The sequence below is a fragment of the Bufo gargarizans genome, chromosome 6 (genome assembly GCF_014858855.1).
Source record: "Bufo gargarizans isolate SCDJY-AF-19 chromosome 6, ASM1485885v1, whole genome shotgun sequence".
In the NCBI taxonomy this organism is placed as follows: domain Eukaryota; kingdom Metazoa; phylum Chordata; class Amphibia; order Anura; family Bufonidae; genus Bufo; species Bufo gargarizans.
In genome coordinates, this window is record NC_058085.1 from 331888699 (window position 1) to 331960787 (window position 72089).

A 72089-nucleotide genomic window follows, 5' to 3' on the forward strand; every position below is an offset into this window, starting at 1 on the left:
TGCCAATAACTCTTGTGCAACACCTAAAGGGTTAACAAAGTTTGTAAAATCTGTTTTGAATACCTTGAGGGGTGTAGTTTATAGAATGGGGTCATTTTTGGGTGGTTTCTATTATGTAAGCCTCGCAAAGTGACTTCAGAGCTGTAGTGGTCCCTAAAAATTGGGTTTTTGTAAATTTCTGAAAAATTTCAAGATTTGCTTCTAAACTTCTAAGCCTTGTAACATCCCCAAAAAATAAAATATCATTCCCAAAATAATTCAAACATGAAGTAGACATATGGGGAATGTAAAGTCATCACAATTTTTAAGGGTATTACTATGTATTACAGAAGTAGAGAAACTGAAACTTTGAAATTTGCCAATTTTTCCCAATTTTTGGTAAATTTGACATTTTTTTTATGCAAAACAAAATATTTTTTTTAACTTTATTTTACCAGTGTCATGAAGTACAATATGTGACGAAAAAACAATCTCAGAATGGCCTGGATAAGTCAAAGCGTTTTAAAGTTATCATCACTTAAAGTGACACTGGTCAGATTTTCAAAAAATGGCCTGGTCCTAAGGTGTAAAAAGGCTGTGTCCCTAAGGGGTTAAGGGACCAAAAGTAATGGGACAGAATAATAATCATAAATCAAACTTTCACTTTTTAATACTTGGTTGCAAATCCTTTGCAGTCAATTACAGCCTGAAGTCTGGAACGCATAGACATCACCAGACGCTGGGTTTCATCCCTGGTGATGCTCTGCCAGGCCTCTACTGCAACTGTCTTCAGTTCTTGCTTGTTCTTGGGGCATTTTCCCTTCAGTTTTGTCTTCAGCAAGTGAAATGCATGCTCAATCGGATTCAGGTCAGGTGATTGACTTGGCCATTGCATAACATTCCACTTCTTTCCCTTAAAAAACTCTTTGGTTGCTTTTGCAGTATGCTTTAGGTCATTGTCCATCTGCACTGTGAAGCGCCGTCCAATGAGTTCTGAAGCATTTGGCTGAATATGAGCAGATAATATTGCCCTGAAACACTTCAGAATTCATCCTGCTGCTTTTGTCAGCAGTCATATCATCAATAAATACAAGAGAACCAGTTCCATTGGCAGCCATACATGCCCACGCTATGACACTACCACTGTCACGAACTATGGATCCGACCGCTCCGGATCCCACAGCTCTGACGTAGTGGTCTGTGACGGAGTCTGCGCACACACAGAGACCTCACGTGACCGGGGTATTACCACTCGGCTAACACCCCCCACTATACTTCGGTAACTGCCACCACGTGGGTTCCCGGTCCACGAGCCGACTATCCGGGTCATTCACTATCACACAGATCAGTGGATGAACCGGATATCACTTGCTGACCAACCGCAGTCAATCACCCCCAGCTACAATTCCTAAATGCATTTTAACTAACTACCTGGTAACGTCTCTTCAAAGGCAAGGTACGTTGTTCAGCAGCTTAGAATATGGAAGACTTGGCTATTTAGATTTTATAATCTTTAATAAGCGGTAAAAAGCAGTGCATACAAATCTAATGAAAATGACTATAAATCTACAGAATAATAATAACAATATAAATAATCACGACAGTTCAAATGAAAGGGAAAAAGATGAAAGAATACTTAGTTTCTCTGGGGTTTCAGATGGTCGTTCATATGTCCTTTTTGAATCCTTGCAAACCCCGTTCAGTATGTATCAGGGGAGACCCTCAAAGTTCTTCTGATACAGGGATATGCCGTCAATGTCCAATTAAGTGTCTGGTGATGTTCCATGGGTCACCCTCCTCTGTCCTTGTGCATGGATTTTTATGAACTCTGCCATGGGCAGGAGACTTACTCCTGTCAGCCAATGGCAGCAGAGTGACTGTCAATCCTAGGGATTGCCCCCAAGTGTTTTATGACCCCATCAAAGTTCAGTTCCTACAATGAGGATTATACTTAAGCCCGTATCTCCTTGATACATCGGCATATTGTTATACAGAATACATATTTGCGATCCTTATTTATTTACCTACAGAATGAGACCACACACGGTAATGCTGGGACCTGTAGTTCTTCTACCACCCATAGGTCAGCTAAGGAATCACATCCTCTAGTCATATTTGATACCCAATTAACCACAATAGTCTGTAGAGCCTGGATCTGGTGTCAGAAAGGGCATAAGTTGATTCATAAATGAAATATGAAAGTGGACTGGTTTTATGCCCAGAGCTAATTAAGGGCTATTAGCTCTCCTCAAACCAGACCTGGAAATTAATGACGTCACGCTCCAGCCAGGCTTGACAGCGAGCTTATCTTATCTCATAGGACAGGATGAGCTGGGCCTGGTGTAGCCTTTATGACCTTTTATTGCTGGCCTCAAAGAGTAGTGGTAATAAAAGTGTCCGTCTATATCATAGGCGACCCAGGCTTCATGAAGATGAGAGTTCACAGTTTTTTACATAGGCCAAAAGCATATAAGATGGCTACCCAGAGGAATTATGTATGTATGCCGGCACACCTCCCTCTTTTAAAAGGTTGCCTGGGGAAATGGCCACAAGCCTATTCCCCAGCAACCCAGCCGTCTCCGGACGATTCTCCCTGCCGCGACAACCCGTCGGCATTTCCATGTAAACTACCTTTTCTGTGCTGCACGGTGAAGTTGTACTGCTGCAAAATCAGGCTCCATCTCAGCAGTTTCGCATTGTCTCCTGCGAGACGTGCCAACCAGCTGAGGGGATTGTGATCGGTGATCACTGTGAAACTGCGTCCATACAGGTAGTGTTGTAGCTTTTGCAGGGACCACACAATAGCTAAACACTCCTTCTCTATTGTGGAGTAGCTGGTCTCCCTGGCCAGTAACTTACGGCTCAGGTATAGTACAGGATGCTCCTCCCCGGCCTAGTTCACCTGACTCAGGACTGCACCCAGACCAAAGGCGGAAGCATCCGTGTGGACCACAAACTTCCGAGTGAAATCTGGGGCCTGAAGCACAGGAGCACTGGCTAGTGCATCCTTCAGGGCCTGGAAGCCTTGCTCGCATTCCGGCGTCCATGACACCATCCTGGGCAGCTTCTTCTTGGTCAAGTCTGTCAGAGGCTTGGCCAGGGCGCTATAGTTCGGTATGAACTTCCTATAGTACCCGGCCGTTCCCAAGAAAGACATGACCTGCTTCTTGGTGAGAGGTGTTGGCCATCTCGTAATGGCTTTCACCTTCTCTATTTCCGGCCTCAGGGTGCCTCCTCCTACTCTGTGGCCTAAGTAAGTGACCTCATTCATGCCCAGCTGGCACTTGCTAGGCTTAACAGTTAGTCCAGCCGCAGCAAGTTTGTCCAGTACTTGCGACAGGTGCACCAGATGCTCCTTCCACGTGGGGCTATACACGGCAATGTCGTCTAAATAGGCGACAGCACATTCTTCTAGTCCTTCCAGCAAGTCATTCACAAGCCTTTGAAAGGTGGCTGGCGCATTCTTCATCCCAAACGGCATTACAGTAAATTCGTATAAGCCGAAAGGGGTGATGAAGGCCGACTTCTCCTGAGCCTCCGAGGTCAGGGGAATCTGCCAATACCCCCTGCTCAGGTCCATGATTGTCAGGTAGCTGGCTCCTGCCAACTTATCTAACAGTTCATCAATCTTGGGCATGGGGTAAGCATCCGAGGTTGTGATGGCATTCAGTTTCCGATAATCCACACAGAACCTGGTTGTCTGATCTTTCTTCGGGACCAGAACCACCGGTGAGGCCCAAGCGCTGTGGGATTTCTGAATGACCCCGAGCTGCTTCATCTCCTCGATCTCTCTCCTGAGGTCTGCCTGGACCTCCAGTGAGACACGGTAGGCGGACTGCTTTGTGGGAGCATGTGTACCTGTGTCCACATGATGGACTGCAAGGTGTGTTCTCCCGGGTTTCCCTGTAAAAGTGTCACGGTGAGCCGTCAACACTTCTAATAGCTGAGATCTCTGCTGGGACGAGAGTTGAGGGTTGAGGGTTAAGTCCACCTCCAACTCTCGAGTGTCAGCTAGCAGATCTAGTAGGGGGTCGGCCTCCTCCCTTTCGGGCAGGCTGCAAACCGGCATAACATGTGGCGTTCTCTCGTGATGCTCCTTGAGCATGTTGACGTGAAACGTCTTCTGTCTCCTACCTCCCTCTCCAAGGCCCACCACATAATTTACCTTACTCAGACATTTGACAACGGGGTACGGCCCTTCCCATGCAGCTTGCAGTTTGTTTTGCCGCATTGGCAGCAGGACATAGACCTTCTGCCCCTCCTGGTAGATTCTCTCTCGGGCAGTGCGGTTATACCACTGCTTCTGTTTGCTTTGGGCCTGCACCATATTCTCCTGTACCAGACCTACCAGCGACTCCATTTTGTCTCGGAACCTGAGGACATAGTCTACTACTGAGACTTCAGTTCCGGCAACCCTGCCTTCCCAAGACTCTCTGATTAGGTCTAGGGGACCTCTTACTCGTCGACCATACAGGAGTTCGAAGGGCGAAAACCCGGTTGACTCCTGGGGAACCTCTCTGTAGGCAAATAGCAGGTGAGGTAGATATCGTTCCCAGTCCTTCCCTTGCGCCTCCACAAACGTCTTCAGCATCTGCTTCAACGTCCCGTTGAAGCGCTCACAGAGGCCGTTTGTTTGTGGGTGGTAAGGGCTGGCTACGATATGGTTCACCTGTATTTTCCTACAGAGCCCCTGCATTAGTTCAGACATGAACTGAGGTCCTTGGTCGCTGAGAAGCTCAGCTGGGAACCCCACTCTCGTGAAGATCCCCAGCAGGGCGTCTGCAACCTTGTCCGCCCTAATGGAGGATAACGCCACTGCTTCCGGGTAGCGCGTCGCGTAATCCACCAGGGTTAATATGAACCGTTTACCCGAACTGCTGGGGATGGCCAGTGGACCAATGATGTCCACGGCCACCCTCCTGAAGGGTTCATCAATTATTGGTAAGGGATTCAATGGAGCTCGGTGACGGTCTCCTGCTTTGCCAACTCGCTGACAGGTGTCGCAGGACCTGCAGTACTTGGCGACATCTGCCCCGAGGCCAGGCCAGAAAAAATTCTGCATCACCCGGGACTTTGTTTTGGTTATTCCCAGGTGACCAGCTAAGGGGATCTCATGAGCCACTTGCAGTAATTGTTCCCTGAACTGCACAGGTACAATGAGCTGCCTCTTGAGTGGCCCCACCCTACTGTCACTGTGGGAGATGTCCTCCTTATACAGTTTCCCATTGTCCCAACACACTCGGTATTTGTCTCCCTCGGTGGGAGAGCTGGCAGCTAACCCTCTTAGCTGCTCCAAGGTAGGGTCATCTCGCAGGGCCTGCTCAAAGGCGGCACTACAAGTCCCAGCCAGCTGTCCTGTGGCGAACAGGGACAGTGGCTGAGGCTCTGACGCGGTTAAGTCCACGGGGTCCGAACCGGTGGAAGGGGACACTTCCACTTGCTCTTCCCCAATGGAGCGTTCCGCTGCGGCTTTTGCAGCCCTGCGAGTGACGGGCAACACAGGCACAATAATGTCATCACATTTAACATTTGCACAACTTGAATCAGTTAAACACATGTTTGCTACCTGTGTACATACACCCGCCATCCCCTCTACATCTCCTGTCATAGGAGAACTGCTCCCACACACCCCACCTCCCACCTCCCGCGGTCCATCCCCAAGGTTATCGGATGTTACGCAAACATCCTTGCACAGTACCTCGGGATGTCCAGGGACCTCCATAGGGACGGGTGAGTCCTGTGTGCTTCCAGGGGGCACGTAGCACGAGACCAATCGTCCTAGGTCAGTGCCTAATAAAACATTTGTGGGGATCTCCACAGAGACTCCCACCTCCCTTACTCCACTCCCAGCCCCCCAATCAAGGAAAACACGAGCTAGGGGAACCTTAGGGCTCACCCCCCCAACTCCTGTGATGGTGAGGCTTTTGCCGGGAATAAGGTCTGCGTCATCCACTAGTTCAGGCCGAACTAGTGTGACTTCGGCTCCTGTATCGCGGAAGCCTGTGGTGCATCGGTTGCCCACAGTAACCGACTGTAGGTTGTCTGCGGTGTGTCTTGCAGCTCCATTCACTAACAGCACAGATGATGGGTTGCGGGCAAGCTTGCCAGGGGGTGCTGTCTTCTTCTCCGGGCACGAGTGGCTGAGGTGTCCTGGCTTGCCGCACGCATAGCACTTGCGCACGTCTGTCGGTGCTGGCTTGACTCCTTCAGGTCTTTGTGCAGGCCTGTGAAAGGGTCGCTGGACAGGAACCGACAAAGCTGGCCGGGAGGAAGAAGCAGATGAAGAGGTTCCTCCCAGACGGGACAGAGTGTCTTTGAATGCCCGAGTGCTGGGCATGGCGACGTATTCATCGGCTAGCTCGGCCGCCTCTCGCGCACTCTTCGGCTTGTGCTCACATACATATTTTTGCACATCTGTGGGGCAATTGGAGACAAACTGTTCTCGGACCATCAGATCCGCCAGGGACTGCTTGGTGTCCTCTGTGAGGGGATCAGACCACTGTTGGAAGGTGGTCTGCAACTTGCCCAGATGGTCCATAAAAGTATCTCCGGGCCCTCTCCGCAGGGACCGGAACCGTAAACGGTAAGTCTCTGGAGTCAGCTGGTACTTGACCAGAATAGCCTTTTTGATGACCGCGTAACTGGTACGCTCTGCTAATGGTAGTCCGACCAGGGCCTCCATAGCTTTGCCCTTCAGTGCGGACATTAGATGTCCCGCCCACTGTGGCTCTGGTACCTGGTACTGCTGGCATGAGGTTTCAAAAGCATGCAGGAAAAGATCAATGTCACAGTTCTCAGACTCCATCACAGGCAGTTTTGGCTTGACCATCAGGGATGGGCCTGTGGATGTAGCATGCCGGTCGGACCCCTGAAGCTGTACTCGGGCCATGTCCAGTTCATGCCTGCGGACAGCTTCCCGTTCTGCAGCCTCGCGCTCAGCCTGGCGCTCTGCCCGACGTGCCTCCAGCAGCCGAAAATATAAGTCCGGGTTACTGAGCATTAGTTGGTCCAGACCATTTTGGGATGGCATAGAGACAGAGTTATGTCCAGCTAGAGGACTGCAAGCCCCAGCAGGCTGTCCTCCTCCCAGTTCATCATCCTCATTCTGGAAGGGGTCACCTGGCTCAGGGGCCCCAGAGTCTCCTCCATTCTCTGAATCCTGCAGGGATGACTCTTGACTCCTCCGTGCACATAACTCCTGGATGAGGACAGTCTTATTTTTCCCATATACTTGGATGCCTTTGTGCTCACACAGAGCTGTGATATCAGCCACGCTCAGGACGTCATAATTCACGGATTCGGACATTATTGCCAAATAAAAGATAGGACAGAAAACAAGAGAGAGGGGAGGGTACTGTCGTGAATTATTATTCTATCAAAACTAATGCACTGTGCTTCGTCTTCCAGAATTTTTCAATCCTTTAGTACAGAGTTATGGACATAACTTCATGCACTAATATTCTAAGCATACAGAATCCCGTAAGCTGCCACCATAAAAATGTCACGAACTATGGATCCGACCGCTCCGGATCCCACAGCTCTGACGTAGTGGTCTGTGACGGAGTCTGCGCACACACAGAGACCTCACGTGACCGGGGTATTACCACTCGGCTAACACCCCCCACTATACTTCGGTAACTGCCACCACGTGGGTTCCCGGTCCACGAGCCGACTATCCGGGTCATTCACTATCACACAGATCAGTGGATGAACCGGATATCACTTGCTGACCAACCGCAGTCAATCACCCCCAGCTACAATTCCTAAATGCATTTTAACTAACTACCTGGTAACGTCTCTTCAAAGGCAAGGTACGTTGTTCAGCAGCTTAGAATATGGAAGACTTGGCTATTTAGATTTTATAATCTTTAATAAGCGGTAAAAAGCAGTGCATACAAATCTAATGAAAATGACTATAAATCTACAGAATAATAATAACAATATAAATAATCACGACAGTTCAAATGAAAGGGAAAAAGATGAAAGAATACTTAGTTTCTCTGGGTTTCAGATGGTCGTTCATATGTCCTTTTTGAATCCTTGCAAACCCCGTTCAGTATGTATCAGGGGAGACCCTCAAAGTTCTTCTGATACAGGGATATGCCGTCAATGTCCAATTAAGTGTCTGGTGATGTTCCATGGGTCACCCTCCTCTGTCCTTGTGCATGGATTTTTATGAACTCTGCCATGGGCAGGAGACTTACTCCTGTCAGCCAATGGCAGCAGAGTGACTGTCAATCCTAGGGATTGCCCCCAAGTGTTTTATGACCCCATCAAAGTTCAGTTCCTACAATGAGGATTATACTTAAGCCCGTATCTCCTTGATACATCGGCATATTGTTATACAGAATACATATTTGCGATCCTTATTTATTTACCTACAGAATGAGACCACACACGGTAATGCTGGGACCTGTAGTTCTTCTACCACCCATAGGTCAGCTAAGGAATCACATCCTCTAGTCATATTTGATACCCAATTAACCACAATAGTCTGTAGAGCCTGGATCTGGTGTCAGAAAGGGCATAAGTTGATTCATAAATGAAATATGAAAGTGGACTGGTTTTATGCCCAGAGCTAATTAAGGGCTATTAGCTCTCCTCAAACCAGACCTGGAAATTAATGACGTCACGCTCCAGCCAGGCTTGACAGCGAGCTTATCTTATCTCATAGGACAGGATGAGCTGGGCCTGGTGTAGCCTTTATGACCTTTTATTGCTGGCCTCAAAGAGTAGTGGTAATAAAAGTGTCCGTCTATATCATAGGCGACCCAGGCTTCATGAAGATGAGAGTTCACAGTTTTTTACATAGGCCAGAAGCATATAAGATGGCTACCCAGAGGAATTATGTATGTATGCCGGCACAACCACCACCATGCTTCACTGATGAGATGGTATGCTTAGGATCATGAGCAGTTCCTTTCCTTCTCCATACTCTTCTCTTCCCATCACTCTGGTACAAGTTGATCTTGGTCTCATCTGTCCATAGGATGTTGTTCCAGAACTGTGAAGGCTTTTTTAGATGTTGTTTGGCAAACTCTAATCTGGCCTTCCTGATTTTGAGGCTCACCAATGGTTTACATCTTGTGGTGAACCCTCTGTATTCACTCTGGTGAAGTCTTCTCTTGATTGTTGACTTTGACAAACATACACCTACCTCCTGGAGAGTGTTCTTGATCTGGCCAACTGTTGTGAAGGGTGTTTTCTTCACCAGGGAAATAATTCTTCGGTCATCCACCACAGTTGTTTTCCGTGGTCTTCCAGGTCTTTTGGTGTTGCTGAGCTCACCGGTGTGTGTTTCTTCTTTTTAAGAACGTTCCAAACTGTTGTTTTGCCACGCCTAATGTTTTTGCTATCTCTCTGATGGGTTTGTTGTGTTTTTTCAGCCTAATGATGGCTTGCTTCACTGATGGTGACAGCTCTTTGGATCTCATCTTAAGAGTTGACAGCAACAGATTCCAAATGCAAATAGCAGACTTGAAATGAACTCTGGTCCTTTTATCTGCTCATTGTAATTAGGATAATGAGGGAATAACACACACCCGGCCATGGAACAGCTGAGAAGCCAATTGTCCCATTACTTTTGGTCCCTTAACAAGTGGGAGGCACATATGCAAACTGTTGTAATTCCTACACCGTTCACCTGATTTGGATGTAAATACCCTCAAATTAAAGCTGACAGTCTGCAGTTAAAGCACATCTAATTAGTTTCATTTCAAATCCTTTGTGGTGGTGTATAGAGCCAAAAATGTTAGAATTGTGTCGATGTCCCATTATTTATGGACCTAGTTGTATTTATACATAGTTATTGGATCTCCCCTCAGTCGTCTTTTTTCTAAACTGAATAACCCTAATGTTGATAATCTTTCAGGGTACTGTAGTTGCCCCATTCCAGTTATTACTTTAGTTGCCCTCCTCTGAACTCTCTCCAGCTCTGCTATGTCTGCCTTGTTCACAGGAGCCCAGAACTGTACACAGTACTCCATGTGTGGTCCGACAAATGATTTGTAAAGTGGTAGGACTATGTTCTCATCATCTTTTGATGCAACCCATTATCTTATTGGCCTTGGCAGCAGCTGCCTGACACTGGTTTCTGCAGCTTAGTTTGCTGTTTACTAAAATCCTTAAGTCCTTTTCCATGTCGGTGTTACCCAGTGTTTTACCATTTAGTATGTACGGGTGACTTGCATTATTCCTTCCTATGTGCATAACCTTACATTTGTCAGTGTTTTTATCAGCTTTTGCATGCTGTATAAGTTTCATGTCTGTACTGGATAATAACCGTAACCACACAGTTGTCACATTCTCCCCGATCCAATGTATCTATTAATGATAATTAAGGCTCTGTGCACACTGCTCTGTGCACACTTACATTTCAGGTGATTGCACACTAAACTTTTTTTTTTTTCAAAAAACACCAGATTTTTTGTTGTTTTTTTTTTAAAGCAAAAAAACTGTGCATCCCATCCAGATGTTACATGCTGGCCAAAATCATAAAACACTCTGCAAACACTGTTTTTTTTAAGTGGACCTTGAAAACCATTTCGGTTGTTTTTTGTCCTTTTTTTTTTTTTTATTGCAGCATGATCTGGTATTTCCTCTTGACTTCTCTATAAGGAAAAAAAAAAAAGGCTTGTAAAAACCGCATGTATGGAAGCATCTTTAGCGTCCACGCCAGGAAAGATCATGGCAGATGTGTCAAACATATTCATAGGGCTCCATTGTCCTCCGTTGAGGTGGGATGCATCAGTGAAGAGGACCACTGCAAAATATTGTATACCATGTAATACACTTTTTTTTTTTTACAATGGGGCCCTATGGGTGGCATATGCCACTTGGTGCCCATGCAGTGGCATACGTTGGACCTTCCATTAATGTCATATGTTGGGAAATGTTTTACACTGGTGATGAAAGGCTCAGCCGCGGCGTACCTACATGGGCGACATGGCAGCAAGAAGACAACAAATCCTGAATGATTAACGATGGAATTCATAAGAGACAAAATGGGATTTGATTTAACAATGGAAAGAATGTGATACCACTTTAGGGCCGAGACGTGTGTGAGTCATGTCTCCTTCATTGGCCTCAGACGCGGTCTTACAATGTAGAAGTTCTTGGTAATGTTAATTATTTTCTTCAGTTGCTCCATTTCAGCACAGTCAGATAATAATATAATATAATAATGGAAAGGGATTCATTTTAAACTTCCTGGAGGTCTAGGCCAGTGAAGGGGTCAATGGTAAATATGGGTTGCTCTTAAGAGTCCTAGCCTGCCCAGCTTGCCACCTTCTAAAAGAGGTCCTAGCTCAGCTGCACGACAAATAGAGGAGGTCTGAAATCTGCCTTCTGTCTCTTTAGACACTCCGGCTGTTGCACTGTCCTCTCCTCCATGCTTTACACTGCATTACTCCTTGTTCATTGGCCACAGAGCCAAACCCACAAACTGCACCCTTTTTTTTCGATAGATCTTAATCCATCCCTCACCAATCTGCAGTCTACAGGCATCAGTGAAAATCCACAATGTTGAGTTGTTATTGCCAGGAGAATCTGCGCCCCCTGCAGGACATATGCAGTATTCTATGTCAGTTTTACTTGGATTGCTAACCATAGGATGCATGGTTGGTCTGGGTCTGTATGAAATTGATCTGTTCTTTGACTCTCTGTGACAGCCATACGCCCTAATTGTACAAATGGACAAGGTGAAACATCTTTAAAAGGGAATTATCAGGGGGTACTTTGGTCAGGATCATAATTTCTTGGCCAGAGTGGAGAACAGTTACAAAGAGCGTCTTTCTCTCTAGAGGACCTGTCTTGTCCTTCATGACAGCCCATTGGTTTGAAGGAGCACTGTGTAATGCTTGTTGTTCCCTGTGGTGGCGCTGCAGAAAAATCCAACACTTACTGATAGGTTTCCCCACAGATCATAGCTAATTGTTTTAAATTCCAGGAAGAGAAGACTTTGCAAATAGTTTAAAGCCAATCCTAGTAGAGATTGTCTCAAGTGGAGAAACCCTTAAGGTGAATAAGAATGAGTTAATATGCCACATGTGAACATACTAAGGATGAATGAATCGGGTTTGGACCGCACTTTGCTATTTTACGGAAGCAGGTGAGCCAGAATATTTTCAGGTTTCTTTTAAACGAATCTACTAAAACATCACGTAGCACCATTTTAGTGCATGTGTCGATGGGGCAAAAGCACTAGGGAGGAAGAAGAAGGGTTCTCACATGGCCCTGAGAGGAAGTGGGGGGGGGGGGACTTGCCCTGATTGGCTCACAGTCAGAGCATACAGAGAGTGGTCAGAGTATTGCAGCAGACGGAAGCTGGAAGATGCTGCAGTCGTTGGTATATTGAGAGAACCAGACGCAAACTGCTTGGTTGTTAGCTAGCTAGTGGAGGTGAGTGGCACTTATCAGTTGGCTGACTACCCCAGGATCTGGAGAGGGTCAGAGCAGCAGTAACAGAGGGAGCAGAACCCATTCTGTGCTGGGATGTGAATGAGGGTTGTTGGGTCTTACATTGTCTGCCAGGAAACCGATCTTAGGGAGTCATGGAGAGTGAAAAAATATCAATCAGGGACAGTCAGAAATCAATCAAGCATATTGCCAGGGAGAGTTCAGGGAAAAGCCAGGATTCCACAGAAGAATTGTGCGTGTTGAATACGGTGGCAGGTAAGTTAATGTTGGGGGGGGGGATTAAATTTCATTAAGCAGCATATGTACGTGATTATTGCATCAATACCGATATTCTCACACTTCTCTTGCTGATTCCCATGACTAGACCTCGCCTTGCTGGCAGTGCCCATCTTGCCACTGTTGCTTTCTGTCTGTCTACCACCATGCTCTGTACGGCTGCATCATGCCATTTTCCAACCATTCCAACTTCGGCTTGGCCCGAATCGATTTGGGTCTGAACCTAACTTTTTCAAAAATTCCGCAAACTGGACCCGAAACGAATCATAACTGGTTCGCTCATCTAAACATACTTTTAAAATGACGGAGGTCTGCTTTAAAACCCTCCTAGCAATTAGTGTTATGCTCTTCTGAGGGTTGAAATAACAAAAAAATTTATCCTTTTGCACCGTTATACTGTTCTGTTGCTATGGGTTACCATTGATCTGTTTACGGTGGCAGTAACAACCATGTTGAACTGTTATGTGATGTGAAAATGCTAAGAATGTGATTATAATGTCAAATGCTAATTACATGTATGATACGCCATATTGATGTACATTGCCATTAATGTATGAACCAATAAGTGAACTTCTCTGAGGTGGCCTCTGTGGTCAGAGTATGCAGAGAGTGGTCAGAGTATTGCAGCAGAGGAAATGCTGGAAGATACTGCAGTCATTGGTATATTGAGAGAACCAGCCGCAAACTGCTTGGATGTTAGCTAGCTAGTGGAGGTGACTACCACAGGATCTAGAGAGGGTCTGAGCAGCACCATGACCTGTGTAGTCAGACTCCTGTGCAGAGGATGCATTGCTGTGCCACATGGAGAGTTGCCATGTCTTGTAAACAAGCAGCATCAGCCATCTTCATTACTGCCATTGAGAAAAGACTCCAAAGGGAGCTTTCAGGTCTATATGAAACATATTTTAAAGTTGTGCACCACGACACAAATTTTCATTAAGAATGACGGAAGCGCTCTGACAAGTTGAGCCACATTGGTGCACTTACCCAGTTGTTTCGGTGTAAATCAATGGTGACGAAACGTTACAATATGGTGCCACCAACACCTCAAGCTGACATAACATGACAGCAGTAGACTTCTGTGGTGCCCCGCTTCAGATTTTATATATGGAGGCCTATTTTCATATTGATGGCCTATCCTATGAGATTTGCAGAGGTCAGACTCCCGTCACCCCCCTTGATCTGCAGTTTGTGGAAGTCATGGAACTCACTGGGGCTTTGCTGAGCACCGCTGCCTCCTCGCAGTATACCAGGCACAGCGCCATTCATTTGGTAGTGGCTGTGCTTGGTATTGCAGCTCAGGCACATTCATTTGAATTGGACTGAGCTATGCCAAGGCCATGTGACTGATGAACGTATCATCACTGGCCTAAGCTCTCACAGAGCGCCGAGGCCTCTTCATATAGCTGATCTGTGGGGGTCCCGAGAGTTGGACCCCTGCCAATCTGATATTGATGACCTACACAGCAGTATCGTAATCATGGAAAACCCCTTTAATCAGACAGCAAAAAAAAAGTGCAGTGCATCATGGTATTATTTCTATCTGAGAATATCTCCATATAGTTCCACCATACAGCCTCCTGCACGTGGTCCCACCATAGCCTAAACATAAGATCTCTCTCCATGGACTCTTAAACATCCTGTTCGGTTGCCGTCCAAGTTTTAATTTGCAAGAATAAGAATCAAATCGGGGAAAAACATTTATATTAGAAAGTAGCTCATATGACTACAACCTATAAATACGCTACGTTCCCCTCTCTCCTGAATTCCAGCAATAGCCCCCATTGTCAGCCGGCAGCGGATTTCTATAGTGAGTGTGTAGCAAAGCCCGGCCATTGAATTAACCACACACCACATAATGATGGGGTTGTTGTAACTTCTGTGGGTGTCAGCAGTCTTGCTCCTCATTCACCACCGCTGAACAGGATTCCAGAATGATGACGACCCACATGAGGTCAGATGGAGTTTTTCTAAAGAATGCTGCAGATGCGTGTTCTAGCACGGCTTCTGTTACAAAGCGGTCTCACATGGATGCAATTACAAGCCCTGATCGTGCGTCCTGTGACTAAATTGTTAAAAAAAATAAAATAAAAAAATGTAGCTTAAACTGTTTATTTCCTAGTTTTCACCCGGGTGGAAAAGTACTATATGGAACAAATTGCACTTTCTTCAACAGCATGTCATCTAGTGCCCAGCTCTGACAATCCAACAGTAAATGTGATCTGTGAAATTCATTCTCAGAACTTTAAAAGCCATCAAATAGACAATAGGAAGGCACTAGTCTGGTGTTTTCGAATATTGCTTACGTGCAAAAGCACTAATTTGCATTCAGCCACTAGGCGGCAGTGTTCTGTTGTACATATGTAGGTCTACCAGTCTGCAATCAATCAGGGCCAATTTATGCCTCACGCACACAACCGTATTTTTCTTCAGTGTGCTAGCCATATAGATTTTTTTTTTGCAAAATGCACACTGACCCTGTGACCCATTCTTTCCTTTGGGACTGTGTACACAATTTTTTTTGTGGGGCTGCAAATTATAGAACATATCCTGTTCTTGCTTGTTTTGTGGACAAATATAGCCATTTCGGTAAACAGGACTGAGAAAAGAGAAGACATCCATATTTTGCAGATCACAAAACGGATACGTGAGTGTAGGGGGCCTTACTAATAGTGGCACAGACAAGTTTACTATTCTGGCGCATGGACCTTTATAACTTTGGAGTATCATAAACCCCGTCATAGATTTCCACTAGCGTTCTGTCCATACGGCAAAAATTCTGTTAGTTCCCAAAAAGACAAACAAGTCTAATTTTACGCCACCTATAAGTAGGTGAAGTTTTACTCCAAAAATGCACCAAAATTTTATCACATTCATACACTGAGGCACACATCCTCCCGGAGGCCTTGTCCTCTTGTCAGTTGAGGTGTAAAACAGTTGGTAAATGTGAAATTGAATTATCCCATTAGGGTATGAAATTGTGTGGTTTTGTCATGCCAGCCTGCAGCCAACGGGCATGATCTAGGTCATAACAATCATATCTTGCAAAGTTGTTATATAGAAATCATACATTTGTAACACCCCAGAGTTGTGTTACGAAACTTTACCCCGCTACAATCTGCTAAGAGTATTTACCTTGTCATCTTGTGTAATTTCACATAACATCCTCACAAATGTGCATTGAAAGCCTTGCTAAATGTATATTGTTGTCATTTTTCATGTTCACCAGCAGGTGGCAGCAATGTGTTAGCAGGGACTTAGTGTCAGTTTAGTGTTTCTGAACTGGAATAGTTCATTCCAGTTCAGCTCCCCACTCTGTGAGCAGAGTGGATTATTCCATATCCTGCCTCATGTGTAGAGTAGGAAGTTGAGTTAGTGTGCCAGCCACCCCTGCTAGGGGATAGACTGTGCATGTAGGAGCTCCCAGATATAGGGAATCAAGCCAGGATCTTGTCTCGGCTGAGACAATCATCTCCAGCCTGAGCTCTGCAGCCTCAGCTGGAAGAAAGCAAGCAGATCACTCCAGTTCCAGGAAGAACCATACCCTGTGAAGATAACTGAGTAGAGACCAGAGACCCCAGGAAAAGCCATATGCCTCCTCAGCTAGTCAGTCCCAATACAGCAGAAGATAGAAAGTGCAGAAGCCAAATCCCTACCACAGTTTAGAGCTTTTAAGCAGACGTCCTTTCCTGCAAAGCTCCAGGCACATGATAGAGCAGAAGATATATTCCTGCCACACATTGCCAATGCCTGCTGGGACCAAAAACTAATGCTGTACCTTGCTTGGATGAAAGCTACTCTCAGTAAAGACAAGTTTGAACTTTACCCAAGTTCTGGATCTCAATTACTGCTGCAAATTCCTCTATTACTCCTACTAGCACAACACTTATTTTATTGCAAGTGAGCCAGGAGTCCAGCCGTACCCAGGTAGGAGACACCGTTGACACCATTACCACTACTATACAGAGACATTACACCACTCTGGCATTCCTGACCTGGTGCGCGAGTTACAACACCTTAAAGGGCCCTGTGACTGTACCCTGCAATTGGTGTGACAAACAATAGACTATCATCTACACCTCACCCAGCCATTGCATATATGGGCGTCAGTACATACCCTGGTCCAGCTCACCGCACATTCACACAGGCGGTTTTACACATAGCGTGGGGTTAGTCCAGTGACTGAGCTTTTCTACACCTACAGACGTCCACTGCTGGCTGACAGTTGCCATGAAAATGCAAAGTAGAGCGTTCAAGTACTTTTTCCATTCTTCGAAATAGAACAGAAAAAGGAAAAAAAAAATGATCCTTTAGGCCTCGTGCACACAAACTTATTTTGTTTGTGTCAGTTCAGTTTTTTTTTTGCAGATAGGATGCTGACCCATTAATTTCAATCAGTCCGCAAAAAATGCAGACAGCACAGTGTGCTGTCCACATCAGTAGGTCCGTTCCATAGCCCCTTTTGTGGACCGCAAAACACATAGTCGTGTGCATGTAGCCTTATAGTAAGCATTCGTTGTGCTTATTTTAGTCATTTGTCCAAGATCCTTTATTTTTGAAGGGCAGAAATGAGTATTACACTCACCGGTAATCCGGTTTCCTGGAAGTCTCCATGACACCACATGCTGAGATAGACTCCCTCCTGATTGGACAGGAAAAACACAGAGAGGTTAAAACCCCCACCCCCTCCTCACATCACCAGTGTATTTTAACGAAGAACCCCAGGATGAAAGGATAATAGCTAATAGCAGAAAAAACAAAAAGGGTGGGATGTATGTGGTGTCATGGAGACTTCTAGGAAACTGGATTACCGGTGAGTGTAATACTCATTTCCCCAGTCGTCTCCATGACACCACATGCTGAGATAATATCAAAGATACCATTGGGGGGGGGGACTGCCGACAGGACCTTACGTCCGAATCTTAGGTCATCATTAGTGGCTAAGTCTAGCCTGTAGTGCTTAGTGAAGGTATGAACTCTTTTCCAGGTTGCTGCTCTGCAAATCTGTTGTAAGGAGGCTGAAGCTTTTTCCGCCCAGGAGGTGGCCATGCCTCTCGTAGAATGTGCCTTTAGGGAAGCAGGGACATCTTTTCCCTGAGCTTTGTATGCTTCGGAGATGGCCATCTTAATCCATCTGGAGATGGAAATTTTCGCCGCTTTACTCCCCTTGTTAGGACCTGAAAATTGGACAAACAAATTTTTGTCTATTCTCCAATGACAGGTGGCTTCCAGGTACTTTAAGACCGCTCTCCGAACATCTAGTGTATGGTAAGTGATTTCCTGATCATTTTTCGGGTAGTCACAGAAGGAGGGAAGAACTATGTCCTGAGACCTATGGAATGTCGAAACTACCTTGGGGAGGAAAGTCAGATCTAGTTTGAAAACTAATTTGTCCTCAAATACTGCAAGGAATGGTTCTTGGATGGACAAGGCCTGTAGCTCACAGACCCTCCCGGCTGAGGTTATTGCCACCAAGAAAATAGTTTTAATGGTAAGCCATTTGATGTGGGTAGAGTCCAGAGGTTCGAACGGGTCGGAGGTTAGACCCCCTAGTACTGTATTGAGGTTCCATGGTGCCACCATGTTTCTAATTGTAGGTCTGATCCTATCTGCTGCCTTAAGGAATCTGGATATCCAGGGATACTCTGTTAGCTTGGTATTATAGAGTGCTCCTAGAGCCGATACCTGGACCCTAAGGGTATTGGGGGATAGACCTAAATCTAGCCCTTCCTGAAGAAAATCGAGGATTAGCGAGATGGCTCTGTACTGGTTGAAGGCGGTTCCAGACCAATCAGCAAATTTCTTCCATATTTTTAGATACTTGTCATTGGTACTCTGTTTCCTGCTAAGGAGTAAGGTGTTCACTACTTTTTTAGATAAACCAAACATTAATAAGTTGGATTCCTCAGAATCCAGGCTGTTAATTTTAGTATTTTTAGGTCTGGGTGAGTGATAGGCCCCTGACTTAGAAGGTCCGGCCTCCGAGGTAGAGGGAGAGGAGCTTCCATGCTGAGGGCTTTCAAGAGAGAGAACCAGCTTCTCTTGGGCCAGAAGGGGGTTATCAGGATTAGTGTACATTTTTCTTTTAGGAACTTCTGTAGTACTCTGGGGATAAGCGGAAATGGGGGGGGAAGGCGTAGACTAATTTTGTTGTCCAGCTCTGGTTGAAGGCGTTTACTGCCCGAGGATGATCCCTGGGGTTGAGGGAAAAGAATTGGTTTAGTTGATGATTTCTCCTGGATGCAAACAGGTCTATCGTCGGCTTGCCCCATTTCTTTGTGATCAGGTGGAAGGTTTCTGGTGCTAACATCCATTCCCCTGGGTCTAGACTGTGCCGGCTTAGGTAATCGGCCTGAATGTTTAAAACTCCCTTCAGATGAACCGCTGAAAGAGATTGTATATTGTCTTCTGCCCAGGAAAAGATTTTGTTTGCCAGGCTCTGTAGTAGGCGGTGCCTTGTGCCTCCCTGGTGTTGGATGAAGGCCACGGCTGTAGCGTTGTCCGAGTAGACTAGTACGTGACGACCTTCCGCCAACTGACTTGTGCGTTTCAGTGCTTCCCACACTGCCCTCAGCTCCTTGAAATTCGAGGATTGTCGTCTCACATAATTCCCCCATGTTCCCTGGTAGGAGTTTCCCTGGACGACCGCTCCCCAACTGTGAAGGCTGGCATCTGTCGTAATGACTAGGGGGAGATCTTGTGCCCTTCTCTAGGTTGGATTTGCTGAGCCACCAATTTAGTGATTTTTTGGTCTCCGCATCTAGAAATATTTTCCTCTCTAGAGTTAATTGTGATCTGTTCCATTTGTCTAAAATGAACTTCTGGAGCGGCCTTAGATGGAACTGTGCCCAGGCTACTGCTGGGATGCAGGCTGAAAGACTCCCTAACACCTTCATGGCCTGTCTTATTGAACAGAACTTCTTGAATTTCCTCAAGGCTGTTTGAAGTTTTACTATCTTTTGGGGTGGAAGAAAGGATCTTTGGGAAACTGTCTAAAGTTATGCCCAAAAAAACCTTCTGTCTGGACGGGATTAAATCCGATTTCCCCCAATTGATGAGCCAACCTAGGTTCTGGAGATGATCCAGGACTAACCTGAGATGGGTTTCCAGGGTCTCTATGTTGTCTGCCGCTACCAGTAGGTCGTCCAGATAGGGGATCACACAAATTGCCTTTTCTCTCAGGGTTGTCAAGGCTTCCGCCATTATTTTGGTGAAAACCCTTGGGGCAGACGAGATCCCAAAGGGGAGACACTTGAACTGGAAATGCTGAATATTTCCCTCCAGTTCTATCGCGAACCTTAGGAATTTCCTTGACGCCCTGTGAATTGGGACGTGATAGTAGGCGTCGCTTAAATCTATTGTGGCCATCACTGCATCCTTCTTTAAGAGCTTCACTGTTGACTTCAGGGTCTCCATTTTGAATTTTTGATATCTGACGTATTTGTTTAGGTGTTTCAAATTTATGATCACTCTGGATTTCCCGTTTGGTTTCTTTATAATGAAGAGACGGGAATAGAATCCCAGCCCTATCTGATCTTTTGGAATGGGCTCTATGGCGGCCAAGGTTAACAAGTTCTTTATGTCGTTTTTTAAGGTAGTTTGAGATGGGGGAAGGGTAGTGATCACATTTCTGTGGAGGGGAAGAGAGTAGATCTATCAAGTAACCCTCTTCTATAATACTTAAAGGGATTCTGTCACCTCCCCTAAGCCAAAAAACGATTTTAAAGCAGCCATGAAGCACAGCTTACCTGGATTAGGCTGTGCTCTTTTATCTTGCAATCCGTCCAGCAGTTACTGCAAAAAACGACTTTGATTGATATGCAAATGTATCCTGAAGGTGCCCAGAGGGGCGTTTTGTTCCTCTTAGAGAGCCCAGTACCGCCCCTCTTACAGTGCCCAGCCCGCCTTCCTTGTACTGTCTAACCGCCCCCAGCCTGCCACAGCTTCTCCTCCCTCACGCCGAACGAACTCTCGCACAGGCGCAGTACCCACTGAGGGCTGCGCCTGTGCGATCAGCAGGAGACTGAGGGCAGGAGCTTCATCCTCGTCACTGGGCATGCGCCGAGCCCAGTGACGTCCGTTGCTCGCTCTTCCCTCAGTCAGCAGGGAAGAGCGAGCATCGGACGTCACTGGGCTCGGCGCATGCCCAGTGACGAAGATGAAGCTGCTGCCCTCAGTCTCCTGCTGATCGCACAGGCGCAGCCCTCAGTGGGTACTGCGCCTGTGCGAGAGTTCGTTCGGCGTGAGGGAGGGGGAGGAGAGGGAGGAGAGGCTGTGGCAGGCTGGGGGCGGCGGTTAGAAAGTACAAGGAAGGCGGGCTGGGCACTGAAAGAGGGGCGGTACTGGGCTCTCTAAGAAGAAAAAAACGCCCCTCTGGGCACCTTCAGGACACATTTACATATCAATCAAAGTCGTTTTTTGGAGTAACTGCTGGACGGATTTCAAGATAAAAGAGCACAGCCTAATCCAGGTAAGCTGTGCTTCATGGCTGCTTTAAAATCGTTTTTTGGCTTAGGGGAGGTGACAGAATCCCTTTAAAATCCACCGGCTGTTTGTTACGTGCTCCCAAGATCCCAGAAAGGAGCTGAGTCTTCCCCCCACTGGTATGGCGTCATTGCTTGCTGTTGGATGTGGAGGCTTCAGCCCGGTTTGGGTTGAAGAGGAAACTTCTTCCCCTGCCTCCCTTCGCATAGCTCCACCTCCCAGTCTTCCCTTTATCTTTTTTATTCTCAGGGTGAAAGAATCGGTCACGAAAGGGCTGCCTTTTTTGTTTATCTCTCCTCTGGAAAACCCCTCTTTTTATTTGTCGCATTTTCTAGGATTTTATCCAAATCTTCTCCGAAAACGTACTGACCGTGGAAGGGAAGTGCAATTAATTTATTTTTAGACGTGATATCTCCTGACCACGCTTTAAGCCATAGTGCCCTCCTCGCTGTATTTGAGAGGACAGCTGTACGGGCGGATAGTTTAACCGATTCGGCTGCTGCGTCTGCTAGAAAGGAGGTTGCCATCTTTAACAGAGGCAAGCTCTCTAGAATTTGATCCCGCGGCGTCTTATTGACCAGATGTATTTCCAGCTGTTCTAGCCAAAGGTTTAGTGTTCTGGCGACACATGTAGAGGCTACGCCCGGTTTGAGAAGGGCCGCCGTAGTCTCCCAGGTCTTTCTTATGAGACTCTCCGCTTTCCTGTCTAGAGGATCTTTTAGCTGTGCTGAGTCCTCGAATGGTAGCACCGTATGTTTTGCCACCTTAGCCACTGGCGCGTCTACTTTCGGTATGGTCTCCCAGTCTGTACAGTCCTCCTGGCTAAAGGGGTAACGCCTCTTGATTCCCCTTGGGATAAAGGATCCTTTATCCGGTTTTTCCCATTCGGACCGAATTAGTTTTTGGACGCTATCTGGAACTGGGAAAACCACCTTTTTCCTTTCCCCTAGACCCCCAAAAATTTCTTGTTGGGTAGATTTAGGAGCTTTAGGTATCTCCATCTGAATGGTAGCCCTGATAAGTTCATCAATATCTTCGGGATTAAACAGGAATCACTTGTATTCACCCTCTTCGTCTGAAGATGCCGGGTGTTTTTGCACTGATAGAGTCCGAGACCGCCAGCCCCTCAGAGTCAGAATCCAGGATAAGCGATTTCATGCTACGGGCGTCCTGAGGGGGGGCTTTGGGGGGAGAAGGTTCCTTGGCAGTTAAGGCCAGCTGGACCTCTTCCTTAACTACTTTCCTAATGTCTTCAATTAAACTAGACGACTCAGATTTGATGACACTGGAGGTACATTCTTTACACAGGTGCTTGGATCCAGTGTTAGACAACCTTTTGCAGCATATACCACACTTCCTAGCTTTTTTAGCTGTAGAAGCCGAATCCTTTTATCCCTGAAATGGTAAGGGAGGAAAGGATGAGCAGACTGAACCACCTATACAAAGCATGTGCCTGAGAACAGGTTACTCACGGTCCCAGGTTTTGCTGCAGGCTCGGTTCCAGAGCCCGGCGTGAGGGGGGGGCACTCATTCTGACTCCCGACCGCTCCAGAAGTGCTCCGCTGTCCACGTGAGCCGCGCTATGCAGGGCGCCATTACACAGGTCCTGTGAGTTTTTATGGAGTCCTCCTTTGACTTCAGGACCTGTGGCGCATGTGGATGACGTCAGCGCGCCTTGGCTCCGCCCCCGGCGTCTGACGTCATCAGCCTGCCGGACGGAAGGGACACATCAGTGCCGATCCGCCGCGCTCCTTCTTCCCCCTGCATTAAGCCCTCCGGGACCGCCGCAGAGGGAATCTTTGCAGGGGCCGCTACAAAAAAAACACGCCCGAGCCCAGGCCTGGACAGAGGAGGGAGAGCTGCACTGCAGATCCGACCTCGGCCTGCAGATGAAAGAATCCAGGTGAGCCCAATGCACCTCTCTGCTTCCTATCCTGATGGGACAGGAAAAACACTGGTGATGTGAGGAGGGGGTGGGGGTTTTAACCTCTGTTTTTCCTGTCCAATCAGGAGGGAGTCGATCTCAGCATGTGGTGTCATGGAGACGACTGGGGAAAGTCCTGTGTGACTTCTTTCCATCAAAAATAACAAATTTATCAGCCAAAAATGCCCTGCGTCTCATGTTAGAGATGTCAGTGTTAGGAATATCACATTGTTACAACGCATTTCAAGCCCCAAACAGGAGCATAAATGCAAACTATATCAGCAGTGTGAAGCACAGGGCTGAACACAGCTAGCAAAAGGTGGTCCTGTAATGAAGGAGAGACTGCCAACATGACTAGGAATATTAGCCAACCCAAGAGCCTTCTCCAATAGGACAGATGTTTGAGTTTTCGGCCCCTTGTCAGTAAAGAGCAGCTAATTGGGAGGCTTAATGTTTGTCTCCTTGTGGCTAGCTCCAATAAATCGTATAGTCAAAAATCCCCCGGGGAAAAAGGATATGCAGATTGACCTCCATTACCCAACACTACAGAGAGTGCTTTCTAGGGCTAGATTTGAGGCAGCTACTCTAGTAAATGTCTGACCATTTAACAGGCCCTTTCCCTTGAAGCGAACCAATCTGCACATTTTAATCCCAGGGAGCATTGCATGGCCTATAAGACTTCCATTACCCCTTGAGACCACTGGTAAGTTGTCAGCAGGAAGCCCCGGTAGCCGTATTCATTTATAGTCAACAGATCCTAAACACACACAAATGTAGCTCAAAGCTAAAATGGTCACAGCAGATTAGCTAATCTTACACTATGATCACCGGGGCAGCACAAGTACAAAGTCACGTCCAGAGAGTGGATTAACTAGCCTAAAATGAACTTTCAAAGCCGTGAGTCTGCTGTCCACAGCAAGAAGAGGATAAGCCAAAAAAGGCCATGCTGTAGAAGCTGCACCCTGGCCATAATGTACAATAAATCTAGATTGACTCTGGAAAAACAAATCCCAGATCCAGATATTTAACCACTTAAGGACCACAGGTTTATACCTTTTACAAATCGGCACTTCACAACTTTAACGGTTTATCGCTCGGTCATGCAACTTACCACCCAAATTAATTTTACCTCCTTTTCTTCTCACTAATAGAGCTTTCATTTGGTGGTATTTCATTGCTGCTGACATTTTTACTTTTTTGTTATTAATCGAAATTTAACTAAATTTTTGCAAAAAAAAAAAGCTACATTTCACTTTCAGTTGTAACATTTTTCTAAAAAAAAAAAAGCTACATTTCTATATAAATCTCAAAATTTATTGTTCTACATGTCTGATTAAAAAAAATCGTTTGGGTAAAAAAAGAAAAAAAAAAAAAGTTTGGGTAAAAGTTATAGCGTTTACAAACTATGGTACAAAAATGTGAATTTCCACTTTTTGAAGCCGCTCTGACTTTCTGAGCACCTGTCATGTTTTTGGAGGTTCTACAATGCCCAGACAGTAGAAAAAACCCACAAATGACCCCATTTCAGAAAGTAGACCCCCTAAAGGTATTCACTGATTGGCATAGCGAGTTCATAGAACTTTTTATTTTTTGTCACAAGTTAGCGTAAAATGATTTATTTTTTTTCCTTACAAAGTCTCATATTCCACTAACTTGTGACAAAAAATAAAAACTTCCATGAACTCACTATGCCCATCACAAAATACCTTGGGGTGTCTTCTTTCCAAAATGGGGTCACTTGTCGGGTAGTTATACTGCCCTGGCATTTTAGGGGCCCTAATGTGTGAGAAGTAGTTTGAAATCAAAATGTGTAAAAAAAAATGCCCTGTAAGATCCTAAAGGTGCTCTTTGGAATGTGTGCCCCTTTGCCCACCTAGGCTGCAAAAAAAGTGTCACATGTGGTATCGCCGTACTCAGGAGAAGTTGGGCAATGTGTTTTGGGGTGTCTTTACACATGCCCATGCTGGGTGAGATAAATATCTGTCAAATGACAACCTTGTATAATAAAAAAAATAAAAGGGAAAAGTTGTCTTTTAGAGAGATATTTATCTGACCCAGCATGGGCATGTGTAAAGACACCCCAGAACGATCACCGCTAGCAGGCTGTAGATCAGCTAGTTTACCTCCGGTTCCTGTGAACGCGCGCTCCTGTGTGCGCGCGTTCACAGGAAATCTCGCTTCTCACGAGATGATGCCGATCCGCGTTCGTGTGACCTGGCAGAGCCGCAGCATTGATGCTGATCGGTGTTAGCGAGACGGGAGATTGGAAGAACACATCTGCCTAATTGTATACACAGATGAATAAGAATTAAAGGCCGACCTGCCATACTGCACTGCGTGGCCAAGCACTACCAATGGTTATATAATTTACAAGCATACCCCATCCCTCACGTTTTTATATAAATGTCCTCTATATTTTCGATTAAATGGGAGTGAATAAAAACTGCAGGCTGTTCTTGCATACTGTAATGGATAAATGGGGATGGTGTACTATGCCACACTATGCCACCAGTAGGCATTGGTAACAGGCAGCATGGAAGAAAGGAAACCATGGTTAAACAAAAAAAGCAGCTGTGTATGGCCCAGCATCAAGAAGCCAACATCTGCAGTCAGGACTCAGCTATGTCCCTACATCTGAAGGTCGGAGGACACACTTAATGACAGTGAGATTTGCATCTTCAACACAGAAGGGTGAAAGAAACCATTATGTTAAGGCTACTTACACATCTGCTTTTTTTGCTGATCCGTCAGGGAATCAGAAAAAAAACGCATCTGGTATATAATACAACCGTCTGCATCCATTCAAACCACATCTGGTTGTATTCTCTAAAATGACCAACAGATCCGGCACCATTGACTAACCTTTGTTTAGTGTCAGATCCATCATGCTCCGTCTCCCATGATGCAATCAAAAATGCTGCTTGCAGCATTTGTGCGTGTCATTGGGAATGCAGTAAAACAGAATGCATTCTGGGGCACTCATTCTGTTCTGTTTTGACAGTGAATGGGGACAAAACTGAAGAGTGTTCCTTGGAGAAATCAAGCTTGTATAGAGGTGCAACATCTATTATCTGCCACTTACAGTGCAGTTCTAACACCTTTCCTGAGGCAGTTTAACCATTACACCCATTAACACCTTTACCTCCATGACTGAAGTCTGAGTCATCAGTACTTAATGTGGGAGAATCATCATAAGCCATTCTGAAGACTAAGTAAATGTCTTCAAAAGAAATACACACTTGTACAGCTTATATTGTTCACAAGAGCCTAGTAAGCAAGTCCCTTCCCCATCTTCAGGGCATTGGAGCACCATAGAAAGACACAGCCACTTCTCTACCGTTACAAAGGTCTGGAGGTATGGGCTAATCCACTGGACAATATATTCTCCATCACTGCACTTGTAGCACTGGTATAGCCATAGGCTTCCACAGAGGAGCACTGGACACGTGGCTGCAGATGCAATGAAGTTGGTTGTGGACTGGAGTTGGCATGGACTTCCACAGCAGCTCCAGAGGCACAATCCAAGCTCCTCCATTCACAACCTGTAAAGTTTCAGATAGAGTCAATGGCCTCAGTGTTGATGTCCACACCTTACCACAGAGGCCGTATACTGGGGTCCGCAATCTCTGGCACTGGCTGTTAAGACTACAACTTCCAGCATGCTGCAGTCACTTCTACAAGAATTATGAGGAAAGACAAGTGTGTATGCTGGGAATTGTAGTTTCACAACAGCTGGACCCTACCATATACTAGAAGCCAGTGGCACACAGCAATTCATTTGAGGGCATAAAACAGGCCAGGCAGATATTACCGAGAAGCTATATATTTTATTCACATGGTACAAGGAGCAACATCTAGAAAATTTAAATATCTACTTTTTTTTCTATAAATACTACAATACATACAGAAATACTAAATACAAGCACAGGGAGATGTACAGAGGGCTGTATGAGCTCACTATGGCAAACTGGTCCGTTACCCATAACAGAGACCCTCCAGCCTTTACCAATGACTATAGGATCGCTACCAGCGTAGTAGACGTCAAACTGTCCATTGGACCAACTTCAGTAACTCTAAATGCTTAGAGTATCCAGTCAAGTTACCACATGAAAAGCAGTATGAAGCAATATACAACTTCACAAAGATGGCTCAGAATGAGAGGAGGGTCTTGTGGATGATCTCAATGCATTCCCGGATCTCATCTTCCTTGATAGTTAGCGGTGGTGCCAGTCTGATGATGTCTCCATGAGTGGGCTTGGCCAGAAGTCCGTTATCACGGAGTCGGAGGCACACCTTCCAGGCGTCACAGTCTAAAGTCAAAGAGACAAGTGAAGGTTAATCAAGATGACAAATACCAATTGCAAATTCCCATTTCCGTGCAGTGAGAACTGTCCCATAATAGGAATACAGTCCATGTGTAAAACACCCATCAAGGTTAGGAGAAGAGGGAGATTAAAGATGAGTCGTCACCTCTCCCAACATGTGTTTTAGCATCTACTTGTATTCCCATCAAGAGCATATAGTCATATGCCTCTTGTAGAATCCCTTTATTACTACCACTGGAAGTTACAAATTAATTGCTAGCAGTTTGCAATCCAGGTCCAGATGGGGGTTTGTGTCCCTGCACAGTGACCCTGGGGAGCGGATTCCATAGTATTAGACTGTAGAGGGGCATTCCCCAACTGGCAACATCCACCTGGATTCACTTCTGCTTTGGTTCAAAAGACTGCACCAGACAGTCAAGGTGTTCTTATTTGTTGCTGCTCTGAAGGTGATGTAAGGCTCCTCCAGTCTTCTCTGGTAGAAGGTTCTGTGCTGAGGAAAGGCCCGATTTAGCTTCCCCTCTCATAAGTCTGTTAGCCTGGCCAAAGGGCTGTGACCCAGGGTCTGTGGCAGCGTAACCCTATCTCAGCATCTTCTGGTTGTTTGGGCAGACTGAGTCTCTACTAAACACTTGGTGACTGATCTACTTTTAAACTAGACCGAAGTAAATCATACTGATCCAGGACCTTCTAGTGGAAGAGGTAAGGTGGAAAAGCATAGATTAAGGCCTCATGCACATGACCGTTTTGGTCCACATCCAAGCTGCAGTTTTTGCAGCTTTAATGCAGACCCCATTCACTGTCCCAAAAAAATTAAAATATGAAGAAATATAGCCTGTCCTATTCTAGTCTGTTTTGCAGAGAATAGGCAGTTATATCAATGGCTGTCAGTGCTGTTCTGCAAATTGTGGACCGCAAAACACACAACGGTCATGTGCATGAGGCCTAACAAATAATGCTGCAGTTCAAGGCTGCCATAAAATTGCATTGGACCTCAACACAAGTCAATGGGAATGACCAAGCAGTTTCCAGTCAGTCTGAGCTAAAATCAGATGGTCAAAAGCTCACCATCTGGCTTTCCCTCAGCACTGCATAGTTCTTTATGACAGCAGTGTAACATTCTCAGTGCACAGGCTGTAATCTCCCAAAGACAGTGTGAACGGGCTGTGCATTAACCCTTCAGTGCAAATAGAGTTCAAATGAACAGGATATATCAAAACGCAATTTAACAGTGCAAGTTACACCTTAAAAGTGCACTAAAGTAGTGAGTTGAAGCCTTTGCATAGCAGGAAAAAGGGGCAAATGTCCACAAACATCTATAATCCAAAGTTCCCTTGCTCCAGGACACTACACACTAGCCAGCACAGCAGCTGTGGACACCTTGCATCAATAGGAACGGCTCTTGAGATTTCCAACTCAAGCTCATGAATATTGCCTTCAGCAATTTGGTATAAAGTTGCTAAAACCAGAACTATTCTAAACCAGTTAAATCTGCAGTTTCCCATCCATTAGTTTATGTCCTATGTACATGGAAAGTCAGAATCAAACAGAAACCTATACAGCAAGGAACAGCTAGGACAATACAGCAGATGAGGACCACCATGCGTCTCCATCCCTTCTGGTAGTAGTGTTTGCCTGTGCCTTCACATGTGTAGCATTCAGCCTGTATTTCTACGAGATGCAAATCTTGGTTTCACGAGTGACCTCTAGTGGTTTCTTCTGCTTAATCTTTATTCCAGATAGCTAGGAAAGTATTTCCATGTGGGCTAGTAAGCTACAACCTGGCTCTCACCAACACTCAACCATTTCACATGTGCCAGAGAAAGCAGCCTGCTTCCATGCCAAACTGCAGAATGGTGAAACCTTTCATGGGACACTTCCCCCAAAAACCAGGCACCCATCATAAAATTTGTCTAAGCGACCCAATACAAAAATGGCTTTTGTTTTGTGTTCTGTATGGTGCCAGTGTCCAACCCAATTAAACAAACTATCAATTCCAATGCAGGGCACTGGTTACACTGCCATCCAAGGCCCCCTTTGAAGCATCCATCAGATTTGACATGAATAGCCCTTCATGCATGGCGATCTAGAAGACTGAACCTGAGGGACCTTATTAAAAGACTGAGGTCCATCAGGCACCAGTATGAAATGTCCAATACAGTGTTCCGTTTCCTCCATAGAAGGAAACCACAACGCGAGTGTGAACATTACCAGCCTTATTACTTTTCCTTTAAAAAAAATAAATAAAAAATACCTTTGGTTTGCTTTATAACTATGGCATTCAGCAATCCCTTTCCTCTCACATCAGCGACTATGTCCGAGGGGGCCTTCATGAGCTCTGCTCTCAACAGCTCACCCATCCTCCTGGCATTTTCTGCCAATTTCTCCTCTTCAATGACCTATTTAAAAAAAAAAAAAAAACACCACAGACCAATGAACCCATTGACCGTGACAGCCATAGCAACATGGACACTTGCATTGTGACCAATAAGCACTGGTAAAATACCTCTAGAGAAGCCATGGCTACCCGGCATGCCAGAGGATTGCCTCCATATGTTGACCCATGTTCTCCAGGCTTAATCGTGAGCATCACTTCATCGTCGCAAAGTACAGCGGAGACCTGGGGAATGTAAACCAGATGCGTTAGTAACCATTTTGTACCCAAGAGGCCCACACCTTTAAATATACCTACTGAAATGCAGTAAATCTATGCAGGCTGGTTAATACAAGGGGCTTTAAGAATCAGTTGCCCCCTAGAAGGAGCCAATTTGCCTTTGGGTTTTTCTTGTAGATTCTTTTTGGTGGGCCTCAGATGTTGGCAGTCAATTTCTAGGGACATTAATACCAGGCTCCAGGGATTTGTACCCTTCATTATGGGCAATGCCTTACATTATTATCCATGATGATTTGAGCAATAGGAAAGCAGCATAGTTCACAAGCCTCAAAGGGTTTTGTAAGCACCATATCACTAGAGAGGAGATTGTGGATTCTGCTTTGCAGTGTGAAAGCCCCTTACCCTTAATATTCTGCAGATCTGCATGGTAAAAGGGAATAACCTGAGAACTGTACATAACCACAGTGTGAATATTTAAGATGGATCCAAGGAAGCTCCAGAGATGGGACTGCATACAGTTGGAATAGACTATAGGACAGGCAATACATCTATGGGGTTCTTAGCCATAGTCATTTCTGCTATATGTTTTTCACGCAGGGTAAGATCTGCAACAGTGACATTCTGCAGATTTAAAACCCACACTGCAGGTAAAGTTATGCAGCAGATTGGATGAGATTGCTTACAATCTTATGCTGTAGATCACTGGGGAATTTGCTACATGCGCAGCCGCCTTCCATTGATTTCCGATGGGGCCGGCGAAAATAGCAGAGCGCTGGCTCAGCCATTTCTGTTGGCCCTATAGAAATGAATGGGAGCAGGGGCCATGCACGGTACACTCCCATTCACTTTTATGGGGCGCTGGCTTGGTGGTGGCTGGACCGAAGTTCTCCAGCCACCACCTTGTGGGTCTCAGTGGAGGGACCCACACCTATAAAACAATGGGGGCATATCCTAGCAATATGCCCCCATTGTCCATGATGAGAACCCCTTTAAGGTTCATATTGTGCAGTCAAAATGTTGTGCTGCAATCTGCACCAAGTCACAATATAATTCATACAAGTCTGTATTCACACGATGCAGTTGGTCGCCATAGGCCAGAGAAAATCCTAATGACGTTTGTAGTCCAATACACAACGATTCTCACACTTGCCACTTCCCTTCCTCCATAAAAACGGGTAATGCTCTCCAGGACAAGATTTTATCCTGGCAAATAAGTTAGTGACAGTTACACGAAGCACACTATGCTGTCTGCATCTTTTGCAGCCCCTTTCAAAAGAAATGGGTCCACATCCGATCTGAAAAAGACGCAGATCAGATGTGGATTGAAAATATGGTTGTGCGCATGAGCCCTTAGGGTGCATTTTCTTGAATGGGAGGACACCTTTGAATGTCAATTGTCATGTGGTGAAGAACACATCTGCATTTCTTCTGTGGTCCTCCTACAAATTAGTCATACTCACAGGATAAACTCCTCCTGAAAGGGCTTTTCCCAGCACTACGATATCTGGGTGGACGTTCTCATGGTCCACGGCAAGCATCTTCCCAGTTCTGGCCAAACCAGTCTGCACTTCATCAGCAATGAACAGAACCTATGGAAGAGAAAGCTCAGTAACCACATTCAGCAGAGACCTCCAAGTATTCACATGTAGTACTGACCACCTACATTGTGTGCCGAGCACAGCTGCCTCACGCCTGTCAGGTAACCTTCATCGGGAACAACGACACCCGCCTCGCCCTGAATTGGTTCCACCATGAATGCTGCCACGTTGGGGTCCTGAAGCGCTCTCTAAGATTGAGAATATATAAAACATTTTAGATACCTTACTTGGTCATTCTAGAACAGGTGTCCCCTGCCTGTGGCTCTCTGGCTGTTGCAAAACTACAACTTCCATCATGCCTTGAGATGTTCCCTTCTAGAACATCTAAATGGTTTCTACACTTGCATGCAGCCATCTCTTGATCTTCCCATACACCATCACCTTGGCCAAGCATGCACATGTTGTGAATGGGAAGGGTGAAAGACTACCAGATACCTGGGCACCCAGTCTCCATTGACATCTGATAACCAGGTACAGCCGGAGGCCTTTCCTCCCCCCCCTTTATAGACGATCCACAGATTTGAGTGAAGTTGGCATGTCAAGCCTACATATCTAGTGTGTACTGGCAGAACCATATGTTCTGCTACAAGTGTGACTGCTGACTAATGTACAACCACCTGGATGCCATGTCCAAGCGGCTCATAACGTAGGTTGTAAAAGGTCCAATGAGTACATCCCTTTAATGCAATAAAATTAAAGTCTGACTACCCCACCTCGAGTAGGGAGGCACATTCTGAAACCCATCATTCAGCTGCTCGCTCAGTGAAGGAGGCCGCTGTATATACATGAAGTGATCTCCTTCACAGTATGAGGACAATGGATCACTGTAGCGATCCATTGTCCCCATACAGAATTGTTCCTGGGCGGCAGATAGTCACGGTTTGGACTGCACAGTCTGCTGCTCAGAAACGATTGAGCGGCACAATTACAGATTGTCGGGAACCAGCGTCCACAGGAACAGTCGTTCCTGATAACCTGCCCAATAATTGGCTCATGTAAATCCACCTTTAGACATTAAGAGCTTGACAACCCTGGTGCCCAGTTGAAAGATTTGCTGGCATCATTATACAGAGCAGCTCCTGCCCTGACCTCCTTGGATCTGCAGGGCAGCGGTGGCCTGGAAATGAGCAGTGTATAATGTGATGGAAATATGAATCCAGCCAGCAAGGAAGGCAATATGGACACTCACTACGTTAGCATGTGCCTTGTATTATCTTTGTCTACATGATAAATGCCATTTGATGAAGGGAGACAGCCCATTTAAAGGGGTATTCCAGTTACACGTTGTGGACAGGGGATAACTTGTTTCCACTGGAACATGTCATTTTTGGCCATAACTAAATTAGAGATCCACACTGGTCAGAATAAAGAATTGATAAGATGCCCTCTGCTAGCAGCCAAATAACCAGCTGTTAGATGCCAACAGATTAAGGGTACTTTCACACTAGCAATTTTCTTTTCCGGCACAGTTCTGTCAAAAGGCCTCAATGCCGGAAAAGAACTGATCGGTTTTATCCCCATGCATTCTGAATAGAGCGCAATCTGTTCAGGATGTCTTTGGTTCAGTCTTTTTTGACAGATCAGACAAAAGATAAAACCGCAGCATGCTATGGAAGACTTGCCTGAATGCCGGATCCGTCCTTCTGGTCTGTGCAGACCGACACTGGAAAGACGGATCCGGCATTGCAATGCATTTTTCTGCCTGATCAGGATCCTAATTAGTCTTACAAATGCCATAAGTTGGCATACGTTTTGCGACGGAACTGCTTGCCGGATCACTGCCGTAAGTGTGAAAGTAGCTTAACTACATTTGTAGAAACAAGGGGCTTTGTGGCAGGAAAGCGAGGAGACTTAAAGCCATATCCGGCTGCGAGGGCAGTGGAAACATAGCGGCAAGAATTTCTATAAAGTACCAATATGACCTGCTTTTATGCAATCAAAATTTAAGGATCAGAATGTGTCAGTCACATGTGAAACGTGCCTACAGCAACTCAAAATATCTTCAGAGGCTACCCAAGGTAGAGCATCTATAAATTGATAATCTAGTACAGCATCTAACCATTGTGGAACTACAAATGCCTGCATGCCTGAGGCTCACCCTGATGACTGCACAACAATGTGAAGAACTTTGCTTCCATATAAGTTATAAAAGTGTTCAACGAGATCTATGGTGCAGATTAGGCCATACTGACAACTATTATATGGCCTAGACATATCTTGATACAATATCACTTACCTCTAGAGCAGGTAGATCATTGTAAGGAATTATTTTAAATCCAGGCATAAATGGTCCAAAACCTTCATAGCTGGAAGGATCAGTGGAGCTGGATATAGCAGACATTGTCCGTCCCCAGAAGTTACCAGCTACAGAGAAGAAAAATTGGATTTTTTGTACTCACCGTAAAATCCTTTTCTCGTAGTAGGCATTGGGGGACACAGCACCATGGGTATATGTCCAACTACCACTAGGAGGCACTAGACACAAAAAGTGTTGGCTCCTCCCAGGTGGGCTATACCCTCTCCACAGGCACGAGGCTATTCAGTTTGTACCAAAAGCAGTAGGAGAGAGAAGAAAAGCAAGGAACCAACAACTCCCGTACCGGGAAAGATCAAGAGACCAGCCCGGAGAAGCGGAAGTAAAAACATAGGGTGGGATCTGTGTCCCCCAATGCCTACTACGAGAAAAGGATTTTACGGTGAGTACAAAAAATCCAATTTTCTCGTGCATGGCATTGGGGGACACAGCACCATGGGACGTCCCAAAGCAGTCCCTGAGGGTGGGAAAAGAAGAGACGTGCCACCGGCTGGGCATACAGGTGCAGGAGAATGTGACCATGTGACCCAACAGGAAAAAACACGGAATGGGCAAGAGGTCTCATAACAAGGAAGAAACCTCAGAAGAAGCAGGGAAGACTGCCAGCACCCCAGGACAAATGTCTGGAAGAAAATCCCAAATGCAAGAAGGTGGCAAAAGGGAACACCAAGCGCAGCCAAGGGCTGGAGAAAAAAATTAGGACAGCACTGCGTGTTGGATCGACCCAACGCCCTACATTGTCTCAGACCCATAAACCTGTGGCCATCCCCTGAAGGCCAGGGGAGAAAAGAAACAGGGAAGCACTGGAAACCAAACGAGTGAGGGAAGCCATAGCAAGGCTCACATGTGAAGGGAGAGGGACTCCCCTCACCGCAAGGCCAGGTGAAGAAGCCAAGCGCCCCATGTAAAGGCGAAAACCCAAGGCTGCTAGAGGAAACTGCCAACCCTTGGAGAAGGAGGGGGTTGTAGGTAAAAGCCAGGAACAAAGAACGATCGCTCCTGCGTCCCCAAAAACAGGAAACGAGGCACAAGCCTCCGAAAACAAGATAGCACTGTAAAGCGCAAGACCAGAGGAAACTCTGGGCATGTGAAGTATCATGGAAAAAAGGAACCAGAGACAGGCCCAGGCAACCTTGGCAGGAACACACTGGACTGACAGACATGGGAGTAGAAGAAGAGCACTCCAAACAGCCTAAGGAGGAAGGGGTCTACAACAGGAGGAGGTCCCTCCCGAAGGAGACCATACGGTGGAATTGCAAACCGTAGCACCAAACCACTCAATACCAGGTACTTTACGTGGGAGGATGGAAAAAAAAGACAAATCCCAAGAGGACCTCAAATGAACAGGGACAGGGACTCCAGAAAGGAGTACCCAGATGGGGTCACAAGGAACCAGGAGCTGAACCACCGGAAGACAACGCAAGCCAGCATATCCAGGAAAGGCGAAAAGAAACCGCCATAGGGGAAGGGACATTGGCCATGGACAACTAGCCGCACCAAAAACATTGACCAGCAAACCGTAAACATTGTCCCAGAGAGGGCAAGTACAGCAGCTCGGAGGTACCACAAAACGACAGACATCGATATGCATAAGGAATGCAGAAGTCGCCATGAAAAAACCGGGGTAGCCTACATAGAAATGTAGAAACCAGCTGCGACCGGCATACAGAAAACTTCCAGGGGGGAGAAAGTACCAGACAGGTGCAGACGACAGCAAGGTCCAAGAGGACTGCCCCTTCGCCATGTAGCACAACTAAGCAGAAAATACAAGGGAATACCGAAAACACCTGGACCCAGAAGGAACTACGGGGCCCTGTCCGATACCAGAGCAATCAGCTGAAAATTCAGACAGGTGTGTGTGGCGCTCAGAGGTCCTGTCCTTGACCCGTCAGGGAGGACGTCCAGCAATGATAAAAGCCGTGGACCCAGAAGGATACCGTGAGGCGGACATCCAGCGATGACCGAAAACCACTGCCGCGGCCGATGCTCACCAGCTACATGTCCAAACAAGGTAGAAGATCCAGTGGAGATCCTTGTACTACACCAGGAATGGCCCGCTCAGCAATAGGAAACAATGTGAGTACTCCCCTATAACATGGGGTAACGCGGAGCACAGCATACCGTAGGACCTTAAAGAGAAAGCAAGAGCAACTCTAGCACAAAGGCCAACAACCACCTGGCCATGGAGTAGGAGGTTGAATGAGGACCACCCGCCGGACCAGACAGATCAGTCATATACTGGAGCTACCAGAAGCAGCACTAGACCGATAAGGTGGGGGATGGGCTGACCCACCCCTGCCAGATATGGTAACCATGCACATGCTGAACAAGGGTGACCTGGTGCTGACAGTGCCTTGAGCGGCACAAGGAGACCAATGAGGACGACAGTAACGGAGTGGCAGACGTACAGAAGAACCAAACGGATGGAACCAACATCTGCAGCACAGATTAGAACCCGTGGGCAGAAAACACCTAGTAAGAAAGAAACTGTCTGGGCCACAGATCGCACCACAGGGCCCAGCACTTGGGGTACTACAAACACACGCCTAAAATAAAGGTAAAGTGGCTGCATGTTGCCGACCAAGGAGAGTGGAAACATAGCCACAGCATCTGGGGATGCGACAGCATTCGAAGGGTACAGGTACACAACCTGTAAAGTAGAAATATGGCTGTGAAGAGGAACTTCATTTAAGATCGAAGCAATGTGGCCGCATGGTGCACCCCAGACCCAGAGAGGTGCAACAGCAACTGCGTTAACAATGGAACCCATAGGGCCGCACGGTACCACAAAGAACAAGACAGGTGCACACTACAATCAGGTAGGTGCAATGGCAACAGAAACAGGGCCGCATAGTACACCATAGAAGCCAGACAGGTGTAACGGCTGCAGCATCAAAGACGGTTCAGGAACTCTACCTATGAAGGAAGTAAGATGGCTGTTTGGTGCACACTATGATGAGGTAGGTGCAATGGCCACGGCAACTGGAGGAGGCCTCAAAATCTCGTCCTGTAAGGGAGAGAAAATGCCACATGGTACACCATAAAGCCGGACAGGAGGAACGGCTACCACATCCGGAGATGGTGCAGGTACTCTACCTGTTAAGGGATCAAGGTGGCAGGGAACAGACAGGTGTAACTGAACCGGACAGGGGCAACTCTATGGCAATAGAAAGTGGCCTCTATATCTCGCCCGTAGGGAGAAATGTTGCCGCCTGGAAGACAATAGAGCCCGCCAGGGGTATCGACCACAGCACCGGAGATGGCGTAGGTACTCTACCTATGAAGGGAGCAAAATGGCTGGGAATAGACAGGTGCAATTTCAACGGCAATTAAAGGCGGCCTGTAAATCTCGCCAGAAAGGGAGAAATAGTGCCGCACGGAACACCATAGCGCCAGCCAGGGGAATTGGCTACAGCATCAGGAGATGGCGTAGATACTCTACCTATGACGGGAGCAAAGTGGCTGGGAACAGACAGGTGCAATTGCAACGGCAATCGAAGCGGCCTGTACATCTCGCCCGGAAGGGAGAAATAGTGCTGTATGGAACACCCCAGAGCCAGCCAGGAGTAATGGCTTCAGCATCTGGAGTAGGTGTAGGTACACTACCTATGAAAAGGGGCAAGGCAGCTGTACAATTGCTCTTAACTCCCCAACCTACAGGAGGCGATAGCCGAGCTAACCGCTTGCCCAGAACAGGAACCCCCTGTAATGAGGTAGAGTGGCGAACACCACCACCAGGATGGGGACCCTGTGGAAACACTCTCAAATATGTAGAGGATAGCCCCTGGTATAGGGGAACCAGGAAGGCTTGTCAGGGACAGCCTATGGCAGTGGTGCAGGCATCCCCCTGTTAAGGAGAAGGCGTACGTATCAGAGACACCGCGTAGGTGACTCAGTATGCTAAACACGGGGACGGCTGCCTTACCTGTGCGGTTGAATACCTGTGTGGTCAGGGGAGCACCATCCGAAAATCCACTAGAGGGGATACCAACCCTGGGTAGGAAAGGTTCCTCCGTCCACATTCGTCTTGACCTCCCAGAGGGCTTCTGTATGGAGGAAGACCGCCTGATGCTCTGTTCCGAGGGAATCGGCGCAGAGGTGTCCCCAGAGGCAACGGATGGGGTGACAGGAAGGATTCGTCACCAGCCTCAGGCCTGTCCTGGGGGGGATCCGAGGATGCCGAGGAGGGGTGGTACCCCGTTGAGACCACCCGAGGGAGTACCGTGAGCTACCCCTAGCCGAACCCGGGTGCAGGTACCCCTAACTGAGCGTGCCCCATCTGCAGGGAGGACCCTGGGAGGGCAGAGGTGGCCGCAATTTGGATTGGTAGCGGCCAGCGACACCGCCAGGGAGAGGCGGTCAAGGTTCCCATGGCATTGACACGGAGGGAGCCCATTCATGGGGGACCGACACAAAGGGATTGTTCGGGGAAAGGATCTGGGAAGAGGTACTGCACCCAGCAGGGACAGGCTGACCGCACGGCAGCCATTGTTAGACCCAGAGAGGTGCAGACAGCGGACGCACGTGAAAACACGTGGCGACCGAGGAGAGGCTGGGAGAGGAGATGCTCAAAAAGCAGCCAGCAGAGGCTGTCTATCCTGACCCGGACGCCCTGTTCCCCCAAAGAGGCGCTGCAGCAGCTTGTCCCCCCAAAAGAGGTGGTCAGTAGGGCTGCAGGGGACATAAAGCAATTGAGGGGAGGGAAGGGGTTAACCACCCCCTTCAGCAGAAAAAACACGTTAGCCCAGGAAAGGGTGAAGAGATAGCCCCTCCCAAGGGCCGGGCGGGGCTCAGAAAAGCCCGGGAAGCAAGGAGGAGGGGCCGGGAAGATTGCGGCCTAGCAGGCCCAAAAGCCGGGGCCTCGATTTATTAAGGCGGCCGGGAATGGAGCGAGGGGGGCGGGGCGAACCGCGGCCGACAGAGGGCCCACCGAATCATAAAAATAGGTGAGGAGGGTAGGGGGGGAGAAGCGACACCTAGGGACAGGTGGATCAGGGCAAACGGAGCACCTGGGAGCCGGGAACGGGCCACAGAAGATGAGGCCTAGTCCCGGCAGAAGCCGGGGACTAAAGTAGCGGAGAAGCCAGGGAGAAGACTGTGTGGCCAGGGAGGAGAGAAAAGACCAACCAAGGGGGAAGAGAAGGGAGGGGAAACAAGAATATAACCCCCCCCAGAAAAAAGGGGGGGTTGGCTAGGGGGAAGATGGAGGCTCCCCAGGACCCCCAGCTAAGGTGGATCCCATCCCCCTGGCCACAGGAGGGAACCTAACCCTGGGGCAGGGACACAGGGGAGTATACTCACCATCAGATATACTCACCATCCGATGTCTTCGGGCGCAGCAGGGTCACCCCTTCGGCAGACTCAACACGGAAACCGTGGGAATGCCGGCAAGCCACTGCGGATGCAGTCCGTGGGGACTGGGTGACCGGCGATGGTACCGAAGTACGCGCCCGCAGGGGGGCAACTAAAGTGGAACACGATGGAGCCCCAGCCTGCAGCAGGTATAACGGTGGAGAACACCGAGACCTGCGGAAGAGAGAAAAAAGAAAAGAATAAAAATAAAAAACAGCAGAACCTGCAAAAAAGCAGGACAGGTCTGCCTCCTACGGACACTAGACTAAAACTGAATAGCCTCGTGCCTGTGGAGAGGGTATAGCCCACCTGGGAGGAGCCAACACTTTTTGTGTCTAGTGCCTCCTAGTGGTAGTTGGACATATACCCATGGTGCTGTGTCCCCCAATGCCATGCACGAGAAAACTACTTTTAACTGCTCATTTGCATATGGATTAAGTGCAATCAGGGCGGGCCCAAGCCACTGTGCACCCTTGCTGTTCCTGACAGCTACTCCTTTGATTGACAGAGCCAGATGAGGACTATGCAGAAACTTTGCCATGTCAAGAGGGAGAGGCTGGCAGAGGAAGCAGGAGGGTGCACATTGGGACTGCCCTCAGTGCACTTCATTGCTCATCTGCATATGGATTAAGACAACTTTTTCGCCAGAATGAAGGAGGCCTTGTTTCTGGTTTACTAGTACATTTTCTAGTTACAGACTGTTTAATGACACGAGGTCTAATAGTGTAAAATATGAAAGCATCGCAAAGAGGGTCAGCAACCTTTGGCACTCCAGCTGTTGGGAAACTACAATTCCCAACATGCTCCATTCATTTCTAAGAAAGCATGCATGCTGGGAGTTGTAGTTTAAACAGCTGGAGTGCTTGAGGTTGCCTACCCCTGGTCTATGGTTTAGTAACAAGACAAGCTCAGAAAAAAAAAAGAATAAGATTGGGGGGGGTGTAGGGTATTAGCCCCCTCCACCAATCAGCTGCTTCAAAGTAGTTCCATCGCCAGAACTACACAAAAATGGGCAGGGTGCCTATAGTATCACAGGCAATGCACAGCATCGATTGAGGGAGGATAAAAAGCAATTATCCCACACCTGGTGGTTCTGTACAGTAATAAAGTCATCAATGACAGGTGGTGAAAAAAACCAAGTATTCCCCTTATTTATGTTTAGGTCATGGGCGCTAGGAAAGCGTAAAATAATTATGTGAGGAACAGCTGTAATGAGCCCTCAAATTGGGCGATCAGTCTGTTCCTCATAATTTTTTAATGTGGGGGTCAATGACAATCTCCATAGATGAGGCCAACTAAAGGCTCTCAATCTGCTCTTGGCTATGTGAAAATACAAAGCCTCGTATTTTCAGGCTCTAAGTCAATATAATTCCCATCAAGGCTTGACGCGTTTCACCAGATTCATACTGGCTCATCAGGAGCAAGGAAAATAAAAGAGCTCAGTAAACACAGATGCCGGGCAGACAACTGATGGTGTGTGGTTGCAGTGAAGTAGCAATAGGTGGATAGAGTGGAATAACGCAGACCCTGCTGATGGAGTGAGGCTGCTCGTCCAGCCCTGGTACGGCCAACAGATTGACTATACAGCATACACTCCAGCTTTCAGCCAGACAAAAATCCAACATTTATGCCAGAAAGCAGCTGGATCACAGTACAGCGAACAGGGATCCTGCGGTGCACCGTGGTATCCGACTGAAGATATAGTGAACTCTGGCAGTCTGTTCCTTTGCCAGTAAAGGCCCCTGGAGATCACAACGCATATGTGAACCCTGCCTAAGGGGTGTGTGAGCGATCCTCCATTCTGGACACTGCCAGTCTTGCAGGAGCACACAGCATTATACTGACTAATGCCATGTGCCTCTGCACAACCACTTCTACAGAATCACTGACAAAGCAGTCAGTATGATCCTGTAGCAGAAAGGTCATGCAGAGACACCGTATTACAAGTCAGTAGAATGCCATGTGCTCCTGCAAGCGAGTAGTGTCCAGAATGGAGGATCATGCACACACGGAGCACGATTTCCAGACTGCACTAGCTTGTGTGAAACAGCCCCAAGGGTAAAATCTGATCATTTGAAAAGTGATGAAAACTGTTTTTTTGGAAGTAGCTCTACCCAGGGGCGTAGCTATAGGGGGTGCAGAGGTAGCAGTCGCTACCGGGCCCAGGAGCCTGAGGGGGCCCAAAGACCCTTGTGCCATATAAGAGGACACTGGTATTATTGAAAGTACATGCTGGTCAAGTTACACCTCTGGCTGAAGGGAACGGGTTAGGTCAAGAATTTGGATTGAGGGCGGGGTGCCGTTTCAATTTTTGCCTCAGGTGGAACGAAGGCTATGTGTTTCCCTGTCCCTTGCCACAAAGTACTGAAGGAAGGGGGGCCCAAGCTGAACTCTTGCACCAGGGCCCATGAGCCTTAAGCTACGCCCCTGGCTCTACCTGTATAAAAAGGTAAAGTAATTTTTTTGTAGTGCAAGACAGTAAGTGCATTCCGAGCATTTACCTGCAAAAATAATCTGAGCCTTGTATTTGGGGACTCCTTTCACGGTGTAGGCCCATTTTCTAGCCAACTTGCAAGCAGTTTCCCCACCTTCAACACCTAAAGAGACAAAGTTACAACAGGTTCAAACCAGGGCTGAATAGTGATCACTGCTGCTACATGAAGGCTACGATCAAGACATCAAGGGGGTGACAAGTTTCTAAAATCAAATGCTCGCTGCATTGAGGTTTGGTTCCCAGAGATCAGCACGAATATAAGTAGTAAGCAGGGTCTCCAAGTTTGGATCAGCAACTACAATGCAGGGATCTATTGTATGGTGTCGCTAGGATTCAACGGACTGGTGGGGGGTGCATCCAGAACACATACAATAAAAGAGGAGCCGTCACCCAATAGGTCTATTATACCTACAAAATGTTTTATTAGACTTTGGCAATTCACTCAAAGGTCCATCTGGGTGTTACCATTTGTGGGCATGTCCCTGCACAGTCTGACAATGGCAGCACAGATTGGACAGTGTCAGACTGTGCAGGGACACACTCCCAAATGGTAATGTACACTCAAACCTTATAGGCTCATGCACACAAATGCATTTTCTAGTCTGTGGAACCATTCATTTCAATGGGGGTCCATTCAGTTTCTGTATGTCCGGTGCGCAAAACATAGGAAATGTTCTATTATTCTTCACATGGCCCCTAAAGGACTGTTCTATTAGGGGCCAGCTTTCCCAGACGTCATCCGTAATTTTTGCGGTTTGCAAAATACATATGTTTGTGTGCAAGAGCTCTTGTTTGAGCAAGAGAAACGTAAATCCATACATGCTATGGGTGACTATTACAGTAAAAACAGCAGGCTGTGAAGGCTCGTTCTGTTACCTTTGGCTTCATAAATCTACCTGATCTTCTGGTCTATGGATTAATAAACTTGGCACAAAATAGAAAGTCGCTGATGGAGGTTGTGTTCTTACCAGTGTTCATGGGCAGCACTTTGTTGTAGTTGAACAGCTTGGTGATGTACTCCTCGTATTCTCCCAGGACGTCATTGTAGAAAGCTCTGGAGGTGAGCGTCAGCTTCTCGGCCTGAGACTTCAGAGCGCTAAGGATCTTGGGGTGACAGTGTCCCTGGTTCACCGCACTGTAGGCACTCAAGAAGTCAAAGTATCTTCGGCCTTCCACATCCCACACATATACGCCTGGCGACAGATGAACATGTTTAAACCAAATATAAATAAAAAACACGCTAAGAACACGCACCAGCCAGGGGTGCACCTAGACCTTCTGCTGCCTGAGGTGAAAACCAAAACAGCGCACCCCCCATGCCAATTTCTTAACCTAACCTCTGAAAGCAATGACTGATCAATTTTTTTTGCAGCCCATAGACTTCTATTATGACAGAATGAACGGGACTCCTCCAAAGGCATTCCTTCATAGAATTGCAGAATTGCATCATGGTCCGTGGTATTGGAATCAATAATGTAATTCACCTCTTACCACCAAACGAAGTGTGAACGAATTTCATAACCTGAAACTCGCTCATCTCTAGCTCAGAACTACAGGTCGATGCCATGGAAATTTAGGAGGAAACAGTGGGTCGCAGAGGAAGAAAATTACTTTTAAAACCGAACAGTAAATATGTGAAATGTACATTAGATTAGGTAATTACTGATGAATTAGTCTAAAACCAAGTTATATTTATGGAAACCAGAATACCTCTAAGTCAGCAAAAGGCTGGTGTGTTATCTGTGTGTACTACATTTTACAAACTGCGGCTAGGCCGACACAACCTCACTGCACCATTTATTGTACTCGCTGCATTACGTCCGTACGGGACTGTAAACCCACTGTCCAGCAGGAACTCACAGCATCACAGATCACTACGGTGCAGAGAGTTCGGGTCAGCATAGCTGTGACCAGTCTGGAAAACACAACCATCACACAGACCGTGCTTCAAGGAGAACACGCTCTTCTGTACTCTACGCTCAGCCCACCAACGAGATGGAATCTATAAAAACCCTGACAGATTTTCTTCATCACGTCTGATTCTAAGGCCCCATACACACAGCAATGCTACATCCAGCAGCCAATCCTGTATTACAGACCCCAAAGGTACTCCATGTGCCGTCATATGGAGACTGAGGCACCATACTCGCCTAAAAGCAACTTTACCTGTTATCCATTACTGTAACACAAGTTGTATCAGAAGCCCAGTTAGATGTTCCTAAAGGGGTTGTCTCCAGCAAATGGCATTTATCACGTAGGCAAAGTTAATACCAGGCACTTACTAATGTATTGTGAGTATTGCTTCCTTTTGCTGGCTGGATTCATTTTTCCATCACATTATAACACTGCTTGTTTCCATGGTTATGACCACTGCTGCAGAGCAGATCGGAGGTGGACAAGAGCTGCTGCGCATGCGTGCCTATGTGAGCTTTTTCCTATAGCAGGGATCCGCAACCTCCCCTACTCCAGCTGTTTGGAAACTGCAACTCCCAGAATCCCCATTTTACTTCTGGTGGAGTTACAGGAACAACTAAGTGTACATGCGGGGAGTTGTAGTTTCACAGCAGGTGGAGTGCCGAAGGTTGCTGACCCCCTGTCCTATAGTGTGCAAGCATGACCAACATGGCCGGTGATCATAACCCCTGGAAACAAACAGTGCATGATTAAAAAATATATAAATAAGTTATGAATCCAGCTGACACAGGAGGCAATATAGACAACCACAATACATTAGTAAGGGCCTTGTATTGACTTCCTCTACATGATAAATGACATCTGCTGAAGTGAGACAACCCTTTAAAGATACTGACGACATTCAAGAAGTATAAGCTCCAGAAGTACAAGTCAAAAAATAAAAACAAACCTTTTCCCCTTTCAAGGGCCACAGGGAGAGGGTGGTAGTTGTGTGCTCCATATTTCGATTCTCTCTCAAACACATACTCTGAGGTTAGAGCTTCCTCCACACTGCTCTCTGTAGCGGCCGGTCCTGCGGAGCTCAAGGAGGCCCTTAGGGTGTTGTACACTGCACCCACGGTGCGTCTCTGGACGAGCTTGGAAAACATTGTGGAAGGTCCAAGAAGCTAGAAGTCCTGCAATGGAGAAGGGAAACAGTCAGCAGGAAGCATCAAAATGCAAGCGTCGCTCAGCTGTGGAAGCCTGGAAATGCCTGCGAGAACAGCCAGCATAGTCAGTATCCAGCTCCACATAGCAGTGCCAAGGAGTCACCCGCACTGCGGCACAAAGTGACCATGTAAAGTTTTACAACCGCTGACCTATCCTAGGGGCTGCCATTATCAGACCAGATTGTCTCCAAAAATAAAAAAAAACTTTAGATTTTGCAGACTTTGCAGACAAAGCACTGCAAGAGCGCCCCCCTTCCATCAGGTAAGAGCAGCAAAATGTCTGATGTAGCAGAGAGGACACCGTCATCTCACCACTTCAGATTATATAGTTCAAGAATAAATTACCAACTACACCATGGTCAAAAGATAAAACCCACACAACACAAATCAAGAAGAGCTGTGTCGAGTGACAAACTCAGCTCTGCTACCTCTGCATCTGTCAAAAGACCCACTTCTAAAGAACAAGTCTCTTGAACCAGATACCTTCTAGTTAAGGCAAAACCTCCAGCTGAGGCTCAGCTTCTCGGAGCCACTAACCCAGTCACTTCCTTTCAAATGACTAATATTTCCTTTACACAATGTATTTGTTCTTTCCTAATAAACCACCACGGGGCCTCATGCATCCAGACGGCCTGTGAGCAAAACTGGCTTAGTTGCCCATAGCAACCAATCAGATTCCACCTTTCATTTTCCATAGGAGCTCTGATAAATGAAAGGTGGAATCTGATTGGTGTTTTAAACTGAAAGTGGAGAACAAGGGCTGCTAGAAACTCATGTGTCAGGGTGGTTTCAGTCTTGTGTTTGTGCATTTTAGGCCTTTTTTGTACCATTTAATAATCCCCATAGACTTGCAGCCAATATTTGGAGCAGTTTTCTGCATTAAACCTAAAAATGAACAAACTCAAGACAAACCACCCTGAAACTGGTTTTTATTAGTCTTCGGTTCAAGCACAATTTTGTGTGGTTTTTTACGTTGCAGCACACTCTGGAAGTGACTATTGCCTCAGTTTCTGACACTTTCTCCAGTAGACCTCCAATATATACTGGCTCAAGAAAACCTTCCCCCTCAGGTAGATTTTGTCTCCTCAAGTCACAACCTGACAACCAGGAGACGAGTGACGCAAATCCTAGAACTGCCTTAACGTGCCATGGACACAGCGGTAACCATACAGCCGACAGAAGGCACCACCAGGCCACGGCTGTGGAGAAGACATCCTCACTGAAGTCCGTTGCTGGCTTTTTTTGCATTGACAGTAAGATTCCTATGCAAATCCCTGGACAAACACACACGGTGGCTGCTGGGTCCACACTGGGCGGCTTATATGTCTTGGCAGGCAGACAACACAACTCTGCTGCTTCGTTGATAGATTCCATTTAGGTACAAAATGCCAAAACCCAGGACACCCTTAATAAACACGTAATGCAAGTCCATGCCAGCGCACCTCTAATGTGCCAGCTTAGAAGACATTCAGCCAGCTGTGGTTTTCCTGTAAACCTACAGTGGATTATGGAGCTATTGGGTTAACCGACCGCCAGAAGCAGAACGTGCGGACTCACACGCCCGAAGAAATCATAGGAACGTCATTCCATTTCAGAACCTTAAAGGAGTTCTCTGGTATTCTGATATTGATGGCTCAGGATGTGGTGGGGACTTGTGGATTTCTCATAGGTTCCCATAATGCAGGAGACATGTCAGTAATACGCTTGTGTGAACAGCCCCCTAAGTTTGTCAAGTCGTTTTAGCCTTCAGCTGTGCAGCTCAGGGTTATCTCTCTCTCGCCATGACGTATGTGCATCAGAGATTGCAAAACCAGCCTGACGGGGGAGAGCAGGTGCACGCCCGGGGTGAGTCATTGGCTGCGGCGGCCTCTCCTCTGCACACTCCTCCGCCCTGCAGCCAGTCAGCGTGCAGCCCTCCGCACACCTTGAACTTGTCAATGGGAAAGTCATAATCCCCTGAAGTTCACAGAGTTCCTGCCAGAATTCACAATAGCATCAAAATCATGCCAAACCAACGACAGGACCTGGCACAACAGATGGTATTGTGGAAGAATGGACGTCAGCTGGCTGCGCCAAGTGCCACACGGAGGTGCCAGGGCTTAAGACTAACCTGTTAAATGGCATTTTAATGAATATGTCAAAGGCTCAGACCTGAGGACACCCTGGCATCAGGGTTGCCAACACATCTGGACGGTCCATAAAAATATAGTAAACTTTTCTCCTTTGGATTTTTTGAGGCAGGTGGTACTTGGCAGCTCCCCTGCCAGCTGCACCCCCAAAGTCTGCATTTTCTATAGAGGCAGGGATGCCCCTAGACTTACTGCTACAGAGGCTAAAATGACCCCCCCCCCATGCCAATTTCTTAACCCTAACCCCTTTGCCACAATGAAAGAACTCATTCTCCATGGCCCTCCGCTCAAACTAACCCCCCCCCCCCCTCTTGCCCCTACCTGGTGCTGTACCCCCTGTATAGAGGCAGAATAAAGTGTATATAGACTTTACTACCCCCTTCTTAAATGCCACCCAGGGCACCATTACAGCACAGAAGCCTTTAGGAATAAGCCATGCTACAGGTTTGGTATTAAGGGATAGGGACTGTTTTACAAAATCAGCTTAGACTAGTGAACTCTTTGCCGACACAAGACCCTTATGAACAGTTTTAAAAAAAAAAACGGAATAGGGGTGATCCCGTGTCTCCTAGAGACCCTAGGATAGCCCTGACAATGGGATATATTCCAACAATGGCCTAGATATAGCAGTTTAGGAAGATGGATAGGTTGCCAAAAATAACAGACATTACTGCCCCAATTAGTGCGACAATGCACCAAATATAAAAGAGAAAACAAAGATCTAGAGAAATACATAGGAATAATTAAATTCCAACGCGTTTTGCCGGCACTTTAACCCCTGCACAGCCATGGTCAGCACTGACCGCAGCACGTGCGATGTCTGTGCAGGGAGAAAGAAGCCATCAGGTCCCTGTGCCTTTCTTAAGCATCTCGCTGCCTTCCGGTGAAGAGCCTGTGAGATCCAGCCCCCTGGATCTCACAGGCAGGAAGCTGTATGAGTAATACACAGTATTACACATACAGCTAATGCATTCCAATACAGAAGTACTGGAATGCATTGTAAAGGGGATCAGACCCCCAAAAGTTAAAGTCCCAGAGTAGGACCAAAAAAAAAATAAGTGAAAAAAGTAAAAAGGTTTTCCAAAAAAGTTGACATTTGCTGTGTCCGTATCGACCGGCTCTATAAAACTATCACATGACCTAACACTTCAGGTGAATACCATGCAAAAAATAAAGTGTCAGCCATTTGTCACCTTACATCACAAAAAGTGTAATAGCAAGCGATCAAAAAGTCATATGCACCCTATAGTAGTACCAATCAAACCATTATCTCATCCGGAAAAAATAAAATAAAGATAAAAATCAAGACTGTCACCTAAAAATAAATAAAACTACGGCTTTCAGAATGTGGAGCCCCTAAGGCTGGGTTCATACAGGAATTGCGGGAAAGTGTGCAGTTTCTCCGTGCGAGTGCAAAGTGTTTTAATGTGTTTTGCACGCATGTGAGAAACAGCAGCATGTTTGGTACCCAGACCTAAACTTCACAGAAGTTTAGGATCGGAGTTGTGTAGATTTTATTATTTTCCCTTATAACATTGTTATAAAGGGAAAATAGCATTCTTAATACAGAATGCCAAGCAAATTAGGGATGGAGGGGTTAAAAATAAAAGCCCAATTAAACGCACCTCATCCACTTGTTCGCACAGCCCGGCTCACCAACAATAGAACATGCTGCACATGTGAACAGCCCCATTGAAGTGAATGGGTCCAGATTCAGTGCGGGTGCAATGTGTTCACCTCATGCATTGCACCCGCATGGAACACTCTCGCCCGTGTGAAAGGGGCCTAAAAAAAAAATTTTTTACAAAAAATGCTTTACGTAAAACTGAAACAACCAAAAAAGTAGTCCCATTTGGTGTTGTTGCGTCTGTAATAGCCTGCCCTATAAAAATACCACATGATCTAACCTGTCAGATAAGTGTTATAAACAAAAAATAGTGCCAAAACAGACATTTGTTACCTTGCCTCACAGAAAGTAATAGAGCAACCAAAAAACATATGTACCCTAAAATAGTACCAACAAAACTGCCACCTTATCCCGTAGTTTCCAAAATGGGGTCACTTTTTTAGAGTTTACTCTAGGGGTGCATTAAGGGGGCTGCAAATGGGACAGTGTCAAAAAAAACTGTCCAGCAAAATCTGTCTTCCAAAAACCGTATAGCGTTCCTTTCCTTCTGCGCCCTGCCGTGTGCCCGTACAGCAGTTTACGACCACATATGGGGCGTTTCTGTAAACTACAGAATCAGGGCAATATTAAGTTGTGTTTGGCTGTTAACCCTTGCTTTGTTAGTGGCAAAAATAATATATATATATATAAAAATGGAAAATCTAAAGGGTTAACAAAGTTTGTAAAATCAGTTTTGAAAACCTTGAGGGGTGTAGTTTCTAAAATGGAGTCATTTTTGGGTGGTTTCTATTCTATTCTATTATGTAAGCCTCACAAAGTGACTTCAGACCTGAACTGGTCCTTAAAAAGTGGGTTTTGGACATTTTCAGAAACATTTTAAGATTTGCTTCTAAACCTTGTAACGTCCCCAAGAGATAAAATGGCATTCACAAAATGATCCAAACATGAAGTAGACATATGGGGAATATAAAGTAATAACCATGTTTTGGAGGTATTACTATCCATTATAAAAGTAGAGAAATTAAAATTTGCTAATTTCCAGTACATTTGTTTTTTTATATAAATAAAAATAAATAGACTTAATTTTACCACCATCATAAATGTACAATATGTGACGAGAAAACAATCTCAGAATGGCCTGGATAAGTATAAGTGTTTTAAAGTTTTAACCACATAAAGTGACGCGTCAGGTTTGCAAAAAATGGCCTGGTCCTTAAAGGGGTTGTCCAGGTTCAGAGCTGAACCTGGACATCCCTCCATTTTCACCCCGGCAGCCCCCCTGACATGAGCATCGGAGCAGTTCATGCTCCGATGCTCTCCTTTGCCCTGCGCTAAATCGCGCAGGGCAAAGGCATTTTTCTGAGTTCCGGTGACATACCGGGCTCTCTATGGGGCTGACAGGCAGCCCGGTGACGTCACCGGCACTGATGGGCGGGATTTGGCTCTGCCCTAGCCAGTAAAACGGCTAGGGCAGAGCTAAAGCCCGCCCCTCAGAGCCAGTGACGTCACCGAACACACTGCTGGGCGGAAGTTACCGCCCGGCAGTGTGTTATTGAAAACACAAGAGCCTGTGCCCTGCGCGATCTAGCGCAGGGCACGGGAGCGCATCGGAGCATGAGATGCTCCGATGCCAGGCTCAGGAGGGCTGCTGGGGTGAAAATAAGGGTATGTCCGGGTTCAGCTCTGAACCCGGACAACCCCTTTAAGGTGAAATATGGCAGGGTCCTTAAGGGGTTAAATAACTCACTGCCGATGCCAAATTTTTATCTACACAACAACTCAGACCCAGATAGTGGTTTGAAAACTGCGTATTTGTTGGACAACCCCTTAAACTAACACGAGCAGCATTACTCCCCTTCACCCAACCACTGCCGATCCAATCCCTGCTGCTCTTCACCCTGGAAGAACACAGCTCAGCCAGTCACTGGCTCCATGGGTGACCTGCCTCATCCACCAATCAGCAGAACAGTCCTCTCCTGGCATGTCCAGCATGTTCACCCAGGACAGGATGGGGAGAGCAGCGGGGAACAGATCAGCGTCAGAACAGCAGCGGCTGTGCAGAGGAGACACGCTTTATTTTATACTGATCAAACCGATAAGGCTACTTTCACACCTGCGTTAGGTGCGGATCTGCACCTATCTGCAAAGACAAATCCGCACCTATAAAGCAAACGCTTGTATCCATTCAGAACGGATCAGTTTGCATAATTTTTTTTATTTATTTTTTTAAGTCCAAGTCAAGACGGATCCGTCTTCACTTACATTGAAAGTCAATGGGGGACGGATCAGTTTTTAATTGCACCATATTGCGTCAGTGAAAATGAATCCATCCCCATTGACTTACATTGTAAGTCAGGACGGATCCGTTCGGCTTCGCACTGCAAGCAGCGTTTTGGTGTCCGCATCCAGAGCGGAATGGAGCCAAACTGATGCATTCTGAACAGATCCTTATCTATTCAGAATGCATTGGGGATGAACTGATCCGTTTTGGACCGCTTGCATAAATGTGTTTACAAGCAGTCAGGAGTCCAGAGACAGGCGACATTCAGATGGTGCGTGTCCAGTGCGGAAAACACGCCGAGTGGGAGAACAGTTTCCCGTTATGGACACTTCCCTTTTCACAGGACCGTACGGCATTATACAGACTTATAATTCTGTGTTGCAACTACTTAATTACACCGACAGCATTAGGTCAGTACAATTTAGTAGATGCAAGGTCTGACAGACACCGTATTCTAGATTATAACACCGTGCGATCCTGTGAAACAAGCAGTGTCCAGAAATCACGCTCCCACACAGTGGGGCACATTTACTAGCGTGCGCCTGTTTTTAGGCATAAAATGCCATTTTAGACTTTAGTCTCATTTACTACTGAAAATGCGCCTGTTATGGCGGCATTTTCACCTTTCGCCCATTTAGATTTTTTTTTGATCAATTCAGAAATTCTGTTGGTGGGGGTCATTTCTCAAAACGGGTGTAAAGTAGAACTGGCTTAGTTGCCCATAGCAACCAGATGCCATCTCATTTTCCAAAGGAGCTGTCAAAAATGAAGTCTGATTGGTTGCTATGGGAACTGAGCCAGTTCTAATTTACACCAGTTTGAGAAATGACCCTGTTTGTTCCTATTTTTCAACCTATTTATGTGATGCGTCTTATTTGCTCCCAATTTAGTCATAAAAACAGTCTAATATCTACTCCAGGCGTACTTTACTGCGTCTGTTTTGACCGGCGAGTTGTGCCACATTTTGGTTTAAAAGTATGAAGACGTGCTCCCATCTTCAGCTAGTGCTACATTTTTATGCACATAGTACCGTAATCAGACCAGTCTTCGCGAATATGATCCTGCCGTACAGACAAACAACCACTAGAGGGCAGACTAATGCTGATACGCCAAGTCTAATTCATGAAGGGCTTGATAGTCAGCAGAAGACAGACAGGTGAAGCTAATACACCTGTAGCCTAAAAAACTGGCGAGCGCGCCTCAGTGTGTTTTCTGCACAGGACACTTGGCCAAATGAGGCAATAAGGGCCGAGCCGTCAGCGGCTCCTTGAAGGAAGCAATAGTCTGCAGACAGACCAGCTAGAAGAAAATGCGTTTTACTCCTTTTGGGTAAAAAAAAATAAAATATAATGTTAAAGCCTCGAAAAGGTGTCCACAGCCTCCCTTTATACTTAGGCAGAGCCTGGTCTTCTGGATGCCACTAGGCCAGGGAAGGCCCCACTGCCTATAGGGATCAGCCTACAGCAGGGCATGGTGGGAGTTGTAGTTTTACAGCAGCTGGAGAGCCGCAGGTTGGCCATCCCTGCACTAGGCATTATCTGGCGGGTTTCTGGTTGTTTTTATTACTGCAGATTGTGTAATTTCATACAGAGGAAACCAGTTATAATAAACTGTATATTGCAAGGTTTTGTAATGTGTTGCACTGAGGTTTCTGACAGGGGGTCCCGAGATACGCCAAATATTTTAATAAGACAAATTGCTTAAAAAAATAATAATATTTCGGTAAAGAGTTTCCATTATCCTATCCTGATGGGAAAATGACAGCTACTATTCTAATCCAGAGCTGCAAGCGCAATTCTGCTGAAGTTAAGTGAAAAATCAAATGTTTTCTGACCGAGCTGATGGAAGAAATCCACTGGAGGAGCGCAGCCAAGAAGTCAGCTACGTGCGGAGCGGCAGGAGAGCCGTCTGTAGGTCACTGGCGGCATACGTTTACCAGCTGAAGGAGGGGGCGCAGGCTAGGAGCCAACGGGCAAAAACTGCATACTTATGCTACAAAATAAAATATATTTTTTAGATAATCTATACACACAAGTCACATACAGTACATAGTCACTAGGCAGAATGAACACTGCCCTCACCCATAGACTGGCACCGCGCCACATGCACACAACATCCACACTCCAGGAGCTGGCAGACAATACCCTGGAGGTGATGTATACAGGGTTAAAGGGAAGGGAAAAAAGAAACCTGTACAAGTCACAACATTGACAACACATCATCCAGAACGCTTGCGCAGTATTATACACCACAAGTTGCAGCATATGTAGCAACAGATTCTGAGAGAATACTGAGGATTGTAGTATCAGGGATATAGCCAGCAGTCACAGATCTTATACGAGGTCATGCTGGCCATCGGGGGGCACCTTGTTATAAGAGTAGTGGACCTAGGCTTAGACTATTCTGAACACCCATCATCCACAGGATGAGGAGGGATGCACTACCGCTGGGAGACACCCTCCCCAGGACCAGTCAGACACAAAGTAACGAAAACCCTGCAGAAGTGACAGTGTGACGTCATACAACCAGATTGCATCAGGCCCCGCTCGGCAGGAGGTCACACGATGCCTCCGTGTAGCGCCTTCGCAGGATGATGTAATGTACCGGGCATCAGTCACCGCCGTCAGTGCCGCCACATCCTCCGCCGACCATCACCACCTCAGGAGGCCACGAGCCGGGCAGAGCGGACACCTGGACGGCTTCTCCTCCCCCATCACCCCCCGACTCCCGGGTCACCCACCTGCTGTAATCAGCCAGCTGAGAGCGAGAACACCGGCCCTTCTTATGTATAATCGCTGCTGAGTGACGTCCTGAGGGGTGTCAGCTGATTGGTCGCGTCGCTCTCCCGTTGACCAATCGCGTTCATTTTTGGAGCCATCTCCCTCCTGCCGCCCCTCTGTTATGTGACAGACGGGGAGGTGGGCGTGGCCGAGCCGAGAAAAGGGCGGAATGTGCGGAGCTCGGCGTTCTATTACTGTACGCACCACGTGACCGTGCCACATGTATATAGCAGGGAGGCCTCTTTATACAGTATATACCCTGCACTGTATACATGGGGGGGGGGGGGTCTGCTGTGCTTTGAAGGTCCAAGCAGAGTAATAAAATGTAAGGAGAGGCAGCAGCAGCACAAAAACACACTGGGGGAGCTTTCAAAACTGGTGCGAAGGAAAACATATGGTTTAGTTGCCCATGGCAACCAGTCAGATTCCACCTTTCATTTTTCAGAGCTCCTTTGCCAAATGAAAGGTGAAATCTGGTTGCTATGGGCAACTAAGCCAGTTTTGCTTTGGACCACTTTTAGTAAATCCCCAACCACACCGCTCCCCTCTCCGTCACCACAGTATTGACGCCCTGTTAGTGCCCTACAGATAGTAAGGACGCTCCTTTCATGCCCCCGGAAATAGGTGCCTTGGTGTCCCCACAAAGTATGATGTCTCTTTAAGCCTTCCCACCCGGTAATCAGGGGTGCACCACCAATGAGGCCAGGGGAGGCGATCGCCTCAGGCAGCACCAGGTAGGGGCAAGAGAGGGGCAGCGGAAGGGCCACGGGCTTAATGGAAAAGGTTAGGTTAAGAAATTGGCATTGGGGAGGGATGCCATTTCAGTTTTCACCTCAGGCAGCAGAAAGGCTAGGTGCACCCCTGCTGGTAATACATGCCAGAGTGCCCCCCACCACCAAATGAGGATGTACCCTAAGTGCCCTCACACCGAATGATGCTCCTTTAGTGCCCCCTTCACTGCAGAATGATGCCCCCACACAAAATGAGACCCCTTTAAGTCTCCATCCCCCAAAGTGCCCTCCAGAAAGTATGAGGTCCTTTTAACCTTATTGCCTCCAGTTTGAACACTCACCTTTTCCACGTTCCCGCCATGAATAGTTCTGCGGCTCAGTAGAGCAGACGCGATGACATCACTGCATCACACCTGCCCGAGGAGATGACGTCTCCCTGCTTCACCACTGGATTCAACTGTATCAGCGTCATGAGCAGGGGCGTAACTGCCATAGTGACAGACCATGCGACTACTATGGGGCCCAGTTGGGATCATCTCCTCTTCTACTCGGGCTGAAAACTTGGTCAGGACGCTACCCTCTAAAGGAATAACCAATGAGGAAGTGGAAAAAATGGCCCACGGGTCACTAAAAGGGGTTTAGGCGGAAAACTTTCTGTCCTGGTTTGATCCTTGCTATGGGGACGAGCCTCCCTAGCGTCACGCGCGATACTAGGGAGGCTCATCCCCGTCCCTGCCCGCTATTGGCTGCTCCCCCCCCCCCCGGAGGGAGCAGGGTAAGTACGGTATATTCCCCGGCATATGGGGGGGCAGTTTATAGTTTCGGATAACCCCATTACTGCCTTAGACCACCACAGATCAACCCTTCATTGGCCAAGACCACCAGTGATCCTGGAAATTGAGTTGAGAACTGTACAGTGCTGCGTAATATGTTGGAGCTATGGAAAGCAACATAAATATATAAAAGTCTGGTGCTGGAATTTTCAATTTTCTGTAAGCTAAAGGGGTTTTCTGAGATTCTAATATTGATGACCTATCCTCACGATAGTTCATCCGTAACAGATCGGTGGGGGTCCGACAGCCACCAACCCCGCCAATCAGCTGCCTAAGGTGGCAGCCTCCTAGCAGCTTACAAAACACAGCGCCATCAATTGTATAGTGGCTGTTCTTGGTATTGCAGTTCAGCCCATTCATTTGAATGGCACTGAGTTTTGCCAAAGCCAACAATATCAAAAACGGGAAAAGTCCAAGTGCGGTTGTGGAAGGAGAGAGGAGCCTTTTCACCTGGGCTTCCTTCTTCACTATCGGCCATGTGGAAGCTGTAAGGAGAAGGCGGCCCATCAGCGCGGTTCTGAGCATGCGCTCGCTGTGATGAAGGAATGTAATCAGTATGCTTCTTTAGCACCATGCCCTTCTTTTTACTTTCAGGAATAGCTTTTAGGAATAGTTTCCTTGCCTTTCAGCTCCTAGTGACTGAGCCACTAGGATGGCATGTCTGTAACAGAGGTCAGAGACCCACCGCCTGGTCAGTGGACTTCTACAGTTGCAAACAAGGATTTGCACATCACACAGATGTTTGCTCGGCAGCAATGTGAACACAAGTAGAGTCACGTAGGTGCATCAGCAAGATCTCTAGTCTGCGCTCATTGACATGAGAGTGTCATGTCTCACCTGGTGACATGGATCCACTAAAACAGACATCCCGAGTAGCAGGTCCTGAGCCTCATGGGAAGACGGCATGGTGCGGCACGAAGGAGAGCCGCTGCCTTCTCAAACAGCTGATCGGCGGTGGTCCCGGGCGTCGGACCCCCACCGATCAGATGCTGATGATCTATCCAGAGCAGGGGCGTTGCTAGGGTCTCAAAAGATCCGGGGCACAAGCCCCAATAAATATGCCCCCCCCCCCCCCCCCCGCACTATGCTGTACTTGCTATACAGCGGCACTTACCTGTCACATCCAGGGCCTCCAGGGGACGTCTCCTCTCTGTCATCATCTTCTCCATTCGGTCTGGACAACTTCTCTCAGCCGCCTCGTCTCTGCAGAGTGTGACACACAGACATCTTAGCTTCCTCACTTTCTATCATTATCCCCCAACTGGGGTCCCCACAGTGTTATCCTGCTGCTTGCTATGCCAAAACCTCAACCGCCCCCCCCATACCCCCAAATACTATCCTAAAGAAACATTACTGCCCCCCATAATAATTGTACTCCTCATAGTCCCACCAATAGTAATTCCCTTCTAGAATGCCCTTATTAGTAACACTGCCCCAACCGTGATAATGCTCCTCAACAATGCCCTCCCATATTAATAATACCCTCACAGAGTCCCTAGTAGAAATAAGGCCCCCTATTGTTCCCCCAGTGGTAATAAAGCTCCCTACAGACCCCACAGTAGTAATAAGGCCCCCATAGTGCGCTTAGTAGAAATAAGGCGGATCTATAAGACCCTCCTATAGAGCCCCCAGTAGTAATAAGACCGCCTATAATGTCCCCTGGATCTGCAGTGCCCCCTGCAGTTATAATCCTCCCTCCACCATACAGTCCCATGTAAATAACATCACCTCCTCCCCAGCCGCCTCCAACGCACAATCCCATGTAAACATCACCCCCTAAGGCTACTTTCACACTTGCGTTCGTGCGGATCTGTCATGTACTTGTACAGGACGGATCCGCACCAATAATACAAACGAATGCATCCGTTCAGGACCAATTCGTTTGTATTCGATTTTAATTTCTAAGTCCCAATACGGATCCGTCCTGACTTACATTAAAAGTCAATGGGGGACGGATCCACTCAGAATGCATCAGTCTGGCAGCGTTTGTCCTCCGCTCCGCTCAGCAAGGGAACACCTGAACGCTGCTTGCAGCGTTCGGGTGTCCGCCTGGCCGTGCGGAGGCAAGCGGATCCGTCCAGACTTACAATGTAAGTCAATAGGGACGGATCCGTTTGAAGATGAAACACTATGGCTCAATCTTCAAATGGATCCGTCCCCCATTGACTTTCAATGTAAAGTCTGGACGGATCCGTCTGAAGCTACTTTCACACTTAGAATTTTTTTTACAATATAATGCAGACGGATCCGCTCTGAACGCTAGTGTGAAAGTAGCCTAAGTCAGGACGGATGCGTTTGGCTCTGCAAGGCCATGCGGACACAAAAAACGCTGCTTGCAGAGATCCGCATCCATTCAGAATGCATTGGGGTTAAACTGATGCATTTGGGGCTGCTTGTGAGAGACCTGAAACGGATCTCACAAGCGGATCACCAAACGCAAGTGTGAACGTACCGTCACCCTAAACATTAAGTCCCATGTACATAAACATCATTCCCCCCTACCATCCACTTTCAACATACAGTCCCATGTAAATAACATCACTCCCTCCCCCAGCCACCTCAAGCACACAGTTCCATGTCAATAACATCCCTCCCTTCAGCCCTAAAATACATCCCAGTTAAATAACTACAACTTCCAGCATTGCTCTGCCTCTCCCTTCACTTACCTCTCCTGTACAGACATCACCATTAGGCTCCTTCTCCTCTTGACTCCGGTCCAATCCTGCACTGGTTACATGATGGTGACATCATCCAGGTCATCCTATCACAGCCTGTTTTGCTGATCACATGACCTGTGATGTCACCAAAGGTCCTTCGCCTCTTCCCAGTGTAAGATTCAATTGTATTTGCCGTTCTGTGTACGGCAATACAGTTGTATCTAGCAGGCAGGCAGGACATTCGGGGCCTGGGACAAAATATCCGGGGCCCAGGCCCCGAATGTTTTAACCTAGCGACGCCCCTGATCCAGAGGATAGATTATCAGTTTAAACAAACTGCAGAACCCCTTTAACTAGTTATGGTGCTTCTGTGTTCCTGTTCACAGCTGCAATTTCGTCGATGCAGAGTGCTCCGAAAAACGAAAGTAAAAAGGCAGCTTTGAACAAAATGACTTTGTATTGAGAGAAACATATGGCGGGTAAATAATCTAGGAATTTCTTTAAAAGCTCTAAAGAAATAGGCCTAGTTTTATTATTACTAATATTATTTCTTTTTATCCCTTTAATTCATTATTTGAGTAAAAAACAAGATGTAATTGGTATTGAGTTGAATTTTTTTTGAAAACATGAAATCCCAGCTAATATTTTTTGTATCTATACTGCTAATACCTTTATATTGTTGGCAGAACACAAAGTCCTCCCAATGTTCCATGCAGCTGTATATGCAGCCCATGTATTAGTTGCCAAGGATTTACTAACTAGTTTGCAGACTATCTTCCAAAGCCGTTGTGGGCAAGGAATTCCCATTGTCTCTGTGACTGGTACCAGTTTTCTGAATTGAGTAAAGTTCTGCCGGAACAGAGAGTTTGCTATTATATTGTTATTACTGTATCACTGATTGGTTATCCTACTAAAACTTAACTTTTATCAGATAATTTATAAAAAATATGTCCCACATTTGTAGTAATAAATGACTGCATATGAAAAAATCTGACCATGCATAAACAGATAAATAGGCAGTACAAGGCACTGGATAAGGATGAGAACACAGTCTGACCACTTGTTAAGATCACCACTCACGGTTTGTTGCATAAGAGATTCGTGATGTTTTTCGGTATCCAGGCAGCTAGGTGGTCCAATTGGATCCGCAGTAGTCGCTTAGTCTGCTGGAAAGATGGATCCAATGATGTTCGGTTACTGATTATCTTAAATGATGGATCAGGCAGGTAGGAGAATGTCCCTGGTGAGCTAGTTTTTCCCTGCCTGAAAGCGGAGAGGTCTCCCGCCTATATGCGGGAGAATCACCCCCTAGGGAGCGACCCCACTTATCAGTGGCTGTCCCTATTGTTCTCACCCTATAAGTCGCCTCCAGGTACCGGCCTAGTCAGATATTTTTCAATAGTTGTTCCCGACGCGTTTCCTCTGACAGACAATGCTGTCAAATTCATCAGGGGATATGAAGATAATGCATATACGGTATAATAGCCGTTAGCTCAATCGCTCTTTAAGGTGTCCCAGCTGAATGGATGCAGTCCAGTCCTGGACTGCATCCATCAATTATAATTGTACCATGCAGCACCTCCAAAATTTTATAAGCTCCAAGAATGCTATCTAGATGATGAAATAATCCACTAAATAAATATAGAATAATCAGCAGGCACTCACCATCTGGATTTCACATATATAACACATCTATTATTTGTTTATAAATAAAATGAATAAAATAGATAAATGAATTAAAATATTATGAATAAAAATGGATGTTAATACAATATATCTTACCCTTAACACAGTATATAAAGAGTTAATAACCATATAGGCAACAATATTCTGCAACAAACTTAGTATTGAATATATTGGATTACCCATAAGGATAAAGAGACAAGTACAACTAGTGAATTTTCGAAACTATATCCGAATACCATTCGAGAATTGTATACTAAAAATTCTAAGTGATAACTTTCTACCATTCAAACTCATTTTATTCGATTTTTTTTTATTCGACTATTTATTTGATTTTTATGATTTTTATAATTGACTCTACCGCAATTGTCCATTGCCTATATGGTTATTAACTCTTTATATACTGTGTTAAGGTTAAGATATATTGTATTAACATCCATTTTTATTCACAATATTTTAATTCATTTATCTATTTTATTCATTTTATTTATAAACAAATAATAAATGTGTTATATATGTGAAATCCAGATGGTGAGTGCCTGCTGATTATTCTATATTTATTTCAAATAAGAGATTGGGTGAATCACTTGCAGCAGAGCACCATTACTTCAGAGACAAGCAGAGTGAGCCACTATAAATCTACAATTTAAGAATCCACTACATAGGTTTGGATGTTTTTCCACCCAATACAGCTAATACAGAAGCCCTGTAACCAATTTAAGAAAGTTTTTGTTGAATTCTTTTTCTCTCATCTTCATCTTTTCTTTCAGATTTTAAAGTTTCTTCAGCTGATGGGAGGAGAGAAAAAACTATAATTAATTCTTTATTCCATAATTTTTCTTTTATCTGAAGGGCTAAGTGAAAGCCCAATGGCGAAACTTGGCAGGGCATTATTTCTTTTAATGAAGTTTCTTTTACGCCGCTGCTCGTTTCTAATGAAGGTAATAAACTTTTATCTTTAGTGGAATGAATATTCACCGTGGCATATGGAGTAGAAAAACAATAAACATTATCTTTTCGACTCTCCGTATCCGAATGTCTGTCTGGTGAAGACCAGACAGGAATTGGATTATGTGTAGTGTCTTTATTTGACATAAATGAAATTAATCCCTTAAACAGTTGTACTTTTTCAGCTGAAAAAGCGTCTGTATTAAAAGGAAAATCATTTCCGTGTGTTTTATTGTTCTGTAAATTAAAAACCTTATATATTTTGGGTGTATTTAATATACTCTCACCCTCTTGGCTGTTGATTATAGCCCTGTCAATATTTGATTGACGGTTATTTCTGACAGTTAATGCAGATGACCATTGGTGGCTTTCTGATGTCTTCTTACTGTTGTTCCAAGCGCTGGATTGCGCAGGATAATTTCTAATCTTTTTGAGGTTCTGTCACCGCCAGATATGTGAGAAGCTCTGACAGACGTTCTTCAGAACCTCTTGCTTGAGGTTCTTTTGTTTTGCTTTCGTTTTGTCATCTCGTTTCCCTCTCTCAGCTGTCATCTAGTTGCACTGATTGCATCCCTTTAAATCCCCTCCCATACTGCATCACTTTGCGGTTTATACAACTTCCTGGATTGTGCTCATGCTGGATGCTGCAACTGATGCTTCTACAGATAAGTCTGTTTCTTTATTTGTGTTTTCCTGTTGGCTTGATCCTAGGTGACCCTGACTCCCTCCGTATTAAGTGTAGGGAGCCGGTGGTCGTGTCCCCTCACTATTATAGGGTGTTCAGGTGTCATACAGTCGAGCTAAGAGGGCATGCAATTATCTATCATAGAGATTTTTGCATGGGCTGAGAAGTCAGGGAGAGCGCTAGGGCTATTACAGGGCTCACCCTTATGTTCCTTAGTTTGGGATCAAGTCAGTCGGATCTTCATTTGTTGTCTTCTAGTTTTCTGCAACACCATCCGCAGTTTGGGACATTCTCTGGAGATTGGTCTTCTGGTTTACCTGATGAGGAGAGATTCTCCTCGTCTTTGTCATCTATTTAGCAAAAGATTCAGGATAATCTAAAGAGCATGAGTGAGAGATATAAGCGTGTGGCGGATAAGAGACGTGTGCCTGGCCCGGACCTGAATGTTGGTGATCTGGTGTGGTTGTCTACTTAGAATATCAAGTTGAGGGTTCCCTCCTGGAAGTTGGGTCCTAAGTTTATTGGGCCTTACAAAATCTTGTCCGTCATCAATCCTGTTGCCTACCGTCTTGATCTTCCTCAGACTTGGAAGATCCATAATGTTTTTCATAAGTCCCTATTAAAACCTTATGTCCAACCCACTGTACCCTCCTCTTTGCCTCCTCCTCCGATTGTGGTTGATGGTAATCTTGAATTTCAGGTCTCTAGGATTGTGGATTCTCGTATTGTCCGCGGTTCTCTCCAGTACCTCGTTCATTGGGAGGGTTATGGTCCTGAGGAGAGGATGTGGGTCCCAGTGATGGACATTAAGGCTACTCGTCTCATCAGGGCTTTCCATAGGTCCCATCCTGAGAAGGTGGGCTCTGAGTGTCCGGAGTCCACTCATAGAAGGAGGGGTACTGTCACCGCCAGAAATCTGAGAAGCTCTGACAGACGTTCTTCAGAACCTCTTGCTTGAGGTTCTTTTGTTTTGCTTTCGTTTTGTCATTTTGTTTCCCTCTCTCAGCTGTCATCTAGTTGCACTGACTGCATCCCTTTAAATCCCCTCCCATACTGCATCACTTTGCGGTTTATACAACTTCCTGGATTGTGCTCATGCTGGATGCTGCAACTGATGCTTCTACAGATAAGTCTGTTCCTTTATTTGTGTTTTCCTGTTGGCTTGATCCTAGGTGACCCTGACTCCCTCCGTATTAAGTGTAGGGAGCCGGTGGTCGTGTCCCCTCACTATTATAGGGTGTTCAGGTGTCATACAGTCGAGCTAAGAGGGCATGCAATTATCTATCATAGAGATTTTAGCATGGGCTGAGAAGTCAGGGAGAGCGCTAGGGCTTTTACAGGGCTCACCCTTATGTTCCTTAGTTTGGGATCAAGTCAGTCGGATCTTCATTTGTTGTCTTCTAGTTTTCTGCAACACCATCCGTCACAGGTTCCTTGAGGGGGAGAAAAGGTCCTCTTTTCTTTTCTGGGCCTCCCTGAAGGGGGAGGTGAGAACGGAGCATCGCTGTGCTGAGGAGCACATACGATTATGTCATTTTCAGTGTCTGGCTCTGCGCTCCTGTTTAAGGCAGCAGCGCAGATCGGATTAGTTGATAGAAGATCGGGATCATCGATTGATCACTTCTCCTGAAGACAGCTGTGGAGCCATTCTTCTCCTCCGTAAGTTTCAGCTTTCTGTATTAATTGTTTTAATAATTCCTCCATTTTCTTACAGGTTCAGGTCTGGTTTATTCACTGCCACTTACGTGAGTGCGCAGTAATGGTCTCTCTTCTTTTTTTATAGGTTCCTGCATGAGACCAACTGATGAAGATGATCCTCCAATCAAAATCTTCCGCCTGTTCCATCTGAATCTTTTGAGTAATAATAATTAATATATTATTTGCACGTGTAAATAAGGGGATCATGACACCCCCTATTTACATACGCAAACATGGTTCGGCCAGGATCGTTCCACTCCGTATCCGTAGCCCACCTCCTAAACTCGGAGCAATAAATCTCAGTGGAATGATCACCCTGACAAAGGCCGCGCAGCTTGGTTTTGGCTAGAGAGGTTCGGTCCGGATCATCATAGATAAGACCCAAAGCTTTGAAAAATTCATCTACCGACCAGAGAGACTGCGATCCGGTCAGCAGAGAAAAATCCCATGAATGCGCATCCCCCTTAAGCAAGGAAATAACCACATGACTCGCTGTTTCTCATTCCCAGATGAGTGTGGACATAGCCTAAAATACAGTTTGCATGCCACCCTAAACAAAATGAAATTATCTAGTCCCCCAGAGAATCTGTCTGAGAGGGCAACTTTAGGTTTAAGACAGGCCTGGTAACCACCACCACTAGGACCAACAGTCTGTGGTCTCTGCGGTCGTGCGGAGGTCAGCTACCTCCAAAGATAGCCCTTGCTAAGGGAAAGGGGAAACAGGGAATCAGGCCTCAGAACTAGGGACGGAAAATGGACACCTCCTAGTAAAACCCTAACCAAAATCCTGACTAACTACCAGTATGAACAGACCCCAGAGGTAGGTGTGTTCATACACAGGAATACCTAGAGTCCTATCTAGCCCTATAGGACCCTGGTACTAATGCCAGGGACGAGACTACCTGTTCCTCCAAAAGGAAGGACGAACAGGAGTCTACTTCAGGCCTAATACAAACAATAGGGAAATGCAACACACAGAACCCAAACAAAATACAAAAAGGGAAAGGAAATACTTAACTTCAAAAGAGCTATGGAAGCACCAGGAACTCCATTGAGATCTATACACCAGCAATCCAAAACTGAAACTGAAGCTATAAACAGCACAGCATAGTGGGAGAAGCAATTATAAATAAGGAAGGTTAAATGACCACATTAGCAACACCTGAGGCAAGGGGTGTGGCCATTACCGGAAACAACACAGACGCCTATTGATCCACAGGGAAAACCTGTCAGATCAAACCACGTGTTGCCAGTCTCACTGATCCCCTGCCACCTGTCGCGGGAACGTCCGTGACAGCTATGTGTCCATCACATGCCCAGGACAGATCCACTGGAAGCAATGAAGGTGTCTATTGCATGACAGCAGGCAGTGATCTGGTAAACCAGTGAAAGTATCGAAAATTGTATTACTTGTCCCTGTAGCTATGTAAAGTATGTGAGCCATGTGGCAGGCGCAGCACTATGAAGTGCCTTTTGAGCTGTGGCATTAGAAGTTTTCTCTAACAAAATGTGGCATTTTGTTTTTTCTAACTTTTTAGTCCAACCAGACTGTCTATTGCTCTGTAATTCTTTTAGCGCAGTTCTATGGAAACAGTAGGTTTAAAGAGCTCACCAAATGCTTGAAATAACTTCTTTATTAACTTAAACTTTTCTTCATATATAACACTGCCGTCTCCGCAGCAGATAGTCCATGTACAAAACACGTGTTGCATATAGATTCATAAAATGGCGGTATGCATAAGATGGTGGTTCAACTGTTCAATCTTGTCATTTAACATAAAATGGTGGATATATTTCTCTCTTGAGTATCTGTACTCTCACTTTAAGTTATTTAAGCACTTTAGAATATCTCTGAGAGATATATCTGAGGTATATCCAATAGTTCTACTTACTGAATTTGGTCGCAATTTGCAGTATACAGTTAGCAGTAACTATTTGCAGATTGGTTGAGTATGATCTGATATGGTTGTATGCAATTTGGATTGCAATATAGTATTTGAATGGTTGCAATTGTATGTATGGTATTTGTAGTTTGCAATTGGGGAAACTTTAAGTAAACATACATATAACCAGTTCAGTATACAGTTATAATCACTACATTAACAATAGGAACATTATATAACTGTTTTAAATACCTATCTTGGCCTCTCTGCTTCCATAAAACACAGCTCTTAGTGGAGTGAATGTCTATTCAGCTCATCCCCTCTGGTGTAATTAATCTAGCAGCTCCTGCTAGGGGTATTTCCCACACAGGATGTGTGTGAGGCTGGCTGTGATTGGTCAAAACTCCTGCTGTGTGTGAGGCTGGCTGTGATTGGTCTAGACTCCTGCCCAGCAACAACAGTTCAACTCTATGCTTTATGTTGTTTCTGCTGTGTCATTGAGCTTACCTCACATTCATATAATGAATCTTAAAGGCATACTATCTTTTCTGGTTCTATGAACACAATATATATACCAGTTATATGACATCCAAACATGAAGTCACTGTAAATAACTCTGCTTTTGTCTTTAACACACAAACAAAGGAACCGTATTAAAGTTATTGGCAGGTCTAGCTGTTTAAGCATATAAGCTATGTTAGCAACCTAGGACAGGTCTTAGCTGGCCAGCTACACACCCACCAAAATTACCTATAATTCTATGTTCTTAGTGGTAGGACTTGAACATGAATTTGAGGAATTTTCCATCAGGTTCTCAACTTCCAAGTGTCTTTTATCACTCTCAAGTAGAACAACTAACTTCTGTATAGGACGTTTCAACTTGAGTGGAGTAGTGAAACGTTTTATCTTTTTGTCAAGTTTTGAGTCTCCTATTTGTAACAACACTCTTCTTACTAGTTTGTCTTCATCCTTTTGAACTTCTAGAACTTTGGCCAACTTCCATTGACTTCTAGGTAAATCTTCTTCTTTCACTAACACTATGTCACCAACTTGGACATTTCTTCTGGGTGTTTGCCATTTACTTCTTAGCATAAGATTGGCTAAGTACTCTTTCCTCCATCTATTCCAAAACTGATCTGATAGATATTGAACTCTTCGCCATCTCCTTTTAGCATATAAATCCTCTTTGGTGAACTTGCGGAACTGGTGGTGGCTGTATGTAATCAGACTTAAGGTGAAGTAGATGGTTGGGAGTTAAAGGGTGGGCAACTATTAACAATTAACAATGTTTTACTTCATACAACAGGGTTCTAAGTGAAGCATCAGCAATTCTTCCTGTGTTCTTTTTCAACACTGCACTTAACACATTTCTTACAGTTCTGATTTGTCTTTCCCAAACTACTCCTGTATGGCTTGCATGTGGAGCATTCATATGAAAATCACAGTGTTTCTCTAACAAATACTCAGTTACTTTTTCTTTATGGATCTCTTTTAGAGCTTTCTTCAATTCTTTCTTTGCTCCGACAAAATTAGATCCTTGGTCAGATCTCAGCTCTCTGAAAGTACCTCTAATGGCTATGAAACATCTCAAGGCGTTGATGAATGCGTCAGTTGACATATCCTCTAACATTTCCAGGTGAATTGCTCTGGAGCTCAGACATGTAAATATTAGTCCATATCTCTTGTGCTCCTTGCGGTTCTGTTTGGTGATGAATGGGCCAAAACAATCCATTCCATTATAAAGAAATGGTGGTGATGGGTTTACACGATCTGCTGGTAAATCTGCCATTCTTTGTTCTTCGGTAGGTCTGCAGACTACACATTTACTTATATACTTTTCTATAACTTTGCTTCCTTTCACAATCCAGTAACCACCTTCTCTCAAACAGCTTTGGGGAAAGCTTCTTCCTTGATGCAAGGATATTTTGTGGTAGTGATCAATAATCAATCTTGTGAAGGTAGAGTTTTTGGGTAGAATTGCTAGATGCTTCACTCTGCTAGGTAACGATGCATTTTTCAGTCTCCCTCCCACCTTCAGTATACCATCCTGCAGACTAAGTCTCTTCAACTCTTCACTGCAGAATCTCTGTTGAATGAGTCTTATGACTGTTTCTTCAGCTTTCATTCTTTCTTCTACATTCAATAATTCCTTCTTTCTGATTCCCTTTGCCGAACGTTGAATTCGAGCTACTACGTTTATGACAGTATTCCATTTTGAACATCTGGCTAGTCTTTCAAGTATGTTATCTTGACACTTGGCAGCAGTGCTCAATGTTTGTACGACTTTTACTTCTGGATCTCCCATAGACAATTCTGTGTAACCTTTACTGGGCGTGATTTCCTTTTCCCAAAGGAACTCTGGGCCTGTGAACCAATTTGAATTTTTCAATTCTGTTTCATTCAGGCCTCTAGAAGCATGATCTGCTAGGATATGCTTTGTGTCAATATGATGCCAATGTTCCGGATGGTGGAACATCTTTTCAACATCACAAATGACCGCTATGGGATACTTTATGAATCTACAGAGTACTCCAGGTAGAGTGTTTGTAAGAGCTGGTCCTTTTAGTAGATGACCATTCAATGCAACACCATTGTACTTTGCTGAGCAATCAAATACTACTCTAAACTTATCTGGTTTCTTTCAGTGGTAAACACCTTGATGTGTGAAGTACCACACTTCTTCTTTAGGTTGGTTATTAACTTTCTCTGCATGACCTTCTTTGAGGATGCCTTCCATGAATTTCAAATAATCATTCTTGAGTTTGGGATCTCTTCCTATCCTTTTCTCCAAACATTTCAATTTTGCTAGGACAAGATTTCTTTTATTTGGCAGACGAGGTCGTTCTCTGAAAGGTAAGGGCATTTCAAGATGATCTTGTTGATTCTGCGGAATACTTTCTTCTAGAGTGAGTACGAACTTTATATCTTCTTGGGATACATTCTTTTCTTTAGAACATATGTCTGCAAAGTTGGATTCAAGGATCTTGATTACTTTTGCTGGACTTACAGTTGGTAACTCTTGGACAGATATTTGATGACACAATCCGGTCACCTGTCTTGAGTTTGCGATCTGCTGTTTTCCTTCAACAAAACCCCATCCTAGATCAGTTTGAACAGCGTAGGGTTCAGCGTAGGGTCCTATGATTATCTTTCGTGGTACCAAGGCTTCAGGGATATCAACAGTCCAACACAAAACTCCTTCAGCGGGGACATTTCATGAGATATGACAGATAGGTGCTCCCATTGATTGGCTGTTTCACAGGTACAGGTATGCGATCTCGATGTAGAGGTATATCGTCTTTTGTATAAGCTGGAGGTAGATCTAATGTGAAGTTTGAATGAAGTCCTCTAACTCTCAGTCCTTTGACCCTTTGACTGTTCACTAATGTGTCTCTCCCCGTCATTATGGTGAGTTTGGGCTTCACTGGTTCTGTAGCCACTTGTAATTTTTTGCAGATTTCTTGACCAATGAAGGTGACGTCAATCTGGGCATCCAGTAGCGCATAGGTGTATACCTTCTTGTTCCTCCTTTTAGGATTTGAAATGCAAACTGGTACAACCATTATTGTGCCGTTGCTTTTTTCTTCCCTCACTCTGCAAGAGAATACCAATACTTTCTTTCCTTCCTCAGTATCTTTAGGTATTGAGGATTTGTCTTTCTTTAGACGTTCTTCATGTAGTGGGTTGTAGGATGGTGTCCTTTGCAAACGCTGCATGTGGCCTTTTTCCTACACTCCTTAGTAGCATGGCCTTTTCTTAGACATCAGAAACACAGTTGGTTCTCAAGTACAAACGTTTTCTTTTCTTCTGGGGGCTTCTCCTTCAATTGTTTGCACTTGTGTATGGAGTGGTTCTCTCCACAGAACATACATTTGAGGGTAGTCTGAAAATGTGTCGGTTCTGTCTCTCTACTGATCCCAGTAGTGACTTTGAACTTGCTCTCGCAGGTATCTGGACCTTTAGCTGCTGCGTTGGTTGCAAAGCTAGTTGCTCTTGCGCGTCTTATCTCTCTTGCAGGCCTTTCTTCTAAGAATTTTAAGACCTAAGATGATGGTACTGGATTGCATTCTATCCGTGCTTCCTTATTGACGAACTCAGAGAACTCTTTAAAACTTGGGAAGTCTTTACCTAGTTCTAACTGTTCAGTCACATAGCGATTCCATCTAGAAGCCACTTCTTCAGGTAGCTTGGCTAGTATCCTGTGTTTTTTTTAGATAGTCGTTAAGTACTTCTAGACCTTGAACATGTGGGATGGCATGGCTGCATGCTTGCAGGAAGTCACCATACTCTTGGATTCTGAAGTGTTCTTTAGGACCTATTTTAGGCCAGTTATTCAATTTCTCTCTAAAAGCTCTTTGTACTAAGAAAGGATGACTATATCTTGCATTAAATTTTTTCCAAGCTTGCTTGTAGGCTTCTTCGTCTTTTCTATAGAAGTTACCTTCAAGAACTTTCTTTGCTTCCCTACCAACATACCTCTGAAGGTAGAATAACTTGTCGACTGGACTGAAGCAATGATGCTCAATGATCATTTCAGAACTTGCCTTCCACTCTATGAAAATACAGTAGGTTTCGGAACGGGAAGTCTAGCTAGGACTGTTCTCTGTGGTCTTGCTGGGACAATGGTTGTAACATTCTCCTGAGTATTGCTGTGGCATCTAGGAATTGAATCATCCGGTTCTATTTTCTCACTTAGTTCTGAATTAGGTGAGTCCCTTTCTTCTTCTTTTCCGGTAGAGATAGAGAGTAAATCCACACACCTTTTTCCTAACACTGGACTAGGCCTATCTCTGTCTTTCTGAGCAGAGATGGAAGGATAATGACTTATTTTTTTCGCTACATGCTGGAGATTTCCTTTCATTCTCTTGAGCGTATGAAGGAAAATAGGAGTCTTTTTCTTCACTTAGTACAGATTTGAACCTATGACTACTCTGACTCATATCCTCCTCATGTACTCTGAGTCTGGCTTCTATGATCTTAACTTACTTCTGCCTTTACAGACTTTTCATCTGTTGGCGCTGTCTTTCCATTTCAGCTTCCATTTGATGGTGCTGTGCTTTCATTTGACAGTGCTGTGCCTCGATGGCAGCTTCTAGCTCAATTTCTGTTCTCTTGAAAGCAAGTTGTTCAGCTAATTTCTTTCTTTTGGCTGAAGTATTTGAGGACTCTGATATATGGGTGGCACTTCTGCTAGTGAAGAAAGTCACAATTGAGATTGTGGTTCCCCCTAAGGACCTAGCATAGCTTCTCATAAAAAGCTCATTCATTCTACTTCTTGCTTTAACTTCATCATAATTAGCTGCAGTTGAAAGTTCTCTCATGAGCTTTACTAAATATTTAGTGACTACAGTACATGTGCATGTTCTTTACAATATCCTGGGAAGGTGTCGTAAGATGCCGCAGGTTAACATATGCTGCCATAAGCTCTGATTCAGATTCTTCTACCGTCTCTACCATATCACTCAAGTTCCTTTTTATACTTTCTTGCTTTAGCTTTCTACTAATGTCTTTAATGTATGATTTCCATCTATCATACATCCGGGTGAACTTTTTCTCTTTTAACCCCTTAAGGACTCAGCCCTATTTCACCTTAAGGACTTGGCCATTTTTTGCGAATCTGACCAGTGTCACTTTAAGTGCTGATAACTTTAAAACGCTTTGACTTATCCAGGCCATTCTGAGATTGTTTTTTCGTCACATATCGTACTTCATGACACTGGTAAAATGAAGTAAAAAAAAAATCATTTTTATTTATTAAAAAATACCAAATTTACCAAAAATTTGTAAAAAATTGCAAATTTCCAAGTTTCAATTTCTCTACTTCTATAATACATAGTAATACCTCCAAAAATAGTTATTACTTTACATTCCCCATATGTCTACTTCATGTTTGGATCATTTTTTGAATTATATTTTATTTTTTGGAGATGTTACAAGGCTTAGAAGTTTAGAAGCAAATCTTGACATTTTTCAGAAATTTTCAAAAACCCAATTTTTAAGGACCAGTTCAGGTCTGAAGTCACTTTGCGAGGCTTATATAATAGGATCCACCCAAAACTGACCACATTCTAGAAACTAAACCCCTCAAGGTATTCAAAACTGATTTTACAAACGTCGTTAACCATTAACGGTTTTTGAAAGGCAGGTTTTGCTGGACTGTTTTTTTTTACACCATGTCCCATTTGAAGCCCCCGTGATGCACCCCTAGAGTAGAAACTCCATAAAAGTGACCCCATCTAAGAAACTACACCCCTCAAGGTATTCAAAACTGATTTTTACAAACGTCGTTAACCCTTTAGGTGTTCCACAAGAATTAATGGAAAATAGAGATACAATTTCAAAATTTCACTTTTTTGGCAGATTTTCCATTTTAATATTTTTTTTCCAGTTACAAAGCAAGGGTTAACAGCCAAAACAAACTCAATATTTATGGCCCTGATTCTGTAGTTTACAAAAACACCCCATATGTGGTCGTAAACTACTGTACGGGCACACGGCAGGGCGCAGAAGGAAAGGAATGCCATACGGTTTTTGGAAGGCAGATTTTGCTGGACTGTTTTTTTTTTACACCATGTCCCATTTGAAGCCCCCCTGATGCATCCCTACAGTAGAAACTCCATAAAAGTGACTCCATCTAAGCAACTACACCCCTCAAGGTATTCAAAACAGATTTTACAAACGTTGTTAACCCTTTAGGTGTTCCACAAGAGTTATTGGCAAATGGAGGTGAAATCTCAGAATTTCAATTTTTTTGCAAATTTTCCATTTTAATCAATTTTTCCCAGTAACAAAGCAAGGGTTAACAGCCAAACAAAACTCAATATTTATGGCCCTGATTCTGTAGTTTACAGAAAAACCCATATGTGGTTGTAAACTGCTGTACGGGCACACGGCAGGGCGCAGAAGGAAAGGAATGCCATACGTTTTTTTTAAGGCAAATTTTGCAGGACTGTTTTTTTTTTTTTACACCATGTCCCATTTGAAGCCCTCCTGATGCACCCCTAGAGTAGAAACTCCAAAAAAGAGACCCCATTTTAGAAACTACAGGATAGGGTGGCAGTATTGTTGGTACTAGTTTAGGGTACATATGATTTTTGGTTGCTCTATATTACACTTTTTGTGAGGCAAGGTAACAAGAAATAGCTGTTTTGGCAACGTTATTTACAACATTCATCTGAAAGGTTAGATCATGTGATATTTTTATACACCAGGTTGTCACGGATGCAGCGATACCTAATATGTATAATTTTTATTTATT

At 45.5% G+C, this 72089-nt stretch overlaps 1 protein-coding gene across 3 annotated transcripts; it reads right to left on the bottom strand.

Annotated features, from left to right (window-relative positions):
• Positions 1-26887: 26887 nt before the first annotated feature.
• Positions 26888-53804, bottom strand: OAT (ornithine aminotransferase). 3 transcript variants are annotated; one of them, XM_044297499.1, is made up of 10 exons: positions 53674-53804; positions 44638-44863; positions 42743-42967; positions 41782-41877; positions 33851-33978; positions 31680-31802; positions 31477-31605; positions 29909-30022; positions 29657-29801; positions 26888-27390 (listed from the first exon to the last, which is right to left on the bottom strand). In XM_044297499.1, exons 2-10 carry the CDS (start codon positions 44834-44836, stop codon positions 27230-27232), a joined length of 1320 nt encoding a protein of 439 aa, XP_044153434.1. In that variant the 5' UTR covers positions 44837-44863; positions 53674-53804; the 3' UTR covers positions 26888-27229. The 3 variants fall into 3 exon arrangements, with proteins under 3 accessions (XP_044153434.1, XP_044153436.1, XP_044153433.1); XM_044297501.1 differs by lacking the exon at positions 53674-53804 and adding an exon at positions 46495-46638; XM_044297498.1 differs by lacking the exon at positions 53674-53804 and adding an exon at positions 45380-45491.
• Between the last annotated feature and the right edge of the window lie 18285 nt (positions 53805-72089).

Bases quoted from the DNA above. Each gene is read 5' to 3' on its own strand.
- OAT (XM_044297499.1), bottom strand. From the start codon at position 44,836: ATGTTTTCCAAGCTCGTCCAGAGACGCACCGTGGGTGCAGTGTACAAC. The intron at 41,878-42,742 runs GTAAGAACACAA...TTGTCTCTTTAG, and splicing joins AGTGCTGCCCATGAACACTG to GTGTTGAAGGTGGGGAAACT. The intron at 27,391-29,656 runs GTATTTTTTATT...CTTTGACTTTAG, and splicing joins AGTTATAAAGCAAACCAAAG to ACTGTGACGCCTGGAAGGTG.